The sequence below is a fragment of the Cupressus sempervirens genome, chromosome 7 (assembly GCF_028749045.1).
Source record: "Cupressus sempervirens isolate cs-2001-9-10 chromosome 7, ASM2874904v1, whole genome shotgun sequence".
NCBI lineage: Eukaryota > Viridiplantae > Streptophyta > Pinopsida > Cupressales > Cupressaceae > Cupressus > Cupressus sempervirens.
Window position 1 is genome coordinate 301,687,623 of NC_143124.1, and position 72,089 is coordinate 301,759,711.

The 72,089-nt window shown below is 34.9% G+C and overlaps 1 protein-coding gene across 7 annotated transcripts; it reads right to left on the reverse strand.

Annotated features, from left to right (window-relative positions):
• Positions 1-22,992: 22,992 nt before the first annotated feature.
• On the reverse strand, positions 22,993-43,896 carry LOC149546615 (uncharacterized). 7 transcript variants are annotated; one of them, XR_016353757.1, is made up of 5 exons: positions 43,530-43,896; positions 26,850-26,938; positions 25,099-25,194; positions 24,400-24,471; positions 22,993-23,432 (listed from the first exon to the last, which is right to left on the reverse strand). XR_016353757.1 is itself a non-coding variant. In XM_089791309.1 (4 exons), the coding sequence occupies exons 1-3, from the start codon at positions 43,774-43,776 to the stop codon at positions 25,138-25,140; spliced, it is 393 nt and encodes a 130-aa protein (XP_089647435.1). In that variant the 5' UTR covers positions 43,777-43,896; the 3' UTR covers positions 22,993-23,432; positions 25,099-25,137. The 7 variants fall into 7 exon arrangements, 3 of the variants coding, with proteins under 3 accessions (XP_089647435.1, XP_089647433.1, XP_089647432.1); XR_016353756.1 differs by having other exon boundaries at positions 25,099-25,199; XR_016353758.1 differs by lacking the exon at positions 25,099-25,194.
• Between the last annotated feature and the right edge of the window lie 28,193 nt (positions 43,897-72,089).

Here is a 72,089-nt window from a genome sequence, read left to right on the forward strand (position 1 = left end):
GGGCTTAATGGATTGGAAAAAGGAATCCAAGGGCATGATGTGAAGGGTGGAGTCTAAAGGAAAAGGTTTTTAAAGGATTTGATAAGTTAAGTCCAGTTGATAGATGTTTTATAAAAAAGAAGTCATTATAGACCATTAAGATTAAAACACTTGTTCATAGGCATGATTATAGGAAAGGGTCGTACAGATGACTTGAGGGTGTTGAACCCTAAAAATTGTGTGAAGTTCTCTTAAAAGAGTATCAAGAAATGTGAAGATTTTCAAGGCTTATTTTTGAATTTTTTGATTTATTTCACAAAAAACTACATTAGGAGACCTAATTAGGCCTAAAAGGGCTAGTAGTTCTATTACAAGGGATTTCAAGAAATCAATAAGGGAACCAAGATTGGAATGAATAAAATGATGCTAAGCTTAGGTTATTTTTGTAGTGATGAAACCCATCCATCCTAGTAGAAGGTGACCATGGTCATGGAAAGTTGATATTTTAACTTAGTTGATTAAGCTCAAGGAGGAGGGGTAAATTATGAGAAGTGTCAACTTGGTAGAGAGGTCTAGGTGAGAAGAGTAATATTGGTAGGAATTCTTCTTGAGTAGAGTCATTGAGAGAACCTTAAGAAGTATAGTATATAGGCCTTAAGGGATTCCAAAGGAGGTAGGAATCAAGGAAAAATATCTCCCTATCACATTCATTTCATTGTGACATTAATTAAGTTAGTTGCATTTATTTTTCACTTCCAACTAATTTCATTTCATTTTGCATTGTACATATTAGTTAATTGCACTTCATTAATTTATTCACATCATCCATATGAGAAATTTTTTTGTTTCATGTTGATTTATTTTCATTATTCAATATGATTTCATATTCATTTAGTCACATCCACCCCATTGTATTGTATTCTCATATAGTATCATTTATTGCATAGTGTCATTAATATATCATTTATCCATTTTATCATTTACTTATTTTAGGTCATTTTATATTAATTGTATACATTGTTTAACACATATATATGAAACATTATTGATTCATACTTCATCTATATCAGAATAATAAATAATCATATAGCCGTAAAACCATACATCTAATACATCATCATACATCACCTACATCATATAATAGTTAGTACATACATCACGTGCATAATTAAGATATATCATAGATCTATGCATTGCAAGTATTATTAATATCATAATAAATATGTTGTATAGTTTCATAACATGCATACCATCATGTGTGTACACAACTTCATTGCATCAAAATCATCACATTACGCATAAACATGCATGCATACATAGAGCACCACATATACAGGTAATCATCTACACCGTCATAAATGTCCATCAGCATAATAACATCATATGACTATACGACTCAAATATCCATGATAAATGTCTAGTATGAATCACATAAGGCATGAAGCCCATTAATAAGTCCATAGAAATAACTACATGTATATGTGTTGCATAATCATAATTTGATATGAATTTAACAATGTGTCTACATAGTGGTCGGATTGGGATGCTAAGGATGGTATTGTTGTGTGGGTCTCTCTCCCTCTCCTCCACCATGTTTGCATCATCTTTGGGTGCCCTTCATGCACTCATGACAACAATACCACCCAATGCTACTAAGCCCTTGACTTTATGTGACCAGATCCTCTCTACAAATATAGGTTCTCTAGCCCCCTCTAACATTGCGTGAAAATAAAAAGTCTTGTAGTACTCCACCTGTTGTGCTTATCTCTCACCAACCTAGTTTTCTACTATGGCATTGGTGAATCCATGAGAAACCTCATAGCTGTTAGAATATGTTGGGCTATCTCTCACTAAAGTCTATACTAGGTTGGGCATTTGCTATACCTGCCCTCAATTGAGTAATCTCCTCAACCTTGTCTAGCTCAATCTCCATCACTCCTACCCCTATCTCTACCTACTCAATTGATCTCTCTACCTCACATCTACAATCTTCTTCTCTCTAGGGATCTAATTATGATATGTGGGTTTGAAAAATGACCTCTTGTAGTGTAATGCCCCGCTTGGAGATCCTTGGAAACAAGGATTCAAATCAAGCCAAGATTTTTTTTTTTTACAAGTATGAATGCACATGACAACATCATACAGGGATCACAATGATCGCAACGAAAGACTTCACCACCATCCTGGCAACCAACGAATCTCCAAATGCCACTACCAAACTGACACACACAACCAAAGCCAACAACGACAACGCACATGATGAGGGCACAAGAAACAACCACTCATCAACAAAACACCAAACTGGCGTAAAATGCAGAATCTCAAAATTTGGCTAAGCCTAAAATCCTGAAGCCCTGAAAATTGGCTAAGTCTGGATTTCTAAAGCCCTAAAATTTCCTAGAATCCATAACTTATCTCCGAGAGGTCTAAAACCTATCTCAAATGATTTGTCGCATATATTAAAATATATCTTAAACCCCAAGAGACTAAAACAAAAACATGAAAACTCGATTTCAAGAGAAACCTATAGAATCTCTAGCCTCAAAACTACCGCTAAACTCAATCTCTAGCCTCAAGTCAATAGTTAAAGAGAAAACTTGATTGAGACAATCCACATGAAGATATAAGCTTAGGGAGAAGGATACTACATAGTATAGGACTGAGAGGGAGTCGCTCTCAACCTCTACACAAAATCAGCCCAAGATGCATTAGGGAACTCACAATTCCCCCAACCATCAACATACTCACAAGAGAACACTAACTAAGCTAGTGGCATAACCACACTAGCCTACTCTCTCAAGAGAGAAAGAATATGGATATGTGCCAAGGTCAACATCCAGAAAGGAGAATGTAGACTCATCAAAGAAATGAGTCACTCCCAAACGATAAGGAAACATCATCTACAACAAGGAATGCTCACAAACCACGCTACACCACACAAGGATGGTTCAGTGCAATAGGAAACACAAAAACCCAAGCACGAACCCCAACAGGTACCTAGTAGATTATGAAGACAAGATACTCTTCCATTATGAATATCATGAAGAGTTAAACTTCTCCAATGGCCATAAATATGATATGTCATGATTGAATTGGCCTCTACTCGAAAAGGTACTCGGAACAACAATCAACAACTCCAGAAGCCATAGCTTTCACATCCGAACTTGGATTGAATCCATTTGAAAAGCATCGAAAAGATATTGACAAGGACTATAAGATGAAGAAGCTAAGAGAGACCAAAACCTACGATTTGAGCCACCACTCAAATCAAAACAACAAAGACAAAACCAATAGCCTTGGTCACCAAGACAAGCATCAGACGAAATGGCAAAATCCACACAAGAGCACACATGCCTAGAACAACATAAGGCATGGAATGAAAGGTAAATCACACATTGAAGCCATCGTTACTTTTCTTTCATAAATTCATTAATTAAGCATAACATAAGCACTAATGCATAATGAACTGAAAGATTTTCAAGCAAGGGTCCAAGAGTCACTATAAAACAAGTACATACCTTTCAATTTCTTTCAAAAATAACATCAGGTTTAATCACCATTTAAACCATTCAGTTACAATAACAACTTTAGATCTAACAAAGATACACTAGCATGTTCTCCATGATATTATCCCTTGAACGTACTACCAGAGGTTCGAGATGAACATGATAGAGTCACAACACACAACTAGGCAGCAGTAAAACACATCCAGAATAGTCATCATGAAACAAAATAAAAAGCCCAAATGGGAGAATTGTCGATTCCAACAGTAAGTACCAAAAAGAGCTCATTTCAACAATAAGTCAAATGTGACAACTGCCACAAAGAGAGTGATAGATAAAATTTGATGACTACTCCAAGAGAGGAAAATACTAAAAACCAATGCTAGCCCAACAACATGAGGAAAGTACCTCCAGCCCAATAAAATAAGGCATCAAACAAATCACATTATAGGTGATGACTAAGTACAGTCACACAAGAGGGATAAATCACCACACAATGCTAAGGAATACATCATCCTAGCAATGTTAGAGAACACACTCACACACATCAAACAGTATACCATTAGTAACCTCATGCATATGCAGACAACAATAATTTCCATAATTATTTTCCTTGCAATGCAACATTTAAATATTCATCAAATTAATACAGTTTTACATAAGCTTAAGAAACAATCAGATTGGGGACTTAAGTCATTAACCCAAATATATAATGCAAAACTACAACTTTGTAACGATTCCCAATAATACTCATTTTCAATGAAAGGAACCATTTCATCATTATAACAACAAATAAAGAATCACAAATAAGATTCATTCATCAACTTACAATCAGGAGAAACTAGGGAAACAATGCACCTAACCCCACAAGGAGAAACAAGAAGAGGAACACAAGCTAACACATGGAAACCAATCAGTGGCTCCATCCAAAAAGGGTCACACAAGCAACCAACCAAACAAGGCACATTGATCCCACCTACAAGGCCAGGAAGACTCACTTCCTTCTGCACACACTGCTCTCGTTGCATCTACTAGACAAGCAAGTCCATCACGAGTAGATACCAAAGCAACAAGGATCACGAGTTCTCACCAAGACACTCGCACTCAACCAACGCAGCAACAACTACAAGGGCAACATAACACAGAGATCCCAATGTTTGAACTAGGCTTTGATACCAGATGTAATGCCCCGCTCAGAGATCCTTGGAAACAAGGATTCAAATCAAGCCAAGATTTATTTTTTTTTACAAGTATGAATGCACATGACAACATCATACAGGGATCACAATGATCACAACGGAAGACTTCACCACCATCCTAGCAACCAACGAATCTCCAAACACCACTACCAAACTGACACACACAACCAAAGCCAACAACGACAACGCACATGATGAGGGCACAAGAAACAACCACTCATCAACAAAACACCAAACTGGGGTAAAATGCAGAATCCCAAAATTTGGCTAAGCCTGAAATCCTGAAGCCCTGAAAATTGGCTAAGTCTAGATTTTTGAAGCCCTAAAATTTCCTAGAATCCATAACTTATCTCTGAGAGGTCTGAAACCTATCTCAAACGATTTGTCGCATATATTAAAATATATCTTAAGTATAAGAAATTAAATATACGTCAACTTATACTTAAATATACATCAACTTATACAAACGATATATTTTAAACCCCAAGAGACTAAAACAGAAACACGAAAACTCAATTTCAAGAGAAACCTACAGAATTCAAAATGCAACAGCATAGGGTCAAAGAACGCCCAAAAGGGTATCCAAAACCACTCTCAAAAAAAGTGCTCACTGATGGCACGTGCAGGTTTTTCACAAAAATCGTGTGACACTTTTTGCTAAGGGAGGGCGATACTTCTCCTTAAGGCGTGCGACACTCTTCTAGTGTTGTACGACATTTCTCAAGAAGGCATGCGACACTTTTCAGCATCGTACAACATTTCTCAAGAAGGCGTACGACAATCTTCCAGTGTCGTACGACATTTCTCAAGAAGGCGTGCGATACTTTACAGTGTCGTACGACATAGTTTTCATGGGCGTGTGATACTTTTTAAAGTGTCACACCATGCTAAACAAATGTCACCCATAGAAACATGAAAACACTCCCAAAAGCAAAAAGGACCAAAATTAGAGCAAAGAACCTCCACACCAAGGAGTACCGAATCCACAAAGGCTCAAGGAATGAACACTTGAGTGCAAGAACAACACAGAAAGAAGAATATCAATCCATCTAAACTACAGCAGCAAAGAACACACTGAATATAAACATCGCAGAGAACAAAAGCAACATCGCAATGTACAAAAATACATCTCAGGAACAAAACAACCAAACTAAGTACGTGGTTCCTCCCAATCGTCAATAGCATCATAAGACCGTCGTGGGTCCTAGCCATCCCCCACGCGTAACATCCCAAGCCACCGACCAAATCGTCAGTACTGTCGTAATAAGGACGTCACTACTAAAACATGCATAATAACAGCATAAGAAAATCTAACATGCTAGTGATAACGCATAAGATAATCTTACAGTAGATAACATCACCTATCACATGCTAAATAGCAGTAAGCAATAGATATACTACTAAAGCAAATCACATCATCTAATCATATGCTAAACATCATAATAAGGGAATGCACCAAATAAAATAACATCATCTAAACATGATATACAAGCATCCCAATGAAAGCATAAATCACAAGAAAGCATACTCTGAAACTCGAAGTACCAAGTGAAGACATCCAGCAATGGTCAAACTAGGATAAAAGATCATCTCTGTACACCGATCCTTAGTAGTGGTGAAGGTAGCTACACCTCCCAACCACGTGGCACCCATAGGTCCACACCCGTTGTGCTGATGAAGATAATGATCCAACCACAAACACACATAAAGCACAACATCCAAGGCTAACACTCACACCAGACAGTATGATGGCTGCAACCAAGAACCTAAGACAATACAAGGAGTACAGGTCCTGGTCAGACACTCAATAGGCTACTAAGTAGGGGCTAACATCATGGAGAGTCGCTTGGCATCCAAAAGCCCAAGCTAGTGTAGGCGGCTACTCTTCTCGACAGAAGGCGCACAACCTAGGGCAACAACTCTTCACGATGGAAGGTGCACAACCCAGGAAAGCTACTCTTCTCGACAGAAGGCGCACAACCCACACATTTTATTATCACTTATATAAAACTTCTTCTGCCAACCGGGGGAATAGTCACCAGGTTGCAGGATAGAAGCCCCTCCATATGCTACCCTACCCTACCCCCATCCCAACCCCAATGATCATAACTTTCGGCAAATTCATGAAAGATCGAGCCTCACAAGTCACCCAACAAATGTACGTGTATGTACTCATGTGTGGCGCACCACCATCATGAAGATCATAACACAAGGACAGGAATGAGAACACAATGCAAAAAAAACACCCAACTAAAAGCAACATAGGAAGGATGAATTCTACACGAATCCCAAAGCCAATAAAATCATACATCATGAAATCACTCAACCGGCCTCAATCTGAGAGTAGGGATTCTACACGAATCCCAATGATGTAACAAGACCAAACATCATGAACTCACTCAATCGGCCTCAATCCGAGAGTATGAATTCTACACGAATCCTAGCATTCACGAAACAAAAGCAAAGGTCCAACAAAAACCATAACAAGTATAAAATCACTCAACTGAACACAACGTCGGGAGTACGGATGCAACATGCATCCCAATGCAACATAAAAGTATAAAATTGGTCTGACTGATATCCAAACTGATCATCAAGGTCCACGACCCACATTGTGCCAAGAAAATCTGAGAAAACAAGGCGACACGCAAAATGAAGTAAAAACCCCAAAAATTTGGAAAACTTCAAAATGAAAACCCATTTGGCGTTTTGGTTCAAAAACCCCAAAAATCCAAAAATAAATGAAATCGAACACCGTATGCGAAAACGGAAAGCATAACGGTGCAAAACTCCAAACCCTCATCCCGAAAAATAGGGAAATGTTCATACCCGCCCAACCGGGTAGAACTAACATACAGAAACAGAGGGGAACACTAGTTCTTAGCCTCCAAACAAACAGTTACCAAAAACAGAAGCAAAAATGGAGCAGAAACAATAAAATAGGAAAGCCCTACCTCACAGCCAAAAGGGCAAAATGGGAATCCAAACCATAAAATAAATATCTCGCAGAAGTAGCTAAAAATCGTAGCAATCCAAGGTTTCCTCGAGCTGGATCCAACAAGCCCAACCTCGCGATAATCCCACGCCCGTAGCTCCCACAACGAACAAAACAGTAAATCCTCATGAAGAGGATTTTGGGTTTTACTCTCCAAATTTCCAATTTGAAAGTGAGAAGTGAGGAATTAAATTTCTCTTTGGATACTTATTCACTTTTCGGGTGAATAATCGATTAGGGCATTTAACCAGCCAATCTAGTTAAACTCCGAATCGACCCAAATGAAAACAGGCTATTCCTATAAATAGGAATTCATCTATGGCAAAGCTGCCAGAAATTAAAATAAATCAATTAAAAAGCCTGAAAACCCAAAAACACATAAATCTCCTTAAACAACTTTCGCAACAATGCGAACCTCTAAATGCACAAACACGCTTATTGGTCTAATCACATAATGCAATGAGTTTGGATTTAATAATCACCGAAAGGTTTAAATTAAATATTTAATTAAGGATATGTTGACCATACAAGGACAACATTGGTAAAATATGAACGACTGAATCACTAACTCCAAGTGCCAATGCCAGGGATATAATCCTGCACACTAAACAACACGATCAAGTGCAATTGAATATAATAACATAGTCAAAGAAATTTGCATTAAATCACCTAATTTAACCATTTATTCAATTATATTAAAATAATCTATTTACATCACTCACGTTCACATAAAGCATAACAACGTAGGAATGAAGTAAATAACCATAGCATTAGATCCATCATATAGCAAAATCAGAGGTATGTCCAAATACCAGATAACCAGATATCATCATAAAACACACTGTCATATCAAAATGGCATCATCATGCAATATGATCAACTGAACAGCATAGTAGTCTAAAATCTATGATACTGGAATCAAAGTGAACATTTGACCCTCAGGTCATCTCAAATGTAAAACATCACATAAGAACAGATATCTCTCAGATCAAAATAAAACAAGGCAAGTGTTTGTCGCACATAACCAAAGAATCCAACAAGAATAATCCATTTCTAATCATTAATGCATTTAATAAGGCACTTAAAACACATAAGCGAACACAATCATGAACATGACTAACCACTACTACAGGAACCTAGTCCAGTGTAGCATGGCAATAGTACACAATGCAATCTCTGCACACATCTCAGGGTAATCATAGAACAACCTCATGATACCACATCGATCCTGGTAACCACTGGCACAAACCTCAGTGAACCAAAAATCACATCATAATCTCAAAGATCAGTCAAAAGCATAAACAAAGCAACTAATACAAAAATATAAATCCAAACACCTCAACGGTGTAGACCACTCAAGGTCACAATCATGATCCATCACAACAAAAGATCAGCAAGGTTGCATCCATCAGGATGACTTACAGAAGTCAAATGGGAGAGGCACTACATGTAGGGCCTCCTAGGCCTACTTATAGCCCCCCTAACCCCAAATTTTTCCTTAGACCCCATTTTTAACATAAGTTTCCTCCTCCACCATGTTGCTCATGCAAATTCTTTTTTCTCATATTATGAGTCCTTTTTTTCTCTTTTTTCCTTTTCGAGAAATTTTTATAAATTTGATTATTCATACAAAATTCTTGAGGTGGCATAACATTCCACCATTGATGCCTAGCTACAACTCTTATAACTCCATTTTCCTCTAGGGAATCCTTATTTTCTCTTCTCTAACATGATGACATTTTAGATATCATGTCAAAGAAGGGAAAATGTAGATGTAAAAAGTTGTACTTTGACACCTAGCCTCTTAAATTAATTGAGTTTTCATATAATTAGTTATCTAGCCTTATAATATAAATAATTTATATTAATTAATTATATTATTTCCCATGTTTAATATAATTAATTTGATCAATTAATTTTATTAATATTTTTCTAGCCTATGGAGGTATTTAATTTTAATGATTAATAGGAGTGCCTTCTAACCTATATTTAAGTCATTTATATTATTTAAATATTCCCACATGAGCCTTAATCATGTGATTTAATTAATTAAATCCAAACCTAGCCTAAATACCTAGCCTAGAACCTATCACAATCACCCTATAACTTACCCTTTGACTAATCATACATTAATAATGTTAATCATGTAATTCCTATTAGATAACTAAGAGGGTGTGGTGAATCAATTATCACTAGTTATCCTAGAAGCATTTAAGACAATTTAGTACCAATTCAAACTTCATGTCCTTTTACAACAGTAACTCGGTAACCACATTCAACTTCTCATATCAAACTTATATTTACTTTACTTCAAACTATTATCTCATTATTCTTTACTTCACCGAGTATCAAAGTATTAACTTATCTTATACCAAGGTACAAAATTAAGTAAATAACATTAAGTCAAAGGAAAAAGGGAAAATCCTCCATTCCTTCTTTTGATATGTCTTTATGTTCTCAAAAGACTAGACCAAAATGTAAATCTTGATGGTCTATAACTTCTAAGGTTGTTTTCCCTCTTGTTGAGAACATTGGTGTGTCCCTCTGTTGTGCCGAGTGGTTTTCCATAATTGTATTTTGATCCTTATTGTTATATCTTTCTTGCCCTTTTTTAAAAGGTTTTGGGTCCTTTCAAAACTTTTTTTTACTTAATCAAAACATTAAATAAATAACATGAAAATCAACTTTAACGTATAAGCATTCACACATTTTGACACAAATATTTATCATGGAAACCTTGTAAAGGAAAAAATCAACTAGCAACCGGCAAACTAAAAATTTCACTCTTCTAAAGTGAGCTTTGCTAGGAGTCAACTTTGTTAAATATTGACATGCACATTGTTAGTGTGACTTGGTTAGAAGATTTTAAGAAAAGGTCATCTAGAATTACTTGAGAAATGTTTGATTAGAGAAATTATGAGCCCTTATGCGGTACCTATTGTGGTAGCACCTAAAAAGAATGGGGAATTGAGAATGTGCATTGATTCTAGAGCTATAAATAAGAAAGCAGTGAAATATAAACTCCCTTTGGCTAGAATGGATGACATAATAGATGGTTTGAGTGAATCGAAGTATTTTACCAAGATTGATTTAAAAAGTGGCTATCATCATATTATAATTAGAGAAGGAGATGAATGAAAAAGTGTTTTTAAGACTAATGAAGGTTTATATGAGTGGTTGGTTATGCCTTTTGGTCTAACTAATGCATCAATTACTTTTATCAAGTTGATGAATGAGGTTTTGAAGAGTTTCTTGGGTAACTTTGTAATTGTATATCTAGATGAAATTTTGATATTCTGTAATACTAAGGAATAACATCTTGAACATGTCAAACAAGTATTAAGGAGATTGAAAGAGAAGAAATTTTTTATTAACCTAAAGAAATATTTATTTTATGAAGGAAGAAATTGTGTATCTTGATTTTGTCATTTCAATTGATGGATTGAAGATGGGTCCTAAGAAAGTGAAATTTATTATTGATTGGCCTACACCTGAGAATGTTGGAGAGGTAAGATCATTTTATGGATTGGCAAGTTTTTATAGGAAGTTTAGCATAAACTTTAGTTCTATTTGTAATGTCATGACTCAAACTATAAGAGGACATAAAAAGGATTTCAAATGGACACATGGAGTACAAAAGAGCTTTGAAATATTGAAATAGATGATTACAAAAAAATTTGCACTTGCTTTACCTAATTTCAGTAAAGTATTTCAAGTACAATGTGATGTTAGTGAAATTTCTATAGGAGCTATTTTGAGAAAAGGAAGACTTGTAGATTTCTTTAGTGAGAAAATGAATGATGCTAAGAGGAAGAACTCAGTTTTTGAATAGGAATTCTATGCTATTTTTCAAGCTTTGAAGAAATGGAGACATTACTTAATACCTAAGGATTTTGTGTTGTATGCGCACTATATTTTTTGTAGCTCTTGCTTTCTCATCTTGATGATGAATCACGTAGTGTGATTCGAAACGTTGATGGTAAAAATTTCAACACAATCTAATCCAGAAGCAATTACGAATAGTATTTAGGAAGTTAGAATAAGTTGAATCAAAGACATATGAAGTGGGTTGATTTTTTGCAAAATTTTTCCTTTTCATTGAAACATCAGAATGGACACTCAAAGAAGGTTTCTAATGCTTTGAGAATAAGGAGTTTTCTGACATAAATGAGAGTTGAGGTACTTAGTTTTAATGAATTGAAGTATTTGTATGAAACTGATCCTAATGTTGCAGAACCTTGGATGGCTTGTAAATAATAGATGGTGAGAGATAAGTGGATCAATTAGTTCATTAAGGAAGAATGTTATTTAAGAGAATTCAATTATGTGTACCTAGAAGATCTATGAGAGAAAACATCATAAAGGAGAAGCACAGTGGTAGACTTGTTGGATATTTTTGGATTGATAAGATGGTGACAAAATACTTTTGGCCATAGATTTATAAGGATGTGCAGAAGATGGTAAGAAGTTGTAGCATTTGTCAAATAGAAAAAGGGACTAGTCATAATTTTGGATTGTATTCACCGTTGTTGGTACCTGATAAGCCTTGAGAAGATATCAGTATAGATTTTGTTCTTGGTTTTCTTAGAACTCGAAGGGGTAATGATTCTATCTTGGTAGTAGTGGTAAGATTTCATGGATTTCTCAAAACTATTATTTCAGACAGAGATACTAAATTCATTGGTTATTTGTGGAGGACACTTTGGAAGAAGTTGAATATAGAGTTGAGGTTTAGTTCTACATTTCATCCATAGAAAGATGGACAAATTGAAGTTGTGAACATAAGTTTGGGTAACTTACTGATATGTTTGGTTGGAGATAAGCCTACTAATTGGGATTTGATTTTGGCATAAGCAAAGTTTGCATACAATAATTTTGTGAATAGGAGCACTAAGATGACACCTTTTGAGATTGTTACTAGAATGAATCCTAAGGGAACTACTGAATTGAGAGATCTAAATTTTGAGACAAAGAGAAGTGTTGAAGTTGAGGAATTTGGAGATTTCATGAAGGCTTTACATGAGGAAGTTAAAATGAACTTAGAAGACAGTAATCTCGAATACAAATAGAGAGTTGATAAAAGGAGAAGATACAAAACTTTTAAGGTTGGTGATGAGGTTATGATTCACTTAAAGAAGAACATATTTCTAATTGGTACCTACAGTAAGCTAAAGATGAAAAAATTTTGTCCTTATATGATTCTAAGGAAGTTTGATAGTGGAATTTCTTTTGAATTTGAATTGCCAGAAGACATGGACATTTCACCTGTATTCAACATTGGAGATACCTTTGAGTATTTTGAATTAGATGATAATTTGAACGGTAACTTGGACTATCCTAGGAAGAAGATGGATAGCATTAGGAAGATCTTGAGTAGTCAAATAAGTAAAAGCACCAGAGGAAAAGACTACATGGAATATCTAGTTTAGTGGAAAGACAAGCCAGTTGAAGAGAGTCCATGGATTACACAAGTTGAGTTGGATCTTTATGATTTAGGTCAGAATACTAGTCATTTCTAATGTGGACATAGGCTCTTTATTAACCTTAGGTGTCTGATGTTGGATCATCTTGGGTCTTTGAATAATCTTGCATCAACCAAAATTATGTCTTGTTTTATGTACACTTTGTTGTTTGTGAAGTAGTCATTGTTGCTTTTGTTTTCATGATGTATGCAATTGCCATAATGTTGAGGACCTATCCTAGATCCTTTCCCTAAGTGCGCACATTCTTATGTTCAATATTTCTTGAGTTTTATGTCATCCTTTGTGGTCCTATTTTCCTAATGTTTCATCCAATGAAGTTTATTATTCCATTTGGTACAGTTTCCTGTGATTCCATGGCATCTCATGCAGTAAGGAGTCGACTCCTAAAATATGTGTGGACCTACCATTAAGTGTGTGTGATCTTATATTGTCATTAGCCTCGGTTTTAATTTACTCTTTTAAATGTGGACCTATATTGTAATTAAATGCTTGACTAGTCAACTTGTAGCTTAACTAGCTATAAAAGAAGCTTGATTAGATGTGGAAAAGGAGCATCCTTAGAGAAGAAAGAAGATATGAGCTAAGGCTCTAAAATTGTAATATATATTTTTTATATAAGGTCACATCCAAGAAGGCCTCAAAGTCAGGCATGTTGGTTTTTTATATATGAAGTGAAACAATTACACCTACAAATTTGTTGCATCTGGCCTTGTGTTCTCTATATTTCATTAAATCATAAGTTGCTTCTATATACATCTTTGAGTGGGGAGTGTTGATTAGTCTTAAGTTGAGTTTATTCCACATGTTGTCATTGAGATATATCAGCATTCCCTGCATCAAATCCTCTTCATCAATCAAATGATATGGTACTCTACTGAACTAGAATAATGTCTAACCAAGTAAAGCTTGACATCAATTAAAACATAACAACTAATATCACCTTTTACATATAATAACAACATTATCACTTTGGGCTAATAATCTCCACCTTTGGTATTGATGGAAACACATAAACATAATCTTTTACATTACATATAAGATAATCAAATGTATGCATTAACAACAGTATAACTTTTCAACTCTTTGACTTTATTATAATTCTCTTCAATAGATTTCAACATCAGGTTTACACGATATGTATATTTAAAAGCTTCTATGAGAATATTTAGAATAAGTGAGGGGGCAAATTAGTTATCCAAAGTCTAGATGTACCAATTGAACAGAAAAACACTTAAACAATTTTAGATCGCATCATTTCATTGCTCAGTCTCTATTGTAAACTATTAGCAACATTAGCCAGATGTCCATTGTTCTAAAATAACATACTTGCAGAATGTAAACATTAATCAGTAAAACATCATAAAAACATCAACACAAGTTTGACATTGGGATTTAACATAGAAACCCAATTTGGGAAAAACCACCAATAGCATGTCACTAATTTTCACTCTTCTAAAGTGAGCTCTATTAGGAGCCAACTGTGTTAAAGGTTAGAAAACATATTATTAAATGTGACCTTGTTAAAGGATTTAATCACCTTGTTAGGAGTGGCCTTGTTAGAGGACTTTAGAACATTTCATTATAATTTCACCCTATTAAAGGATTTATACATGACTATTAGGTCAACCTTAATTAAAGGATTTCAAATATTGTTTACAATGGTTAGAAAGTAACAACAAATTTTGATCTGTTAAGTACAAATCACTTTGCATGTACAGATCTTTGTTCAGCTCTCATATACTAAGTCACTATCTGGCCACCATTCTCATCTCAATCTCAGATTTGCTTCGCAACCCTTCAAGTACTCACCCTTCACTTCTCAATTCAATTCAACCTTCTGCTTAGATTCGTCAATCAATAACATCGGCAACTACTTCAACTTTACAAGCATCTGCATATAGGCACATGCACAAACACTATAAGTTTTCCTTTGTACCTCCTTAAATAGGTAGTTTTGATCTTTTGCCACTTAAACACCACCGTAGATCTTAGGGTTTACCGTAGTTTTTCTCTTCTTTTCTAGAAAATTCTCTTGGAATCCATCTCTTAGACCGTTTACCTAATCCTCTCCTAGAAAAAAATGATCCAACTCATCAATCCTTATCTTCAACATGCTTTCCATATTCCAAGAAATTAACTTAGTTGACTAGAACTTATGATTCCTCAAAAATAGTTAAAATGTTGTTCCTTAGCCAACACTAAGTTTTGACATTCGGTCAACACTGAGTTATTCAGTTGCTATTAAACTTCTTTCTTGGGACACACACTATCACTTGGTCGATATTGATTCTCGATCAATACTAATCTTTTCTCGGCACTTACTGTGGCTTGGTTGACACTAGCATCACTCGCCATGTAATACAATTTTTTTTTAGTCTTCTACTTTGTTGCCTAGTCAAGCCTATGCATTTGATCTACCTTTGTTCACAATTTCAATACTTGAACATTGTTGTCTTTTCCACTTGTAGCATGATTTAAACAATCACTTTATCTTGTCAAAGTCCAACTAATCAAGTGTTCATTTTTTAGTTTCCTCATCATAACTCAACCTATCCTCTAGATTCTTTTTCTATGAACAACTTCTCAAATCCTCTTCATTAATTAACTAGATATGACACTTAGATCAAATAGAAAACTATCTTATCAATAGATTTGGCATCAATGACAACATACAAATTATTACAATTGTAGTTTCCAATAATCTTCCTCTTTGGTATTGATGGCAACACCTCTAGAAATTCTTAGAATAATTTTGGTTAACACACAATCCAAAAATTTTGCTAACACGAGCAACACTCTCAATGTTTCGCATCTTCATTATTATCCTTAGTTTCATTCTAATGCATATCTTTGTAACTGAAACTCCCTCTAAGTAATCACTCCCTCTTACTTAGATGTTTCTGCCAACTATCACTTTCTCCCTCTTTCATTGTGATCTTTATCTATAACTCTCTAATAATCTCTCCCACGTGATTTGTCCTTCTTCATGGTAACTAATTGAATTACATCTCCTTCATGCTAGATCATCTCTTTATTTCCATGGTAACTTAAACAATCTCTCCCTCTTTGACAACAATGTCAAAGACACTTTCAACTTGTACATCTTTCTCATGTAGATACTTTCATGTCAGTTCTCAATTCTTCTTTATCCATCTTCATATCATTGATCCATTATTTTGTACTTCTTTACTACTACATTAGGCTCCTAAAGTAGGATTGTTTACATCAATTTTTAAGATAGTTTGATCAGCACATTTGATGCATAACACCATCTTTTCTTAAGTAATCATGTCTAGGGGAAAAGCTTTAGTGAATATATCAACTATTTGCTCTTTTGTTTTCACATACTCCAATTTTACTTCTTTGTCTTGAACTAGCTCTCTCAAGTAATGATACTTGATAGCAATGTGCTTTGTCTTTGTGTGCATAGCAAGGTTCTTTGATATGTTAATTGAACTTGTGTTATCACAATATATAACCACTCGATCAGTAATTTCTTCCTTCATACCTTTCAATAATTATTTAATCCATATAATGTTTGAACAATCTGCTATTGGTGCCACATACTCAGCTTCAACTATTGATTCGGAAATGCAGTTTTTCTTTTGCTTGTCCATGGAATTAGTCTTTTTTCTAGAAAGAATGCACCACCACTTGTACTCTTCCTAGCATCTACATTTCCTGCCCAATCAAATTCAGTGAATACCTTCAGTTCAAACTTATCATTTTTCTTGTATATTGATGAGTTGGAGGATTTCCTTATGAAATCCTCTCAACCAAGAGATGGGTGTTATTTACATCAGGTTCTAATCTCTATTATCCTCTTTGTTGATGATGTCGTTCTCTTGACCTCTTCTCCCGATAGCTTATAGAGACTCCTTGATAGTCTTGCTTCTTTTTGTACTCAGCGACAGCTTGTGGTCAATTTATCTAAGACACAAGTTATGGTCTTTAACTATTTAAAGACCTCTCATCTCCATTTCTTCTTCCAGAGGAAGGAGGTTGAGATTACTCCCTCTTACATGTATCTTTGTGTGACGTTCTCAGGACCACGTTTCAGTTTGAGACCTGCTATTCAGTCTAGAGTCAGTAAGGGTATGGACTCCCTAGCTTTGTTGGAGAGACAATGCTGCAGGCATCATTTTCAGGATATTTTGTCCAAGTTGTCCCTTTTTGACTCTTTGGTTTGTCCGACAGTCCTCTATGGTTTTGTGGTTTGGGGGCCTTCTCTTATTGCTTCTGATTGGGCTTCTATTGAGCGGGTCCAAACACTATTGTTGTGTCGTATTATTAGGTGTCACAGATTCACCCCTCACAGCATTTTTTTAGTGCAGTTTGGTGCTCATCCTCTCAAACTTGCCATTATTTTTTACTTGATTTGGTTTCTTCATTGACTTCATGGTTTTATGGAGACAGGTGCTGACCGACATAGATACTCTTTTTTGGCATATTGTTCTTCGGTGGAGATTATGAGATCTGACACTTCTGCTAGATCAAGATGCTGGTATGCTCAAGCCACCTCTTTGTTGGGTTTGATCAGGATTGAGATTGATCATCTTCCTCCCTATCAGTTTTTGCCGGATGCCCCGGCTCATCTTCTTCCCTCTCGTCAGGAGTTGAATGAGCATGTCAGACAGGATATCTATAGGCAGTATATTACCACTAGTTGGTGTCATCCCCTGGGTGGTTTGTGACCTAAGATGGCCTTCTATGTTGAGCATTTTCTTTTTATTCAGGATGGTATTGTTGTTCACCTTGCTAATCTTTACCAGCATTGGAATCATGCATTATGGTTCTCTTTGGGCTCTTTTAGGGTTGGTTCTCATCATCTTAGGGCTCGGACTGATCACCATATGGATTAGGTTGATCGATTATGCCAGTTATGCACTCTGATGGAGGTTGAGACCGAGACTCACTTCATATTTCGTTGTCCTCATTACTATGAGATCAAAGGGAGATTCTATTGCCTTTTCAGAGACTGTTCTTCTCTCTCGATGTTCTTCAGTTATATTGTTCAGTGGTGTTTAGCACTTTATTTTCAGGAGGCCGCCCATCTTCGAGAGAATACCCTATAGTCCTTTCATCAGAGACGGATTTCTGATCAGCTCATTATCACCTTTTTCTCTCCCTTGTCTCCTCCGCAAGGTTTGAAAAGGCCTTCCACTACTTCACATTCCATATCTGTCAGACATTGTACCAGTCTCTACAGGCAGCATCAATCCTATAGAGGTTCTTCACGGCATCTGAAGACTATGGATTGTCCACGGATGTACCTCTCTATTACGAATTTCTTTGTGACAATGAAGGACCCTTAGTCCTTACCGTGTCTTTCTTTCTTCTTGTTGCTTTGTTCCTTTTCAGTCACCGTTTGGTGCCTTTGCTTGGCTGGCTCTTCTGTTTGTATGCTCAGTCCCATAAACCATTTTGGTTTTTTGTGGACATTAATAATTTTATCTTATTTTATCTATCTGTAATACAATCTAGTCTTATGCTCATTTCAGATGTCTCAATATCCTTTTCACTACCATCATGTGATTTTCCTTAGGACTTGTTGAAAATCTTGCAACTAGTCCATCTATCAATGCAATATCTGGTCTACTATGAACAATATATTGTAGTTTATTAATCATTGATTTGTATTGTGTCTTGTTCACATCAGTGGAATCATCATTCTTTGATAGTTTATGTTCAATAACAATAGGTGTACTCACTAGTTTTGAATCTTCCATTCCAAAAGTTTTCAGTATCTCCTTGATATATTTGGACTGAGTAATGAAGATAGCTTGTTTCATTTGATACACTTATAAACAAACAAAGAATTTGATCTCACCAAACATTGACATTTCGAATTCCTTCTTCATTTCGTCAACAAATGATTTTCATAATGCTTCCTTTCCTCAAAATATGATATCCTTAACAAAAAATTCATATAGCAATATCTCATTATTCTTTCTAGTTTTCAAATACATATTATTGTTATTATTTATTCTTGCAAAACCAATCTTCGCCAAATAATTATGCAATCTTTTATACCATGCTCTTAGGGCTTGTTTCAAACCATATAAAGCTTTGTGTAGCTTACACGTCATATTCTTCTTGCTGAGATCTACAAATCCTTCAGGATGTTCTATGTATACTTCTTCAAGTATCTCATTTAGAAATGTAAATTTGACATCCATTTGATATACTTTAAATATTTTATAGCAGAATATGCAAGCAGTGTTTTAACTCCTTCTAGTCTTGCTAAAGGGGAAAATGTCTCCCCGTAGTCAACAACTTCCTCTTGTGCATATCCTTTGCATACCAGTCTTTCCTTGTTCCTTTTAACTTCATCTTTTTCATTCAGCTTGTTCTTTTAATACCCACTTTGATCCAATAACATTTTTGTCTTTAGGTCTAAGTACTAGGTTTCATGTTTTATTCTTTTCAATTTGCTCAATTTCTTCATTCATTGCGTGTATCCAATCTTCATTCTCCAAAGCATCTTTCATAGATTTGGGCTCAAACTCACAAAGTAAGCATGTATCACTTTTGAGTCTTTTTCTTGTCATAACACCAGACTCTTTATCTCCAATTATCTGTATAGGTCCATGGTGTCTTCTCACATATTTTTCTAACACATGCTCTTTTCTTCTTTTTTCTTCATTAGATTCATCTTGAAGAATGATTTTAAGATCATTATTTCTCTCTTGTTCAGGTTCTAGTTCATGTTTTGCATGCTCGCCATTGCCTTCCTAATGTTAGGATTCCTTTGTCTATGACTTGACATCATTTCTTCATTGCTCGGCACCCACAGCCTATTGCTCAACAACTGGCTGTTGCAACTCGGCATTCCTAATCTGTTAGGGATCTACAACTTTGTTTTCTTGATTAGGTGGAGTGCTTGGAGCACTATCATTCACATATATGAATGAACTATAAATTTAACTTCATTTTTCTCTGTATATTCATCAACTTTCACAGTTGCACTTTCCACAAATTTGTTAGTGTATAGAGTTCAAACACTTATAAGTTTCTCTTAGTGGAAATACCTTCATCGCTTTTAGAATCAACTTTTTTATTTCTATTGTCTTTAAATTTGTAACATTTTCTTCCAAAGACTCTGAAATATTTCACATTAGGTGCATATTCATACCATAATTCAAAAGGTGTAGTATTTATACCTTTCTTGACTTGCACTCTATTCAGAGTATAAATAGATGTACTTACAGCTTCTCTCTAGTATTTATGTGACACATTTTTATCCATCATAAATGTTCTAGCACAATCCATGGTTGATCTATTCTTTGTTTAAGTTATTCCACTCTGAGGAGGGGTCCTAAGTGCAGACCTATATCTTTTGATTCCTCTGTCATTGCAGAATATGTTGAACTCATTGGAAATGAATTCACCACCTTTGTTAGATCTCAAACACTTCAAACTCTTCCCTGTCTCTTTTTCAACTCTGGTCAAATACCACTTAAATAGTTGAAAAACATCAAATTTTTCTTTTAAAAACATCACAACCATCATTCTAAAGTAATCATCAACAAATAGAATGAAATATTTGTCTTCACTATAGCTTTGAATACCAATAGGTCCACATAAGTCAATATGAACCAACTCCAAAATATCATCAATTGAATGTGTTTTGCTCTTGAAACTAAACTTTGCCATTTTTCCCAATTGACATTATTTACACAACATTATCAAATTTCTTCAATTTTGGCAAACCTCTTACTCTTTTCATTTTACTAATGCTAACCAAATTGTCAAAGTTTGCACGACATAACCTCTTGTTCCATAACCAAATATCTTCATGTTTTGCACACAAACATGTCTCGTCAGATAAATCTAGATAGAGCAAGTTACCTCTTGTTTAATCACCACTTCCAATCAATTTACTATCAACATCAAATATTTTGGCCTTTTTATGATGGAATTCAACTCTATAACCTGATTTGTTTAATTGTGAAATAGTCAATAGTTTATAGTTAAGTCCTTCAACCTAATAAACATCGTCACATTTGATTTTACCAGTCAGTTGTATTGATCCTTTACCTTTCACAAGACATGGAACATCTTTACCAAATTTAAAACAATCACACCCTTGTATGGTCCAATATTCTCAATACTCTCAAATGTACCTCTATCATCAGTCATGTAATTAAAAAAACCACTATCAATTATCCATCACTTTTATTCACATAAGATATTAAAGTAGTTTTCTCATCTTCATCAGAATCTTCTTTCATAGCAATATAGACTACCTCTTCATCATTACTTTCAGATTCATTATTAGTTTCTTCTTCAGCAATATAACAAAAAAAAAAAATTACATTTTTCTTTGTAGTCCTTGTTCTTCTTGAAGTCTTGATAATCTCTTCTTCCTTTGTACTTTCTTTCCTTTTGTTCATCATTGTGTTCTCTGTTAGGACACCTAGCAGGAATATGACCAACTTTGTTGCATAAAAAATAGATTATAAGAAGTTTACTTTTGTATTTTCCTTTGCCTCCTCCAAATCTCCTAGCCATCAATGCCTCAAGTTCATCATCAAAAGTATCATGTCATTTTTCACATGTTTCTCTTTTCCTATCTTGCTAAGAACCAGTTGTGATTTAAAAGAAGATTCAACATTAGCAAGAGTGTAATTATCAAGATTAGACATCTCAAAAGCAATAAACCTACCAATTACACGTTCTAGAGTTAGGTCATTACCTGGTGTACATCTCAATTCTTGTATTGCAAAAACCTTAATTACATATATAGGAAGTAGAGCTCTCAATAACTTTCTTATTATTATTTCATCTTCAATCTCTTCATTGGAACCTCAAATAGCATTGACCTCTTTGAATCTTGTACAGTACTGAACTATGTTCTCACCTTTTCTCATTCTCATTTCATCAAATTAAATAATCATAAATCATATATATATATATATGCAACTATGATTACATTTTTATTATATTAATTCTCTAATTAATGAATAGAAAAGTCTTGTAAAAGGACAGGTCTCTTCATCACTTATTCCCAATTTAAATAAGGGGTCACTAGCATTTGCAATACACATACCAAATATAATGGCAGTGCTTAGTACATTTGCAATGATCCTTGAAAATCTAACAAGAAAACTGGTTTTCCTACAAAAAAAAAATATAAGCTTTCTTTTATTGTCTTGTTGTTTTATTGTTATATTCTTGTCAACCAAAAATCAATCATGATTTGTGGACTACCCGAGATCCCACAGATGTTGTCTAGTTATAACTCAATATGATTTACTTGAACCAACATGACTAATAATTTGCATGCTAGGCATTCCAAACACACGAACAGCTAAACATGCACAACCAACATAGACCACGGTCACAGAAATTATGTGAAGAAAAGAAATTCCTCAAGGAAAGATGAAGTCAGAAAATTAAAATCATTGTTACCAAGGGAAAATAATCATAGAACTATGACATTTTGAAGAGATTGGCAGAAATTCAAAAAAGTTAAGGTTATCGATGGATACAATTTAATGGGAGAGATGAAAATTAAGTTAAAGATCAGCAAAAATGACGGGAAAAGTGTCATGCTTAGTGTGTAAAGCTCATAGAGACAGAAAATGGAAAAACACTTACAATAACTAAACATACTGAACTTCATCTAATTTTGAAATAAGTGAAAAACGTCACATTCAAATAGAAAAAGATAGGCCCTAAACCAACACATGTAACAGCAGAAAATGAAAAACCTTGTCAATTATTGAACAGTCCGAACTTGACCATTAAAATAAGTAAAATGTCATGCCAAGAGATTTGTGCCAATTCATTTAACACTCCAATTTTTAGGTCACAGAAATCCTACAATCTGAGAAAAGTAAGATCAATGACTTATTTAACACCTTGAAAAAATTATTCAAACCTACAGTAAAAATGTGTATGCTAGATCATCATTTGTCCTATCTTGACCAAACCTACAATCAACATATTCATTCTCCAAAGGTCAAAATCTGAGTAACTCAGTACTTCTCTGCAATTTTCCTACTCAAATAGAGTACCAGTTTTCTGCCTGACAAGAGTGTACATTAAGTGGTCTAAAATTTTGAATCACTTCCTTGAGGCTACAGCACTACCACACTTTTCACGATCAAGCTTGCAGATAATCAATGTGAAGTGACAGAAATAGAGAGTGTCTGCGTGCTACAGAACACCGCTTTATACCTCTTTTTGAACTTTGAAAGCTCTCAATTCGTTTAGAGAGAAGCAATATTATAATTGCGCAAAGCAGCCTCAATGAGTCCTTGAAGACCTGCAACCAACTATGATAAATAAATACACAGAGAAATCAATTATATCATATGAGCAAAGAGAAGATGAAGGGAAGTACAAGCAGATAAGCATTAAATCTCCTAACTAGACAGTAAACTAATTATGCTTGGAATAATGATAGACTACATAGCTTAAAAATGGATATAGGCAGCATTGTCTTCCCCTATACTTTTCCCCTTACCCTGCATCTTACTTTTAAATTTGGTGTCTTTTGCATTAAGTACACGATAGATAATGATAACCCTGTATTATCATATGTTATCTAGAGAAGGATTTCAAGTTAGACAAACTTGACCAATGTCACATTAAATGTTAGTAAATGGCACAGGAGAATGCACAAAAAGCAACTGGGCATAGACTTGAGTGTAAGTCGACAACTTTTAAAATATCAGAATCCTACTTAGCTGCAAGCATAAGCTCCTACAGGGATTATTTCTTCTGACTACAAACAGTTTGAATTGACATTTTTAGTAGGATAGGAAGTCTTTACTCAAAAGGAAACAGTTGATCATAGAATTTCAAGAAAAACATATATCTTGCTGTGCATGTTACAAGTAGGAGAAATAGAAATGGGTACAAACCACCAAAGGACATCAACATAAAGGGATTTGACAATAGAAAATATCAGGCAATATTACTACGTAGAAATTCTATCCTCTTGAAAGACAAATCTCCAGGATAACAGGTATTGTGCAAATTTTGTTCCATTTTGACTGCAATAATGCAAATTGATTCTATTTGCTCATAAGTGCTAATATGCATTACACTGACCAATATGAGATAAATTAATACGAAATATAGCTATGATCCAGAGCTCAGTCAAATGAAATTGATTCAAAGATAACATGCAAAAGAAGAAAAGCCAGAAGAAAGAAGTCAAACAAAACACTGATTCAAAAGTAATGTACACAAAGAAAATTGTATTAATACTGTTACCAAGAAAATACCTGGATCTTCAACAATGCTTTATTTATTAGCAGGTTGAAATTTGATAACAGTCATGACAGTTGGGAAAAAATCTGTAAAGATGACAAAAGATCATTTTCAAGTTTTGTGTAGTAAACTTGGTTAAGTGAAGCAACAACAGAGCTTATTAATAATCAAGCATCCTGGAGATAAACCAAGAATGTCATGTAAATAGAAAGATTTGCTCCAACTTAATCAACCCTCCACTTTATCCATTTGTTAAAAGCCACTGAAATATTAAAATACAAAAAGAATTATCAACAGTCTAAGAAAAATATAAATACCATGCAAAAACCAAAATTAGGCCTAACTTGACCATATTTCTAACATATTCACACTAGCAAATGTTTCAGAAGCCAGATAACTCAGATGAGCTCTAAAGTTTTCTTACTTGGTGAAATCCCAATTTCATTCATACAACCTTACTATTCATTTATTAGGTGGCAACATTCTTCATAGCCACAGGGAAAAGGGGTATTTGTCTAATCATTGAATCGACACCAGATAATAAAAGCATAAATTAATTCATTCTTGTGTGTATTTTGACCACTTTGAGATTAGATCATAGAAGAAAAACATATCACCAGGCTTTAAAATGGACATCAACCACCTTGCCTGCAGACAAAAGCAGTGTGTATAATGGCAAAAAACAGAGCACATTCACAAGCTGTAAACATCACCTGATAGTTCTACTTGAGGATTAAAAAGGCTCACTCAGCTCAGACAAATCTGACAGTGACATAGCGAGAGAAGCCTGGGTATGAATCCTTGAAGGCCTGCACTGAACTTTGAGAAATAAACACACGAAAGGGAAAAAGAAAGAAGCTAAGCATAAGTTACCATAACTAGACAAGCTACTACTTAGAATCTAAGATACCAATCACAACATGTTATGTAGATATAAAAGATGGGCATCATTTGAACAGTCCCTAAATCTTTTCCATATTAGCATCTCATATTTCACAGCATATGCATGATTACTGTCTGTTTCTTTAATCTAAAATAGTGGACCTTAATATGGTTCAATGCAAGGCATTTTTAAGATTTGTGACATGTGAATGTTTCCAAGTTGAACATTGTGCAACTCAATCTTTACAAATCGGGTAAATCTGTCCTTCGTGATCTCGGTATTGATTTGGTAAAGAATGAACTACCTTGGCAGGAATACAATTTGTCAGGATAAAGAGGCAAAGCTTATAAATAGAAAATGCAAGCATTGCCCGATGTGCAGTTTCCATCAGGGGTATATATTTACAAGTGATGCGTATAAGCATTAAATTGGAAGTGTGCTTACAAAAGGTGTACAAACTATTACCCAATCTTTAGATATTTTCAGTGAAGTAGTGAAAAAAATATAAAGCATGTTGCTAAAGGAGATTCACACAAATCTAAAGTTGTCAAGCAGTGGGTGTGTTAATTGTCTGGCCAAGAAGCAAACATTTGTTGCGAATATATATATATATATATATATAAGAAACGCTCATACAAAATGGTCACTGCCTCAACAATGTCAAATGGATTTGGAAATATAATATAGCTCATTTTTTGCCTGACCACCTATTTGCATATTTCTACTCTTTTATTTTGCAGAATTTCATTTGTGAAATGCAAAATGCAAATATGTAAATGAAAATTCTCTGAGTTTTACATGGATTTATAAAACATCATCATGGTTCTTGAATAAAACATCATCATGGTCCTTGAAGAAGATACAAATTAAATTTCATTTCAAGGAGGGTTCACTTCCTTATAGAATATTAAGGAACTTTCCAAAATTGTGCAACATTTGTGAAAGAATTTTACAGAAATCCTATAAAGTTAGTCCTATTAGCTAAAGATGTTTAAGAAATTGGAGAGATGGTTTTGTAGATATATATTTTGCAATATATCCAAGCCACCTATATGGAGGAAAGGATAACATATTTTGCCCCCAGTTTCTGAAAACCAGTGGCAGTCGTTTCCACTGAATTCTTGAGTGGGCTAGCAAGTAGTGAAAGACAACTTGCTATCATTGTATAGTAAAGATGTCTCTAACATAATTGTTGATTCCTTGTGAGAAGCTTTGACATAAGGCAATCAACAATCAAACACTTCTTTCACTATATATATGCATCATCAATCATATGATATCCATTATTATGTAAAAAATTTGAAGCAAACACTGGTAAATGATGCCCCACCTATCATACACAACGGAAAGAACAAATATAAATATGCAAATCATGGGATCAAAATCTATCTTATTTGCAACATCACAGAAACAGAACAATGCAGAGCTCTATTGCTTGCTGTATAGTTTTTAAACTTCGGCATGTTCCATTTAATAATCAGTTTCTTAATACATATGTCTGTGAAAGAAGTGGGGAGATGATTACAAGGTCATGCTTCACAGAACATCGACTACAAATAGAAGAGGAGGTAAAAGAGGTACTTTGTCAAGCACAATTGGAAGTGCTCTATTGGCTCGTGGTGATCTGACACCAAATGTGTGCAACTCAGCATCAATGAATCCTTGAAGACCTGCATCCAACTATGATGGGTAATTTACAACAAGAAAAAAAAAAAACAAACCATGTGAGCATGGGCAAGACAAAGTTCAGAAAAAAATAGCTAAGAACTAGCCCTCCCAACTAGAAAGCAACTTAAGATGGAAATTCAAATAGATTATACAGATTAAAAAACATGTAGGAAAGATCTATACTGTTTCCTTTTCCTTTTCCTTATATCTCCATATAATAAGCACATCATTCATGTAAAACTACAGGAGGGATGTTTATGGTTGAAGCCAAACAAACCAGACCAACAGTATTTTTTACATGAATGCCATCGGGGAATGCTTCCTAGGTTCCAATGGTGCAACTCATAACCTTTGTGGGTCTGTAAACCTTTACAAAAACGTTAATTGTAGGACATTTCAATCCTACTTAGTATTGACTGAGCTACATTAATTAAAAACGGCTGGAAAGGATGAGGAGATTAAAGAGTTACTGGAGTGAAGCCAGAGCTTACCCAATGCGAATCCAAGTATTGCTCAATGATAAATTACCCAGAATGAAATCTTCATAAAATATCCTTCAGAGACCTTTAATGGAGAAGCGAACCACAAGGCATTATTAAAGGTGTTGATGCCAGTCAAAAGTTGTTAAAGTGTGGGTTTTCCAGTTGTGTCACAATGTACCAATCAGTAAAAGTCAATAAAATGTCTCTAAAATAAACAATTCAATGACCTGCCTATTATCGCAATCATCTCCCTTGAACCAGTTACAGAACAAAACAGGGCTTGCCTATTACAACCAATTATTTTCCTCAAACAAGTTGGCTTTTGTCCATTTAAAGCAGAGTTCCACATGATTGTAATTGCTCATTCTTGGACAGGATTGTGGTTGTTCAGAACTCATGAACTTCAATGATTTGTTCAAACAAAGAAGTTAAGGCATGATTCTCAAGTCGGACAAGAACAAGGCCCATGGTAATATCAGATGGGACATCCTCATTCCTGTTCTAAGAAAATTCAACTTCATGGGAGAATGGTGCAAATGGCTCCAAAGTTGTATCTCAGATACTCAGTTTCCTCTTCTGATTAAAGGCAGCACACTTCAGTTTCTTGACTGCTGACAAAACACTAGAACTTTGTGATCCTAATTTTCTTCATGTCTGCATCATAGAGCTATTCTACAGCTTCAGGAGAATAGCAGCACAAAGACTTCAAATTTACTATAAGCCATAGACCAGTTTTACACTTACAGATTCATAACAAAAGAAATTAAAATGGGACAAACTGAATTTGCCAAAGCTACAGAGCTAAAACCTTGCCATATCCTGAAAATGACCAATTGCCACAAATTAGAGGTCTGCTTATTTAGTGTGAGTCCAATCAGCTTACAGCAACTTGAACATATCCTGGATGAAGAGATCAGAGGCAGCTGGCTGTCACCTAATTTTTGGAACATTGTGGATCTTCTATGTGGGATGAATTCGATCAAGGCTTGCATCATACTGGGGGATGATTATAATTTAAAGGAAGGATATATCATGTGTGAACTTTTTTCCATGCCTTAGACTTCTTTTCCACTCTGAAGGCTCCAAATGATGTGCACAGAAATCTAAATGCCATAATTCAGCCTTTCATGAGGCAAGGACCTCCTGTTCAGACAAACACCCCAGTCTTCCATCAGAAAGAAGTTCATTATTCAAATATTTGGGGAGAAGCAGATTGAAAGACCTTGACCCAACAAAACTCAATCTACATTCAAAGCTGGTGTGATTATGGAGCTGAATTCAACTTCACCAGACCATGTACAATCTCGGACAACTTATTTTTTTTGCTGGAATAATAAGAACAAGGGTAAGGCTCATTTGTGGAAGGGCGTGCAATAAGATATATGGCACCTTGCTACAAAACTCGAATCATCCCCCCTGGAGAATATCTTGGCTACTGTTCAGAAGCAATGGTTCAAAGAAGAGCATTGGGCCAACCATGCAGCTGGGAGGGTCCTCTTGCAATTCCCAACATTACTTACAGGCAGAGAGCAGCACTTCAGTGATCATTATACCTATCGTGATTCCCAACTTCCTAGGTAGCAATGTTCTAATGATCAAGACATGGATCAGAAGCTGTTATTTTCAGTTGGAGGTGTCTAAAGACCATGTACGAAGATATTTTGGTCTGTTCCATCATATTTTATTGACATGGAATCTGGTCTCCATTCAGAGGTAGACTGGAAGCAATCCAGATCATCTCAAGGAAATCTTGCAGTAGATCAGACAGTCATTAAAATAATTTTGAATGTTGACAAAACAATCAATTTTCAGCAGGCACCAATTTTGCAACCACCCAAGTAGTTTCAGAATCGCACTGATGAGTTTCAGCAGTTCCACAATTATCAGCTTTTGACTTTGCAAGAAGTTGTTTCTGAAACAACATTGATGACAACTAGCAATTTCACACTACGGACAGAACATGAAGTATGAATATTTTGATCAATTTGGCTTCCTTTACATATTGATATCTTTTTAGCACCAGAAAGGGACATGGGGAGGACATAAGAAGGGCCCAAACACACTGGGTTGGCTCTCATCATCCCTTCATGTGGTTCAAATTTTGAAAGTTTTAAAAAAAATCTTGGTGCAGAAACCATTTGGCAAATGTAAAGAACTGGCTATAGTATTATACATGTTCTCAAGCTCATATATTTCCCTACAGTCACTGTAAATACTTGCATTGACTAGAATATAGTGGCATGAGGAGCAGGAGCCCATTCTTTTGGAATTTGTTTCCCTTCTAAAATTTTTCTAAGAGTAACCATGTCTTTCAGTCTGTAGTTTATTTTGCACCGAATCAATTGCAAGTTACAAATGTTGTTGCAACTACTTTGAGTGTAGTTAACTAATATAACAACCACTAAAGTTATGGAATCAGTTGCTTCTCGGAATTTTGTAGGATTGACAAGCAATATTTTGTAATTGATGATCTCTAGAAGAACATCTCCAGTTTTATGAATCAAATAGTACTAAAACTGGCTTTGGGTATTTTTCCAAGCATGTTGACTTGTTATGCCCTCAAAAGGATCAAGCGGACGATTGTTCCCTTTGAGCCCAAAATTGGAGCAGCCAATAGAATAGGACAGCTAGATGAATGACAACGAATTTGGCTAGACATGAGGATGAAGTAGATGATCAATTTAAGGAACTAGAAGATGATGTTTCAAGAAGCTCAATGAACAAGATTGATAAGCTTGAAAGCACTATGCTTACCTTGATTTAAAAACTCAGTATCTCAAAGAAGCATAAACAAGATAACAAATGTGAGAAACCTGAGCAAGAGCAATGATAGACATCATATCGAGGAATTCTTAAAATTGAAGGCAAAATCAATATTGAGTCCTTTGACAAAGAAATAAGTGGATCCAAAAAAAATCTAATTTTGTACTTCATGGCATGTTTTTGGATAGTGAGCTAAACGAAAAAGGTTTGAGGTCATAATGAATATCTTGGAACATTCTTCAATAAAGGAGATATAGTTCCAAGATTGATTCCAGTTACTATTCTAAGTTACCAATTCGGAAGCAGATTCAAGAAGCGAATATGGGATGTGGGGAAAAATAAAAATTTGGACGCGGATGCAGGAGGAAGTGTTTATGTATGTATGGGTGTATATATGTATGTGTGTGTATGTATCTCTATGTGTGTAGGTATGTATGTATGTATATGCAAAGAAATGCAAGAAATATACAAAAGCAAATCATTTGGTAGTATGACTATGATACTTCACCCTTTATCAAAATTCAAGATATTTCCAAATTCATATCAATATGTGCTTGTTCAACATTAGAGTTTAGTCTTACACAATAAGTTATAAGTTCCAATAGGTCATCTTCGAGATTCCAACAAAATAAAAACTTAGTTCATGATTGAAGATTCAATCAACTAATATGCATCAGAGTCTGAAGCATAAGAATTCGCACAGAGAATCCACATTCTCATCATCATCTCCAACTGTTGAAAGATCATTTGAACCAAAAAGGGTTCCACTTATGCTAGATGCACCACATGCCATGCTATCATCATCAACATCTCCAAGTGTAGTAAGATCATGAAGTGTTGCATCCAAATCCGCACATTTAGGGGCTACGTCCCAAAGCTTTGTTGTCCCTTCCTTGAAATGATCACTCTTATGTGACAAAAGATGCAAGTTGGTGTAGACAAAGACCAAGTCCTCAACTTTCTTGGAGCCCAACCAATTGCACTTCACTGAATGGATAAAGGAGTATGTACTCCAATTCCTTTCAGCAACAGAAGAACTAGCAACCTGGATAGTGGTCACAAAATATACAAATGAAAAGCAAATTAATTTTAAAGATATTAAGAATGTGTGAAACACTAAATTCTAGAAGGCAAGTGGTAAACATAAAACAAAAAAAATTAAAAACTTACTTGTGATAAGACCTTGATTGTAAGAGGTTGAAGATGCTTGAAAGGTTGACCATACATGTACAACCATGTGATAGCTCCCATTCTATTTTGGTCCTTTACTGCAAATGGAGAATGCTTTAATCTTGAAGCAAACAACCTAAATTCTAGCCTCACCTTTCATGCATTTCTTCCAATGGGAAGAGTCTTGTAAGAGCTTTGTAGCACCCCTCAATAACCTCATCCGCAAATGGTGCAACTCTACCCGACATACCAAGTACCTCCTCACTATAGTACCTAGGAGATAAGGCATGTGCAAGGAGGTGCAATGGGGTAGTTTGTAGTCAACTTGTCCTAGCAATGGTGGACGATTACTTCCACTTGATTGCATAAGGCTCCTCTCTATGTGGGATCACTCTCATGTGCTTGTATAGAATGTTTTACCTTCTCAACCATGGTGTCCATGCCATCATACACATCCCTCAAGCAAGGTGTATTTGTATCAGAAACGTGGAGCATAGTCATGATGGGCTCGGTGAAATCCAATACATATGCCACACGAGCCCACCAACTCTCGTCCAAGACCAAATCCCTGACCCTTTGGGCTCTTTTTGAATTTGAGGCCTTCCATATGCCTCATTGATTAGAGATGACCATTTGGTTCAATCTTTTACCTTCCGAAGTCGTCTCATAAAAATTGTATTAGATGCAAAATGGGTCTCAACAACCTAAGCAAGTTAACAATATGTTAATTGACAATAAAATTATAAATTTTAACTGAATTACAAATCCATGAAACATTGAAACTAGTGATTTCAAAAAATTAATTTACCTTCACCAACTCCAATTCAAAGTGTGTTCTAAACATGGATTGTGACATGTGGTGGTTTGTCACAAACATTTGTATCTCCTCCCCCTCTTGGTATATTTTCTTTGCCCAATCTATTTGAGTGTCAATCTTCTGCATGACCAAGTTAAGCGAGTGTACGGTGCATGGGATCCAAAAAAATATGGTCATACCGACTCTCAACCAAAGCACCGGCACCCCTACAATTTTTGTTGTTGTTTGTAACCACTTGTACCACATTCTTACTATTCACCATATTAATGGCCTCGATGAGAATTCTAGAGATGAATTTAGAATCCTTCACTTCCCCCTCACAATCAACAGCCTTCAAAAACATTGCTCATTCAGGGGACATTGCAATCAGATTAATCAATGGCCACTTTCTTGTATCCTTCCAACCATCTAACACAATTGTTAGATCCGAGGTTTTCCAAGATTTTTTTATTGGTTGAAGGTTTTTCTTTATATGTGTCTTCTCTTGTTGCAATAGATTAGTAAGCACCTTTTCATACCCCAGGCTTGTGTAATCAACTGGTGATTCTTTGATTGTTGCCATCATTTCTTTCCAATATGGTGATCTCACCAAGTTGAAAGGAAGCCCATTTGCATAGAGGCAATGTGCAATAGCTTCATCAGCACGATGTCTTGCCTCCATCTTAAATGTAGTGTGCAATGGGCCTTTTTTGTGCATTGAAATTCCCACTTCTTCCTCATCCTCTCCAAGTACAAGTACTTGAAAGAATGGGTGTTGAGAGGATACAGTTGGTTCAGTGGTGTATGCATCTTGCTCTTTGAGGATGGAGCTTGATAGTAGCTTTTTTTTAATCTTCTGACCAATGCATCAGCAGCGTCTTGTTCTCTTACAAATGAAACTATTTATGCACTAGTCATCCGAGTACCATTTTTGCCTTTGCACATTCCAAATCCTCTGCCAACAGGGCTCGTAAATGAAGTTTCACCCGAAAATATGAGCTATTGAAAGGCATTCCTTTGTTACTTTGACAATAATTGCACTTCCAATAGTATGAACCACCTCCTGGAACCTGTGATAGCCTTGTTGTATGTCTCCACAAAGGAGATCCTATATCAGTTTTGAAATTATTAGTCCCTTGCTCTCCTTGGCCCCGCACTAAACTTTGATTAGCACTACCATTGGCGTCCATTCTTGCACAATAAAATGAAAATCAAGTTTTTGGCAACCTACAATAAGAAAATAAATAAATTTTAATTAGGAAAACAACCATGAAGATCATGCAAGCAAGAACCTACAACACAATGATAAATTGTGAGCTTCTTATATGGGAGGTCTTGGGTTTAACTCTAATCAAATTTAATAAACAATAATAATAATTAAACACAACACACAATAATAAAAATAATTAATCTTGGCTTCAGCCTCTTATCGATCAAAAAAAAAAAAACATCATCCATACAAGTGCAAAAAAGCAAAAAAAATAAACTACTAAAATAGATACCCAAACTTGCTTCTTTATATCTTAAAAAAGAACTTGAAAAAATTCATCAAAATACTCAAGAATGGGATCAAACAATTACCTTGAATGCTTTAAACTCCTTTGAGGAAGCGATCTCGGCCTTCGATTGATCCTCTTCGAAAATGTTGAACTTGCCTTTACAATTCAATCTGGAGACCAAAAGAGAAGTAGGTTGTACCTGCAAACAAAGTTCCAAAATGAGTTGTGAATGCTTCAACATTCACAACTAGGGCTGTTATAGGGTTTCATTGCAAAAAACAACCTAAAAATTTGAATTTGAGCACAAACAAATTAGAAAACTTAAGTTAGATTGGGTTTTTTAATGTTTTTTTAGCATTGGGCCTGCGGGTACCTTCAAATGCATCCAGAAGCCTATGGTTGGCTTACGAGAAGCCTCCATAGGGCATCTAAATGCATACGGAATGTGTCAGCATCAGCTTCTAAACCCATTGCCCAAGCGAACAAATCGATATCCTAGTATAAAGTCGCAAGAGTAACAATGATATTTATTTAGAATCAAATCCTAAATATGATTGCATATTTGAGTTCCTCTCGATATGACAGCACCTTGTTTTAGTTCTATATGTAAAAGTTATGGTTCAAAAAAGAATTAGGTCAAAAAAAACAAATCAAGCAATGAATTTGTAATGAAAGTGGCAAAGGCACATTTGCCAATCCATGAAAAGCAATGAACTCCTTATACACCACTTTGCACAAAGCAACAAATCCCTCATTGCCAGTTTTCAAAAAGCAATGAATTCCTTCCATATAGTTGTCATTTTTTGGCTTCCTCATTGTCATTGGTAGAAATTTTAGCTTTCTTCATACTTGTGAATATATATACATGTCTAGTGTTGAACTAAGCATTGAGGAAGCTTGTAGAGTCTTCAACTCAATTATTGAGAGCTATTTGTGAGTGTTCTAGCATTTTAATTGTACTGGAATAAGGAGTTCTTTTGAGAATAACAAATTATTGTTGGGGAGAGTAACTACGAAAAATATAATGAAATGATTATGTAATTATTACATAATAAACTAAAAAGTGAAAGTTTCCTTAAATAAGAGATACAACAGATATATCCATAAAGGACAAGATTGACAATAATAAAGCAAAAGCTAAGAACTTAATTGAAAAAATAACCAAATATTCCTAAAGTTTATTCCTAATTGACCATTATAAACTAAATGTTATAATATTATTTTAATACACTCCCTTAATGATCAATCTACTAATCGCACCAAGTTTACCACAAAATCTTACAAATTTGTTAGAACTCGACAACTTGATAAGAATATCTGCAATTTGATCAAGTTTGACAATACTGCAACATTCCCAATCGAGCTTCTACAAGTTGCTTGATGAAATGACAATGAAGCTCCATATGTTTGCTATGCTCGTGAAAGATTGTATCCTTGGCAAGCTTTAGTACCCCTTTATTGTTAGAAAACAAGGGTGGCAACCCTTCTTGAGAGATTTCATGTTTAAAAGCATCCTTCACAACCATATTGCTTGACATATTCTTTGACTGTTCCTCCATACTTTGCTTATGTCAAGAAAAGAGTTGTTGCTTGGTGCTTCTTGTTAGTCAATGTGACTACACTTGTGCCCAGGTTAAAAAACATATATCCAAGAGTGGTTTTTTTGTTATTAACAAAACCTGCCCAATTTGAATTTGTGAACCCAAGTAGCCAAAAATCTTTGCTAATGTTGCGTTGGATATTAGAAGAAATTCTTGTTAGGAATTGTTGATGGTTAAGTTTGGCATTAATGTTTTGTCATTGATGTCAACATATATGTCTAACAGACAATGTCCCTATTGTTATGGTAAATAATTGTTGCTCTAGTTGTTTTAAATAGAGGAGAAGAAAGCTCCTTATATAGATTTACAAAGACGATGTTTCTAAAAGAAACAATCATGAACTAAAGACGAAAATAGAAACTACTTAATAAACAAAAGACTAACTAAGATGACCATTAAAGCAACATTATAATACTTAATATTCTACTACCCTCCCTTAATGGTCATTGTTTAATTGATGTCTTCAAAACATTTTGCTGCTGCTGAGAGCCAACCTGGAACAGCAAAATGTAAATGACCAAGAAGCCAAAATTCGCCCAAAAACGAATAGAAAAGGGTGTCCCCTCCTTCAAAATGATTTGCATCAAAAGGCAAGACCCTGCTACTAACTCTGCCACTAAGATAAGTCTGCCAATAACCCTCCCAGAATCAGCAAAACGTCTGCCAAGAAATCATCACAAAAACATCCAACCTGATGTTCGATAACTAAGCTGCTCTTTCCTAAAGATAGAGACAAACATTGAGAACTGGCGTGATTTTGAGAAAAAATCCTCAAACCCTCCAACCTTTGTAGGTGGCTCCAAAATACACTGCAAAAGGATGCAATTTTCTTTTTTCAAAGAAATATTAGAAAAACTAGACACAATTATTGAGGTGAAAAATTGATCAAAACCAAACAACATAATCCGAGACACAAATTAGAGAATACAAAGCTTCGTTTTGAGGAAAAACGATAAAACCCAACAAATATTTTTGAAGGAAAAAATTAAAAACCCACAAGATAATTTTTTTGGAGCAAATATTAAACCCAACAAAGGAATCCCATGCAACTTTGGAACATAGAAAATCATAATTTTTTTAAGGAAAAATATTATGAAAACCCATACCCATCAAAAAAAATTCATGCGGCAAAATACGAGAAAAATTCATGCGGCAAAATACGAGACTTCGCATGGTAAACTAATACATGCAATCAACAAGCAAGTACATGCAAGTACATGCAACCCTTGAAAATCAGAGACTTTGGCTACAACCAAAAAATCACAGGATCAAAACCCTCAACTAAGTTTGAATTTCCAACAAAAATCTTCAAAAACAAACCACAAATTTTTGGAAAAAATTCTAGATGAAAGAGACTCGAATTTTAAAAAAAAAAGACCAAATTTTATGAAATCCCATCAATCTGCTCTGATACCATGTTACTATAAATCAATGTTGTTGTAATTGATTTAAATAGAGGCGACGAAAGCTCCTTATATAGATGTACAAAGACGATGTTTCTAAAAGAAACAATTGTGAACTAAGGACAAAAATGGAAACTACTCAATAACCTAAAGACTAACTAAAAAAACCATTAAAAAAACTTTATAATATTCTTATACTTGTTGATGACTAGGGCAGAGAGAATTTCAGTGGACACAATTTGTTGAACCTGAGCTAGCAAACCTTATCAGATGATAATTGGTGAGACTACATGCAATATTTGTCATCACATGTGTTTCAAAGTTGATTGTGTTTCAAAGTTGATTGGGAGAAGTTAGAGAAGTTTTGTTGATAACTACTTACAAACAGTATTTGCAGAGAACTATTTCACACGAAGGTTCGATATACTTTTCAGTGAGTTTCGGTGGAACAGAATTTGGCATGCAATTTTGGATACAACATGAAGACTTGGATTTGCATCTACATTTGGATTTATTTGACAATTGAAGACGTGGAAGTCAATTTGCTCGTCGAATAGTGAAAGGAAAACTTTTACCTGGCCCACTCAATCAAGAAACGTGTTGATTGGATTATTATGATTAATCATTGGTTGGCAGCAAGTTGATTGATATTGTTATGTTTTCTATGTGTGTTCTAGCTGACACTTATGGAATTGGATTGGTTGATGTAATTTATTTTGTAATTAGGTCTCATATTGATCCGACCTAATAAGTGTAAGAACTTGTATAAAGGAGCACGTGTGCATATGTGTTTGTGTATGAGTATGCGAATGGAAAGAATAATATGATGCGAAGCTGATTATGTGAGTTTGGATCAGAGGCAGAGATCGGAGATAATTGAGGCAAGAGTGGAATCTAATCATGTACTTCAAAGGAATTGTTTTGGCATAGTTGATGCTTTCTGACAATTCATCTCAGAGAATTGTTGTCTACTTATTGGATTGTTGTCCTTACTGTATTTGGATTGTTGTCCAAGCTGGGTTGTTGCCCTTGTTGCAATAGGCTAATGAGCTCCAAGCAAGTGCCCTAATGCTTTGCAGTCTTCAACTACCTTTAACAAGTTATTGTATGTGCTAGTAAATCATCTAGTGGATTTGATCCCCACTATGGTTTTTCCCCTAATAAGATTTCCATGCAGAAAGATCTAGCGTTATGTGTTATTTGCTTTGCATTGTCTTTAAGTTTACAAAAATCTGATATGTGATGAATGGTTCAATGTTTTAGTTCAGTCACAACTGATCACCCCCACCCTCACCCACACCACCTCCAAAGTTGTTTGTTATGCATTGTTATTTCTAACAATAGGTACAAGAACTATTTGGTCGTCTTTTGGAAGCTTAACCACTTGAGGAGATCTGCAATGACCTTTTAGAAGGAAATTTTAAAGTTTGATGGAACTAACTATGCACTATGGAAAGGAAGGATGATTACACATCTGATTTGCAAGGGTATAGAGCAGTGGAACATTACAAAGGATCCTGTCAGATTTCAGATCTTGAGAATGCAAATGAAGCGCAGTTGAAGAAATTTAGCACAATATGATTGCTAAGGAAGCCTTGTTCAATGCCTTAGATGATACCGAATATTCAAATGAGATGGAACATGATACTGCTGATGGGATTTGGAGGAAATTGCAATCAATCTATGAAGGTGACAAGTTTGTGCAACAAGAAAGCCTGTCATGTCCCCTTCCCCGCACTAGTGTTATGGTGCCAAGTTAATCTATCTCCACATCTAGATAGAATAACGGCATCAACGGACAGGATGCTTACCAGTCACATAGGAGATTTATCTTAAATTCATCATTTATTAAATTAAAAGTTCTTTGATAAAGTTACTTTATGTTTATAAAGTCATTTACTTTATAAAGTGACTTAAGTGACTACTGGACGAAATTGTTGTTTTATCCCACATCTCTTATTCCAACGCTTTTCCCTCACTTTGAGGTTATAAATAAGAGACTCAGCCTTGGGATTTGGACACACAAGAATTTACAAACTGAATATGTTGAAAGTTTTGGTTGCTTTAACGTGACTGGTTTTTCCAAAAGACGACGAACCTTTTGGGAATGAGTGAAGCTAGATGAAAACCTAGTGATGGGTTCAACTACTATGGTTGGGTGAATCGAAATACCTAGAAATTTGAAGTGACTTGGCCAGTAGCAGACTTAGTACCAAGTTTGATTGATGATATAGCAGATTCTGGTCTTAGCAGGATTGGACGTAGTGACAGAAGTGTTAGCCGGCACCTGCACATTAGTAAGGGAATGACAGTAGCATAAGTTCCATTTCAGTCGGGAAGGATAAAGTTGTTATCAGCAGTGAGTGTAGGAACTCTTGGTTGCCAGTCGCCGTGAGACCACAAGGAGTCACAGGTTGCATCCAGTGTGAAGAACGACTTCCCAGCATCCAGCAAGGCATCGGCAGTAGAGTGATGGCAATCGAGGGAAGTCTGGAAAGGTCTTTGAAGGCGTGTTTAGTACAGCCAAGTCAAGGAAGGAATTCACAGAACTCCGATGATAGTGAGCTCAAGTTGGTGGTGAAGACAAGCTGCCACCGCACAGTAGAATCGGATCTCCCTGCCAGTAGGTGATACGCAAGGATCATGGGTCTGTCTCTGTTCCCTCCTCTCATATTTGCTTTATATTACACATATTAAAAGTGAACGACTGTCTGTGATGCATCAGCAGTTTAGCAACTTATGTGAAAACTGGATAATCAGTAATAAATCCATGGCGTGGTTTTGAGCATAACCGGCACTCTGAGTTATATCAGATTAATTGTTTCTTTCTCAAGCTAGTTTCAAGCAACAGAAAATTGAAGATAACCATCTTTTTACTCAAGGCATTTAATGACATGCCAACTGTTTAACAAAATGCACCAAGTATCAAAGGGGAATAGTTGATCATAATTATCAGAGAATTCTGAACCTTGTTTTATGCTGAGCACCAACTGTTTGTTAAACTGTCACTAGTCATTCTGTGAATTTTGTTGTCAACTAAGAGTGAGAATACTACAATGCCACAAAGTCTGAAAGAAAAATTGGAATCTATGAGGATGAGCGAAGATGAGACAATTAGAACATATGTGCAGAAGATAACAGAAATTGTTTATGGAATTAGACTTGTTGGAGGAACTGTTACAGAAGAAGAAATTGTGTCAAAGCTTCTCATATCCTTTCCATCTTTCTATGACACCAAGGCTTCTGCGAATGAGGAGATCAAAACAACTCAAGATGTGACAAGAGATGCACTAGTTGGTAAGTTATCTACTTTTGAAATGATTAAACTTGGATATGCTTTACCTAAAGTAGAATCGGCATTTAAAACTACTATCTCTAAAGGAAATAATAAGGTTGACTATGACAATTCTACAAGTTCTACTACTTCTACAAGTTTTGATAGAAATGTTAAGGAATGTGAAGAGATTGAAGAAGATGAAAGAAAGAAAGAAAGAAAGATAGATGAATTGGAAGCTATGATTGCAAAGAGACTATCAAGAGGTGAAGATAAGTATAAAGCAAAATTGCTTTTGAAATGTTTTGCATTTAATAAGATTGGTCATTTCGCATCTAGATGTCCTCAAAGAGCCCCTAAAGAATAAAGAATAAACTGAGTAAGTTCAAGCCTAGATATCATAAGAAATGTTATTATGCTTCTAGTGATCGTGTGATCGATGATGAATCTGAAAAGAGTGAGGAAGAGATTGTCTTTATTGCTATCAAAGATGAAACCCTTATAATTGAAGAAAAAGTCCTAGTTCCTTAATTGAGAAAAAGGATATATGGATAATGGACACTAGATGTTCACATCAAGTAACAATGGAAGAGATTGTCTTTATTTGCATCTAAAATCCAAACACATGCAATAGAACTGAAAAACCTTAATTTGACTCACCTACAATTTCCTCCCAAACCAAGCTTTCCCTATAGTGTTCTCCTTTCCTGCTTGAATTGGAGACTTGTGGGAAGAGAGATTGTAGTGTAAACTACTTTATATAAAAAAATATTAGTAACTCTCCTATTCTCCATCATACACTAAGCCATCTTTGTGATTGTATGATTCCTTCTCTCAACTACCATATTTTGTTATGGAGTATAGGTTGCCATGTACTATTGTTTGCTATCAAGTTTTTCTTAAAAGTTTTTGGTGGTATCTCTTAAATGTGTTTGCATTGTCACTCACCTTTGTCAAAATCCATGTTGACATGGACCTTTTGTGTAGTCTATTGCACACATAGTTACATTATCGTTGGGGATTAGATAACGATGTAATAGGGGATGGGTTTCCAACACATTTGGGACAAAGAGCCTTAATTTTGAATCGATGAGTGAGTGGGAGCAAGGGGTGTTGTATATACTTTATAAGTTTATACTATGCATATGGTACTTAAATGTTAGTTATGAAAAGATACATAAGACTATTAAGAAGTTAAATAGCAAAACTACAAATGCCAAATACTACTTATAATTAGAAATTAGAATACTGTGTACTAAATAAAAATTTAAATCGTTGAATCAGCAAATGAAAGATTTCTATTATATAAAAAATATCATATAGATGATTATAATGAGTATCATGATATCAAAGCAAGTACAAAATGTCAAAATGTAGTCAAGGGATGCCTTTAATCATCCCTCAAGAGGTTGGGCCTCAGGTGGCAATTGGTCATTGATGGGCAACACAATTGGGGACTTGGGAACAACGTCGTCAAGTCCCAAGGACATCCCCATTCTTAAAAAATTAGGGTTTGGGGGAACGCATCCCCATGTAACACTAATTGCAAGAGATACAATTAAAGTTGGTGAGTACTTGTGGAAGAGACCAATGGATTACAAAAGGTTCCCTTTTATCGTAGATCTTGCTTTTCTTACAATCGTCTTGTGCTAGATTATTCACTTAAACGCTCTAAATGTAGAGTACATGTTTCCAAGTTAAATGGGTGAGGCATCATTGTCAAGTGGTTTTTAGAGATTTCCCTATTTTATTGCCTGTTTTCTCACCTCAAGTAGCTTTCGCTACCTAGTTGCCACAACCAAGGCAACACAACTAATAATAGTCTCTCCAAAGATGGCCCCGCTTCCTAAGGCTAGAGAGATAGGATGCCCCCAGAGATTGTTTTAAAGGTTATTTCCCCATCTTGTGAGGCTCATAAGAAAGACTTTAGCTTCACCAAGTTATTTTTCTAAGTTGAGTCTCTGGCCAAAGAGAGTATTTGAGGTCCTCTATGAAAGAGCGACTTGAAATATTAATTTCTGAAGTTTTAAATACAGCGCCTACTTGTGATTTGTTGGATTATTTGGAGGGTTGGACTCTAGTTGATTGTAGGAAATACAACGCTAGGCAGAAAGCTTTTAGCCATATAATTCTTAAATCTGATTTTAAACATGAGAAGTTTTAATTCGTTATTTTTGTTCTGTCACCTTGATATTTGTTGGTTTGTTTTTGTTAGATCTTGGTTTTTCATAGGCAAAGGCCCAATAGACCCCTCACTATTTAATAGAAAAATGGACATCCCCCTGCAAACTGCAAAAGCTGGATGAAAATTTGTCATTCCAAAAACCTATCCCAATCCCCAAAACTTGGAGAAATCCTGAAAAATAATAATAACTTAACCCTTCAACCATGCATTGATCCTGCTTAAATAAATCCATACTAATATTTCTAAGAATTAAAAATGTGTTTGGCAAAAAAAATATCGATGGAATGTTTAAACCATTTGTATTTCCCACTCCAAGGGCATTTTTCCAATCAATTACAATGCAAAAACAAGGTGAGGAAGTAAAGTTGTATAGTTTTACATGCAGTCACAATCTAGCAGCTCCTAGAAAAAGCTGTGATCAATCCTACTCAACTTATAGATACTTAGAATTGTCAGAATATGTCTACTTGACTGACAAGGAATACATGGGTTTAAATTGCCAGCCAACAGGGCTAGTTACAAGATCAACTCTTACTTAAACACTAGTACTTCATAGTTCATACACATTTCTGCCCTTCGCTTCAGCTTGCATGAAAATGCATGATCAATTCAGCCCATCTGACTATTTCTGAAAGGTAAGATTCAATTGTACATGAACCAATTGCCACCAAATGAAACATGAATATTTGACAGTTAGAAACTTCACATAATCTCAAATTAATATTCAGCTTGTGCTACCAGAATTCAACTGGGTTAAGTATTCCATTCATTCTCATGAGAGATGGGCTCTTGTGAACCACTACTCATGAAACATGGGTTGTGTCTCAAAAACTTCACAGCTGAATCCTGATAACAATAGCACAATTTGACTAGCTGTGGCAAATACCTCCTACTTATTAGTAGTCAGTTCCCAGCTAAAGCTATAGATGATTAATTACTGATTTTAAAGGAGGATTTAAATTTACATCACATTACTGATGTTAAAGGAGGATTGAAATGTACATCACACAACTCCATTTACATGATTATTGCAGTCTAACTCCCAAACCATGTTTTAATCTTCCTGTGCAACAGATTTAGAAAAATCGTTTTGTTGCTATGCAATATTGGGTGTGGAGGTTTTCGACAAAATGCCTAAAAGACTAGCTTACCAATGGGTTTGAACCAATTATTAACATCCCAAAGTTTAAAATAGGGAAACATGTTGTGATATACATTTGATGTTATACTTGAAAGCAATGTTCAATCCAATCCAAAACAAACATAAGCAAACAAAGAGAAAAGTGGTGCTATGGAATAATATGCATTAAGTAATGTTCAACATAATGTCCAACTCGTGCATTATTTTACTTTTTAAAGTGATTTTCAATCCATTTGAGAGAAGAACAAGGGGCAGGAATGAAAATGCTAAAGAGATTACCGAGAGCAAGGGCACTGCAGTTCCTCGAGGTGACACTCAAATGTGATACGAGCTTTGCGTCTGCAACTGCATTGTGCAGTGGAATTAATGTCATGGCCCAGCGCCTTCGCGTGCTCGCACTGTTAGGGTTTGTGAATGAAGTGGGTTTAGTGTTTGACGGCCTGAATGATGACGAGGAGCCTCTTCTGCCGCTGTGATGCATTGCAGATCTTGCACATCTCGTGAATGATGAGTAGCGAGAAGCCATTCTAGAAAATGAACACTGGAGATCAGCGACTGGTAGTCTTGGTAAGGGTTATAGGGGTTTAACGAATATTAGAGGACTTGAATAGATCTTAATACGTATCAATCAAATCTCTGTAAGGGCAATTTTGTCCAAAGGCCAGGAAAAGATAATATAAGGAAATCCTTCGGGTTATTGGTTAAATTCAAATTATATCAATAAATTAACAAGATCTCCAGAGTCCTTACCTTGTGCTATTTGGTGAAAGATATCTTAAGATTTCATACTAATTTTTGAAGAATAAATTATTAAATGAATTATTTAAAAATAAACTTTTTAAATGGTGAAGAGTTAAGAATAAAGAAAACAAGTTGAGAAATTTAATGGGGATAATGAACAATAATTAACTAATAAAATATAGCAATCTTTAAAAATGTAATTTAAAATAATTAATAAGTATGTTAATTAGTTTGAAATTTGAATTTGTGTAGATTACTATTCATGAAATTTATGTTAATAAGTTTGATTCAAAAATTACATTACAATTTGACTTGTGAAAATTATCTACTACTTATCAATAAGTATATTAGTTAATTTGGTTTTAATAAATTATTCTCCAAATTTTTACATAAATATTATATTATTTTAATTTATCATTTTTTCTATAAAAAAAATTATACTTTATCATAGTTCAAATTTTTATTTATTTAAAAGATTTGATATCTTTATAAAGTGTACAATAATTTTTTAAATATTTTATAACGAAATAAAACATTTCAATAAATTCTTAATCATTTTATTTACTACTGGTTTAATTTTTGGGTCAAAATGTATTATTTAGAGAAAAATTAAAAGAGTCTAAAATATTTTCAACATGATTTTGTAGTTACTTCAAAGTGGGTTAATGTTGGGGTTTGCTAATTTTAATAATGTTTTTAAACATTTGTACTATTAGCCAATCAATTTAATGGGTGAGCATTTGGAGGAGTTTTAAGAGATGGAAAGGTTTTAATGATTTGGTATTACTATGTGATTGTGGCAATTGAAATTTGTGAATATTGTTGAACTTGATGAAAGATCAACCCCACAACTCTCAAGAATCACCTGCATGCAAACACTTGTCACAGAAAGAGACAAGCAAAAGCTATGGAGGCTGAAATTCCTTGATCCATAGATGAGACATTCTTGATGAGCAAAAAAAGAAATTGTTATTATTAAAAGTGAATGAATGTTATAATTATAAAGAGAGATCATTCTTATAAAGGAGATCAAAACCCTAACAAGAATCTAACCTAGGTAAGAATTATTTATTATATGCCAAAAGTTTAGCTTAAGTAAATTAGAGATAATAAGTGACTTAGTGATTAAGTCAATGTGATTTAATTAATAAGAAAATACTTTATTACTCTAACACCCCCTCTTAAGATAAACTTAGGGAGTAGTTGAAAACCTACAAACTACTATTGAAAAGAAATTTGGGTCCCAGCAACAAAGCCTAATGAGGTACCCAAGCAGAACCAAATCTCTGAAAATAGGAGAAATAGGAAAAATCACATGGGAAAAACCCTACCCCAAAAAAGAGATGGAAAGAATCTTCCAGAAGATAGGAACAAAAGGATGATCATGAAGAACACCACTAAAATATGAAGCTGTAAACACTGCCAAATTGTTGATTTGAAGAACCTGTTGGAAATATATATGATAGGCTAAGTTACTGAGAGGGGAGGGATGAATCAGTAACCAATAAAACTTAATCCTTATTTACCAATTAATCCTTCATGTGAATTCTAATCTAATTGCATGCATGAAAAATTAAAAGCATTAAAACATTCATAACACTTTGACACACAATATGGTGACCCAAAAACCTTCCAAATAGAAAGTAAAACTAGGGTGGGGATGATACCCACAAGCTTTAGTACTATAGTATAAAGTTGATCTATTAAGGCTTACAATGATCACTTCTGATGATCTGCCTTATTAGGAGTAATAAGGATTGTTAGGTCCACCTTATGAAAGGATTTACAAACATACAATGAAGTACACTTGGTAAAGAGATTTTAAAAAGATTTTTAAGTCTACCTTGTGAAAGGATTTAACTAATCCACCTATTAGGATGAAACAATGGTTGATCTTTGATCTATAACTTAGTTTGTTGAATGAGATTCTTTTGAGTGTAATGATCACCTTGTTGTGATAGATAAATCTTTGTTGCTCCTTATACTATTGTAGCCTTTTACTTCACACTTCTACTCTTCAAATTCACATCATACTTATGGCATATCATTTATACTTGTTTTAGATGTGATACAATATATTACATATATACCACTCTAAATTAAAAATCAACAAAGTCAGCTACAATACAAGTTTACACAAAATACACAAAGTCGGCCCAACTATAGGAACTCGGGTTCTGAAGACTAACTTGGTGAGGTTTTGATACTTGACATCCACTGTCAATACTCGGCATCGTCATGCATTCGGTAGATGTAGAGGCTCAGTCCATACTAATTAGTTCCAAGTAGTTTGAACTTGATCTACACTAGTGACTCAATGAATACTGTGAAACTCAACATATAAACTAAATCACTTGATTCATACTGCATAGCTTGATCAATGTTGTCACTATGAGCTTGGAGTAAACTAAATCACTTGGTTAACACTAAGTGGCTCGATCAACACTAGATTCACATCACTGTAACTACGAACTCATTAAGTACTGCACAACTCAGTTTGCACTGGGAAACTCGATAAACACTAAGAAGCTCAATTTACATTGATAATCACCAACTTGGTATAAACTGCTTGGCACAAACTGAATATTGTTCCTTGAACTCGATAGCAACTATAGAACTCGATAGAGTCTAAAATACTTGGTTAATATTGTTAATTGTACAATAAGCCTGGTAGATATTATATGTTTGAACAAGTGTGTGTCACTAATAACAACTTGACTGTAATGTCAACAATCTCCCCCTTTGGCATTAGTGAAAAAAACACTTATCAATCAAAATTGAATTCTCAAGAGGTTCAAAAACAATCTTTATACTTCATCTTTGTCTTCAATTTAGTAGAGTATTCTTCTTTTTTGAGATTTTTCAAAATTGCATTTATAAGAGATGTTTCTCTAAATATCGGTACATGTATATAATATGATGTTGCTCCCCCATACATATATATTCAATATATTTTACATCTTCTTACATCTTCTCCTCTTTATACATCACATCTTCTCCCCTTTTACAATATGCTTTATATACATCATCTCCCCCTTTTTGACATAAATGCCAAAGGTGTAATCTATACAGTAATACCAAAATGTGACAAGAAATCATAATGTACCTTTAGAATTAGTGCCAATATCTTATCCTAATTCTCTTGCAACACCTTGCTTGTGTGCAATGCAATCTAAACTTCTATCGATAGTTCTATCATGTGGTCTGCAATAGAGAAGTTGTTATCATGGATGAGGGTTTTAACATGTGCAATATACTTTTGCAATGCATCCATGTTTGGGAGAATTATGCCCTATATGTCTACCAGTGTAGCTCTTATTCTGGCTTCTTCTCTTATCAATTTTTCCTACATATTAGTTAAAAATCTAATCTTTGTATAGTGGGCAGAGTTGTAACTCAAGTCAAGTTGCAACTATTGTGCACTTGCCTTTAGATCTTCATTAATCTTTGAAAGTTTATCTTTAATTTCCTTGGTGTAAATTGGAAGTGCCACAAAGTTTACCAAATAAAGAGATCACATTGTTGCAAGAGGTCTCCAATGAGCCTAGAATAGTAGACAAGTCTACTTGATGAATTGCAATATTTTGTGCTACTAGCTCCAAAACTTTATTCTTTGTGACAATTTCTCCTATCCATTCAAATCTTAATTGAATTTCTGGACTACTTCTATTAACTGAGCCAAAATTGGTTGAGAAGTGTCAACCTCAGTGTTGAGTGCCTCCACAAGAATGTTCTTTACATCTTCAAGTACTTGAAATTATTTATTCCTTTCTTCTCTAAGCCTCTATTGCTCAGCTTTCTTCTAAAGAAGTTCTCCTATTATGTGCATTTGATGAGGATTAAGATTGGAGACATCCTAATTTGGGATAACTATCTCCTCATCAAGATCAATTTCTTCTTCCTTTTATTTACCTTTACTCAAAACTTTTGTACTTAGTTGAGGCTTGGTCTCAACTGTCCTTGTACTTATTATTTGCATGCTAGGAATAGAAACAATAGTAGAAATAGTAGGATTGGCAAAAAAAGTAGATACTACACTTATTGAAGAAATACCTTGTGTGACCAAAACTGATGGAGGAGGAAGTGTTAATTGCTCGGTAGATGAAATGCTTGTCACTTCTGTCAATGAAGTACTAAGCTAAATAGGTGCAAATATTGATTGAGTGCTTGAACTTGCAATGTTTGACACAACCAATTCTGCAGTAGCTTTCTCTAAGCTTGATGTCTTCAATGCTTCACTCAGAGAATGAGGCAGTGAGGCTATGACCGATGCTGCAATCTTCTCTGGGTTGGTCTCCTCAATGTTCTAAATCCTAGGTAGATTATCCTCATTAGCTTCTTATTCCTATTCCTCATCATCTATATTATCGTAATGTGTTTATTCTCCATCATTTCCTTCTTCTTCCTTGTCATCATCACCATCATCATCCATATCACTAACATGAACCACAAAATCACTTTGCTTATGAAGATTGAAAATGTTTTTCCATGTGTTGTTTGCATTTCTTACCACATGTTCAATGTCATTAATCAATATCAAGCAAGTGTTAAACTTCAAGGTAAGTTTCTCTTTATTTTTCTTGATGGATTCTTTCACCTCCTTATCATTCAAGCTCTGCATGAGTTGCCTTAGGGTCTTCTCATATACGTCTTTAGCAGTTTTCATGGCATGTTGCCATCTTGACTTGATTTTCTCCATTAAATCATACAGAATCTGCTATACAAGCTGGTTTGAAGAATATTTCCATTTGCCCATCTTAGACATAACCATGTCTTCAATTTTCTTCTTATCCTCTGTAGCTCTTATCTCATACCTCAGTGATTTGAAATTTTCCATACCATCTCTATAGTCAATTTCCTTCAAATTTTCTTGGATTGAGGGTGGTGGTCATTTGAAGATTACATCTCCTCCTTGTTTCTTCTTGGATGCCCTCCTTGTGAACACTGCAGTAGATGCCTTTGTAGGTTTGGTTATAATAACCTTCCCTTTCTTCTTTACAAGCTCTTCTTCTTTTGATTTCTCTTCTTCTTCTTCTACATCATCTTCCTCTATGCCATCTCCTTTTCCTTCTATCAATAGGAGAGTGGTGTTGGTTTGTTTCAGTTTAGCTATCCTCTTCTTCCCTTTGTTGACCACCTGAGGGAGTTCTATCTCTAGTTCTATTCTTGCATTTTCTTCCTCACATGTGCCAAAATATGTAGCTTTTGGATCAACAAGTTCATTTAATCAAGCTTAAATAATATCCTTGGTTTCATCAATATTAACCTCATAACCTAGAGGCTTGACCCATACAATTCTTGGTCTAACTACTTGTATATACACTTTGTCACAATCAACCATGAAAAAAATATCATCTTTGTAGTCTTCAACAAGTTTCTTAGGGATTCTGAATATGTTATTCATCTTGTCCTTAAATGCATCAAAATAGTTATCCATTATACTGACATAGTTTTCTCTCATGTCTACTATATACTCATTTATTTGATAGAGAACAGGTACATCTTTTCTCCACACAACTGTACCTTTTGATGGGAAGAACTTTTACATAAAGAAAAATAGACAAGTTAAGAGTGAACCGAACTTACAAGGGTTGTTCTTTGAAGTTCTTATGCTCTCCATATTCTTGTTGAACTAGTTCAACATCAACTTGGCTAGGTCAAATGATATATTATTCTTGACCACTTTGAATGCGAGATCCACTACTTCACATGATACACTATTTAGATGACTTGAGTTATATATCTTATGTACAATCACATGTATACTGAACTTTAGCTCCATATCAGTAACATAGCTGATTTTCATTCCCCTTCCATCCAACTGAGCAAGGGTTTTCTTCTCCAATTCTACCCGACTTAGGGTTTTGGTCATTTTTGCCTTGGTTAGCATTGGAAGACCCGCGATCCTATGAATCATTTTCTTCATTATCAAAATAGGTTGCTCCAACCATAATTTCCCATTGTGCACATGGCTAAGAATAAATCTTATCCACTCAATCTAAAAATCTCATGGCATGTGAGGAATGTGAGTCAAACCCTTTACTTCAAGATGTTGATGCTCTGGTTTTAATACGACATTCACACACAATTTCTCCAATGACTCGTTCATTTCCAAAGTTCCTACATCTTGAATTAAACATCAAAAATTCAAATGAATATCATTAATCAATAGTACCTTGGATGAAATCTGAGATTGTGCTCTAGTTGGATCTAGGGTTTTCGCAACTGTTGGACTAAGCTTGATAACTAGTGCTTTCTATTCCACACCTCAAACTAACATCTCTAACCATCTCTTAGTCTTTTTGTTGGAGGATGTCATTTGCTCGATAGGGTTTCAAAAAATATGAAAAACTTTAATAGTAATTCACACACATTGCTCGGTTACACTAAAATTGCTCTACATAAATACCTTTTGAAAATTCGTGGTGATGAATGAATTCAATTTCACCCTTTTTTATCAAAGTTCATCTTTTAATTACCATAAGTTCTTGGTACAATCACTTGGTACATGACAGACTATCTTCCACTCGGCTTGCATTAAATGCTCGGTAGGAACATTCATGACTCGGTATCCGCACAACTTTAGTAACTCCTGACCTTGCTCGGTAAAGGCTAGCATTTTCTTGAGCACTTGATGATCCCTTTGCATCTTGAATGTTGATATGGATCTTTCCATTCTACTAACTATAACTGATGTTAGATGTTTGTTTCAGAATCCTAGTTCAAGTTCTCCTTGTGGGAGATCAAGTAGAAATGCTTGAGTCGCCCAATTCTTGAGTGACATGTTCTCCATTGCTCGGACTTGCATTACTAGTAGTTTTCGAAATCCATTGTTGTCTCATCTGCTTTCTAATGTTATCAACCTTGGCTTTCTTTTCATCTTCAATTCTTTGTGTATTCCTATAGTTCTTGGCAAGATGACGAAGTTCTATATAAATGAAACATCTTATGGTGGTGCCTCTTGTCCTCATGTGATGTTTTACACAATTTATTCCAATGTGTCCAAATTCTCCATCGTAATGACATCTACACCAAGTGTTATAGTCCCAACCAAATATAGCTTTTACAATCTGTTATGTTGGGTTCAATATCTTAGTTTTGCATTCATAAGATTTGTGCTCATGCTTCTTGCATTTGTGACATTTGCCTTAAAATTTAGGTTTCTCTTTGCATTCATTTGCTCTATGACCATGTTGATTACAATTGTAGCATTTTCCATTGAATTTTGTTTTCCCATTGCTCCAATATTTGTTTGATGTATGACCTATCTTCCCACAGTAATTGCAAGTAGGTTTTTGATTCTTTTGAGCTCCTTGCTTAGGTGATTCACCTTCTTTTGTATATCCAATTCCTACTTTTCCTTTCAATGTTTAGATCATTCTACAATCTTTCATTCTTTGATCTTAGATTCATGATTTCTTCATTTGCATTGGTGAGTTGATTAATGAAGTCTGCCTACTGAAGGGATAGATGCTAAGTTTCATTGTTCTATCCTTTTATCTTATTTTTCTCTTCCATGACTTCACACAATCTTACTAACTGGATTTCTTGCTCTCTTCTTAGCTTTCTTACTTCTTCTTGAAGTGTACCATTCTTTTCTAATAGTTCTCTGATTGCTTCATTTGCTTCATCAAAAATACTTTCTGAATAGATGTCTTCAATTATTTCTTCAATGTAGAGTTGTTCATTCATCTAGATTGCAAGATCTTTTCTTCTTTTCAAGGATTGAGAGAGTTGCTCCTTTTCTTTCTTAAGTTTTTCAATAGCTAATTCCAAATCTAGCTTTTCATTGTCAATAGCCTTATCAAGTCTGAATACCTCCATAGTCTCTGATCTTTGCTCAAGTTGTTAAACTTCTTTCCTTGTGAAATACAAAGATATGATACTATTGGTTGGAAATATATATGATAGGCTAAGTTACTGAGAGAGGAGGGGTTAATCATTAATCAATAAAACTTAATCCTTATTTACTAATTAATCCTTCATGTGAATTCTAATCTAATTGCATGCATGAAAAATTAAAAGCATTAAAACATTCATAAAACTTTGACGCATAATATGGTGACCTGGAAACCTTCCAAATAGAAAGTAAAACTAGGGTGGGGATGATACCCACAAGCTTTAGTACTACAGTATAAAGTTGGCCTATTAAGGCTTACAATGATCATTTCTAATGATTTGCCTTGTTAGGAGCAATAAGAACTACTAGGTCTACCTTGTGAAAGCATTTACAAACATACAATAAAGCATGCACTTGGTAAAGAGATTTACAAAAGACTATTAAGTCTACCTTGTGAAAGGATTTAATTGATCCACCTGTTAGGATGAAGCAATGGCTGATCTCTGATCTGTAACTTGGTTTGCTGAATGAGATTCCTTTGAGTGTAATGATCACCTTGTTGTGATAGATAAATCTTTGCTGCTCCTTATACTATTGTAACCTTTTACTTCACACTTCTGCTCTTCAAATTTGCATCATACTTATGTCATATCATTCATACTTGTTTTGGATGTGGTATAATACATTACAATATATACCAATCCAAATTACAAATCAACAAAGTTGGCTACAATACAAGTTTACACAAAATACACAAAGTTGGCCCAACTATAGGAACTTGGGTTTCAAAGACTAACTCAGTTAGGTTTTGATACTTGACAGCCACTGCCAATACTTGACATCATCATGCATTCGGTAGATGTAGAGGCTTGTTCCATATTGATCACTTCCAAGTATTCTAAACTTGGTTTGCATTGGTGACTCAATAAATATTATGAAACTTGACATATAAACTGAATCACTTGATTCATACCCCATAGCTCAGTCAATGCTGTCATTATGAGCTCAGTATAAATGGAATCACTTGGTTAACATTGAGTGGCTTAGTCAATACTAGATTCACATCACTATAACTATGAACTCATTAAATAGTGCACAACTCAATTTGCACTAAAAAACTTGGTAAACACTAAGAAGCTTAGTTTACACTGATAATCACCAACTTGGTATAAACTATTCGGCGCAAGCTAAATGTTGTTCCTTGAACTCAGTAGCAACTATAGAACTCGATAGAGTTTAAAATACTTGGTTAATATTGTTAACTATACAATAAGCTTGATAGATACTATTTTTCTAAATAAGTGTGTGTTACTAATAACAAACTTGATTGTAATGTCAACAAAAACTTCACTGTATAGAACATGATGAGGTAGAGAAGACTAAGTTTGAAGAGCTAACCAATTGAAGGTGGAGGGTATCTTCATGGCCTCCAAAAATAGGAATGAAAGACTATTTATATGGTAAATGATCCATCCCACTGAAATACATTGGTATCTAGCTACTACAATCAACTAGTACATAGGATCAAATATTGAATACATAGCTCACTCCATCAAACCAAGAAAGCAATAGAACCAACATAACCCCCCTATAATGCTAAGAGGTAATACATGAACACTAAAGTTGAATGCAATAGATCCTACATAAAGAAGAACTAGGAACATCAAGATGTTGAGATCTGATTGAAAATCATTATTGAAAGAGATCATTGAAAGAGGGAGATTGTTGAAGAAGACTATGTGTTTTAATCATTATTTTGCCACTAATTTCAAACCTGCTATTTACTGGCAAGACAATTACTTATAAGATTCAAGTACTATCACTTAGTTGATTGATGAAGAGGATTTGATCAATAAGATGTAACAAAAGCACCTAGAGGAAAGGTTGAGTTATGATTATATAATGAAGTACAAGGATCAGTTAAGACAGTGATGACATGATGTATTGGTATTCTACTTAAGGTTACAAATGTTGGCTACACTAAGAAAGTTTAGAAGAAAAGTTACACAAAGTTTGTCTACCAAACTTGACCGAGTGGATAGTAGGTGCTGAGCAAGGTCAATGCAAGCCGAGTAGAAAAGTAGTTGGAGCCGAGTAAAAGCAAAATTCTAGTGGATGCTGAGCAAGACAATTGATGTTAAGTAAAGTTCAGTTGATGATGAGCATCAATAAACTTTAGTTGATGCTAAGTGATTTCATAACAAATGCCAAGCATTAGAAGGTTGATAATGTCGAGCTGCTAAACTATTTAAAAGATCAAAGATTTGCTAAATCTAAGCTAACAAGTTTGTTTTCTTGAATTTTGTGAACCAAGTGCAAGATAAGGTTGATAAGTTGGTGGTACAGAACATGAGCTAAATCATTTTTAGGTGAATTCAAATAGATTCTAAGAGAAGTTTCTAGAAGAGATATGAGATATGGGGTAGATACATTGTATCCTACCTAATCCATCTAAATCTTAAATTTTGATGATGGAAAATGGGTAGGAAAATATCTTAATTTCATATTTATAGGAATGTCTGGCCATGAAGCAAAGTTGTCATGTGCAAGAACCTAAGGAAGAGAAAAAGTTAAGGGTTTTGCTTCATCAAGTGACCTAAGAGAAGAGTCTATAATGGCATCTTAAGCAAGAAGGCTTAAGGAGATGAATGCTTGAAGGGTGAACAAGCTATTAGAGCTACAAAGTATGAAGGCCAAGTAGAATTGAGGACTAAATAGAGATCTATAATCTACAAGAGAAGTTGTAAGTTATATTAGATCAAAGCTCTATTGTTACTCTCTAATAATTATATTAGTCTAGGGTAAATTCTTTGGATTAAGGTTGACCTAACAGTCATTTTTAAATCCTTTAACTATGTGGCATTCCAAGTGAATGGCCTAAAGTCCTCTAACAAGGCTCACTTCTAATAGGGTGATTGAAATCCCTTAACCAGGTCACATTTAATAGTGTGTATTGTAACCTTTAATAGGGTTGGCCTTTCACATGGCATCACTTCATAAGAGTAAAAAGGAATAGCATGTTACTGGTGGTTTTTCTCAAATTGGGTTTTCATGTAAATCAATGTGTCAAGTGTGTTGATGAATCTGTTATGTTTCATGCTTTACATTTCTACAAGTTGGTTTGATAGTAACCTACAAGTTTCAGTGATTGCATAATCTTATGGATGCATGCATGGATACAAATGTTTTATGGGTTTACTAAGTTGTGAAAATTTTTATTTATACATCTGGATCTTGGATAACTGATTCACACCCCCCCCAGTTATTCTAAAGTATTCAAACACAAGAGTGCAAAAGAAGTACAATGTCGTAGAAAGAACACTCACTTGACAAAGAAAGATGGTGAATATGGCCAACATGAAACCCCCAGAGGCACTTTATAATATAGTGTGAGTACAAAAAAACACAAAGATGTGCAAGATCTTGAAATGCAATAGAGTGGCACTTTATCTCAGTGCATTTGCAAAAATACTACAATAAGATGTCAACAAATATCAAAAGAGGCATAAGGTTGATACAAGAGATAGTACAACCCATGAAAAATCATCTGAAGAAATAAAATTAGTCTCCAGACCTCAAAAAAACCAAGATATCTACCAAAATGCAAAAAAGAAAAAAACTGAATGGGATGTGCCTGGAGCAGAATCTGGAAAATAGAATATTTCATGATATGGCTCCTAGAGTGTAAAATAAAATATCTTACTTTGACTGCATAAAATGGGAACCAAAAAGAACCAAAGTATAAATAAACTATGCCATTGGAATGTGCTCAGAACTAGCTTTCTGATGATATCTTGTTTGCAAAAAATAGAGTTCAGATGAGCAAGTTATGGCCAAAAAACCATAGGCAAGTCAAAAAAATGTTCAAAGGGCAAAAAAATCATTGCCTGAGGATTTGTGCCAAAATACATCGGGAAGCCTGCCAAAAGTACCAAAAATTATCATGGGATCCATCCCAAATTACATTGATTTTCATACAAAAGCATCTCAATTTGTGTGCTAAAAAATCTCATTTTGTGTGCCAAAAAATATCGATTTGTGTGCCAAAAAATATCAATTTGCATACCAAAAAATCTTGATTTTCATACCCAAAATCTCAAAATTTGTGCCAAAAAATCTCAATTTCTATGCCAAAAAATCTTGATTTCCAATTTTTTTCTTTATTTCCATGTCAAAAATCACAAATTCGTCACATCGAGAAATGTGCCCAATATGGGAGCAATATTTTTTTGCCTCAAATTCCAACTATATACAAATTGGACAAATTTTCTATGAAAATAGGGGGCTTTTAGGTGCTTTGAGCTCAACAGTGTGGTCTGTTTGGGCTCAAAGTGCATTAAAAAATGGTGACCCCAAAATTCAATACAAAAAAAATTCTAAAAAATGAAACTATTTGAAAGAAAAAACATAGATTTGAAAGCCAAGCCAAACTTCTCATAAACAAAATAGGGGCATGGAGATCTAGAGCTCTAATAACATGTTGAAGTTGATGAAAGATCAACCCCACAACTCCAAAGAATCACCTACATGCAAACACTTGTCACATAAAGAGAGAAGAAAAAGCTATGGAGGCTAGAATTCCCTAATCCATAGATGAGACATTCTTGATTAGCAAAAAAAGAAATTGCTATTATCAAAAGTGAATGAATGTTATAATCACAAAGAGAGATCGTCCTTATAAAGTAGATCAAAACTCTAATAGGAATCTAACCTAGGTTGCATGATAATAATGAATAAAAGAATTAATTATTATATGCCAAAAGTTTAGCTTAAGTAAACTAGAGATAATAAGTGACTTAATAATTAAATCAATATGATTTAGTTAATAAAAAAATACTTTATTACTCTAACAAATTATCATTTTTTCCTCTATCCTATCTTTGAAACTAAGGAACAAAATTTGACAACATTCCTTCAAAGAAATGATGGTAGACACTTACCATACATTGTAGTTCTTTTATGATGTTCAATTTAGAAAAATAGTTTTTTATTATTACATTACAAACTCCTTATCCTTCTATCTCAAAAAAAAAAATCATTTGAACTTGTAGTATGCAATGAGTGCTTTCAAAAAATGTCTGCACGTTATTGGAATTATATAGATTGAATAAATGTCTTTGTTTATGTGAAGCGGTAGAGAGGAAGCATTAAGTTGTATTTATGGTTTGAACTAACTATCACTTTCAAATCACTATTGTCATGTTAGATCGTCGATAAGTTCCATGTACTATTTATAGATGTTGAACATGTATTAGTCATATGACTTGCCTACTTGTGGATATAGATCTAGTAAGACTTGGCCAAAAGATGGCACTAGGTAGGCATAGGCATTTATAGGAAGCTAACATGTACTGAAGGAATTATGGTGGAGACTAGCATCATGTGTAGACTGAGCGATGATTTCCTTGACCTAAGAGACCTAAGCAGAGTGCAAAGTCTCTCTTTCTTTGATGCTAATGATAATATTCTCTAGAAATTTATTGCTATTAGTGAAGCTTAGCTTGAGAAATAATTGTCTTTTTGGCACCTTGTGGCTAGATTTAGCATGGCTTGAGATGCTTTAGGTTGTGGACCTCATCAGTAACCAATTTTCCAACCATTTGCAGTCAACATTTTTCAATCATCCATCATTGCAACAACTGACAACAATGGGAACACTTAATTTTGACCAGCCATTGTGAAAACTCTAATGCATGTTGTATTATGCTTGGTTTCCTTTATGGGTAGTTGTTATGGTAGGAATTTTAATTGGATGGTGGTGGAAATTGAGATGAGCTAGTTTGTAATCCTAGAATTGAAGAGAAGCCCATTCAAATCTGTTGCAGAAATCACAGAGCCTAGCGAGAGCGAAATTGAAGATTTTGTAGGATTGGTAAGAGATTTGGGGGAGTGTAATTCTTTGGTGTTGAGGGAGAAGATGAGGAGGAGAAGTAACCATGAGAAAAGATCAACTTCTATGTATGCAATAAATGAGATCTCTGAGTACTTTTTTTATATGAGTGAGGCTACATTGGACTTGTCAAAGGATTTCAATGGTAATCGAATTTATTAGAATTTTGAACAGAGTGAAACATGTTCTTCTGATTCTACAGATGTTATGGAGTCCATAGATTTTAAATTTCCCTTGAGGGCTTCTTTAATCAATATAAAATAACATCTACTTCAGCTATTATGTAGAAAATCCATGAATTCCAATTCTAAGTTTTTTACTATTAAAAAGTGTAGTAGATTTTAACATAGATTACTTCTCCTCCAAGTTTGGGTACCAATTGCCTCTAGTTTGCCGTGACTTCCTTGTCTTCCTTTCCTCTTTTGACAAAATTTTGGTACAGGGTCAAGGATGAACAACATTAAGTGAACCAGACAACAAAAATTATTTGAGGTGTTGATAATAGGAAGTTTCTAGAATTTAAATTCTAATAATTTTTATCTTCATAAATGAAATTTACCCCTAGAAAAATAAGGATCAACCAATCAAAAATAAAGAATTACTATCTAAAAATTAATTTAAAAATAAATCAATTTTAAACTTTAGCAATAGATTAATTTTAGTCATAAAAATTTATTGTAGACCACAACTGAAAACATTAGTTTCCTACCATATCTATAAGGGAGGGACTAATAGTTCCTTGTTATTAAACAAAAATATGAATGTTACTAATTAAAAAAAATTAAATACTGATATTATATTAAGATTATAATTTTTTTTCCATAGATCTAAGTAGAAATTGAAACCATAATTGCAAAATTAAATAGAGAAATAGAGTACTAAAAAACTCCTCATATTTCATTAATGAAATATTGAATGAATACAATATTGAAACTATTGTATATAACAACATATTATGGTGAAGGAGAAGAGGAATGCCCTTACATTATGCATATGTAAATTGAATAGATGAGAAGAAAAGAAAATGTTGATCCAAAAATCATGGACCATAACTTAAGGTCACATGCAAATCACCACTCAACATTCGTAATTTATAGTTGCAATCACCACTGAAATCACTAAAAGTCATGGAGAAAAACATAAGGTAATGTTAACATGAATGCTAATGACACTACATTGGGGGAGTATCCTAAGCATTGGAGAGTATTGACATGTTGCATTCATGACTATGTTTGTCATTGATGTCAACATAGCATGGTTTCTGTAAAGACTGGCTAAGTAGCAGACAAAGATCTTAATGGTACAAAAAATGGTTTGATTTTCTATTGATGTGTAGTTATGGACATGTTTGGCATGGTGTTTTGATGACATGGTCAAGTGCAAAAAGTCTAAGTTGAAGATGCACAAAAGTTGTATCTGATTTACAAAGAGCAGTTCACAGACAGAGTATTGAGAAAGCAACAGAAAAGGAGATTAGATTGGAGTATGTGAGTACTAAAGATTAGATTGTAGACATCTTTATGAAGCCTTTGCCTAAAGATATATTTGAGTACTTAAGAGGTATGCTTGGGGTTATGCCCTTGCGTACTTCTGAGTAGATGATGTAGAGAGTGCATCAGTCTAGTGGTACATAGCACTATTGTTAGCCTAGACTGAATTTTGATGCTTTTCATATGGGGGAGTATCTTTGATGAGCAGAGTTATTGAGGACTCTTGGTATTTGGTTTTGAATAGTGTCCTTGGACACTTGAGCTGGTTGAAGATTTGGAGCAACATATTAGAAATTGGTATGTAACAATTAGTATTGTTGAAAACTTTGAGATTGAGGCCTTTGACATTGATGTCAATGGGGGAGAGTATGCATGAAAAACAACTCCTAAGGTATGGGGGAGAGAGTAACTCCTAAGTATGGGGAGAGAATATGCAAGAAGGAGAGATATCTCTTTAGAGAGATTTAGAAAGATTCATGAAAGGAAGCAGGAATATGCACCTGATGTATTGTAGATTGTTTAGTGTGAAGTAAATAATTGATTTCTAAGAAGTAGAAGTGTGTACCTATTGTATTGAGACTTGTTAAGCATGTGGACAATAGATGTTGGTCAGCAACAACAACAAAACATTGTTTGGTATTCTTGGAACTTAGATGGTTTTTCATCTATGTTGCCATCAATGCCAAAGGGGGAGATTTTTAGCATGAACACTGATGATACTACTTTGGGGGAGTATCCTAAGCATTGGAGAATATTGACATGTTGCATTCATAATTGTGTTTGTCATTTATGTCAACATGGTGTGGTTTCTATAAAGATTGGCTGAGTAGCAGATAAAGATCTTAATGGTACAAATAATGGTTTGATTGTCTGGTGATGCATAGTTATGAACATGTTTGACGCGGTGTCTTGATGACATGGTCGAGTGTACAAATTCTAAGTTGAAGACATATAGAAGTTGTATTTGATTTATAAAGAGTAGGTTAGAGACAAAGTATTGGGAAAATAATTCTTGATGTTTGTTCACTACATTACATCTAAGATGCAATGAGAAGATGCATAGTTAGGTAGTGAGAAAGGATAATCTATTGATGATGTCAACGAGTGCGCAAGCCCTAGCATCGCACATGTGAAGTTTTGTATAGATTGTGAGACAACAATGCTATTGTAATTGTAATTAATTAGGAAAGCCTCAAGGCTAACTCAAGGAATTCTTATGAAGATATGGTATAAAGGAAAGATGTTTTCCTTATTTGTATAGTGTTTTGATCATTGTATGAAGTGAAAAGTGTGAAAAGGACTAGAGTACTTACTAAATGTGTAAGTGATCCAAGGGATTATTGGATGTGATCGTTGTGATTTAGTTACAAGATAAGAAGGAGTAGAAGTTTGGTTCACAAGATAGAAGAAGAGAAAGGAAGTACATTTAATTTCTATTATTCTACAAGGAATAATATAGAGATCATTTGGACATTGGGTTCATTGGTATTTCCCTTGAAGTTGTTTGGGCAATGGGTCTAGTTGTCTTCCACAACTCCTAACAGGGATTCAAAGTCTCCTAATAGGGACTCATATATATTGAATGTATTCATAGACTCCCAACAGGGTCTATCCTCTAACAAGGAATATTTATATTAGTACATCATCTTGTGGGTACCATCCCCACCAGGGTTTTCCCTTTGATCAAGGGTCTCCCTAGTTAATATATCTAGTGTTATTGTGTATGAGTATCTTGTTGTGGTTTTAGTTTATATTACTCACATGGTTAAGTTTGTTTAAGGTTGATAATTGTGATAATAGTTAGATAATTGATTGACACCCCCTCCCCGCACCCCTCTCAGTTATATCAGTGGACTATATATTCTAACAGGTAACTGATGGGCCTCCAAAAGGCCATCTTTCTCAATTCTCTTTTATCTTAATTTCAAATAGATTTTTGCAAACAATCATGACTTTATGGTTTCAAGCATATAAATTTATGGCTTTTATGTATATGTGAAGACATGAAGTAGAAATATGGATAGTTTAAAGACACTATATTTGCTTGAATTCATGGACATAAATTGTATAATGAAGTAGTTATACATGTTGATAAATGTTTCCCCATCTATGTTATGTTTTGGGTAGTTTTCCTCTTGTAACCATAGGACTTGCAAGAGTGTTAATTGGAACTTTACACCTTTTCTCTAATATTGATGATGAGAATATATATGTATATGGAAGGTTGTGTGCACATTGATTATTTTGCAGGTGTTTTCCATTAGTATTCAAGGATCAACATTTAGTTAAAGCCAATTGTGGATTGCTAGACCTTCACAAGTGGGGCAAGTCATTTATTTCTTTTTATTGTATGTAGTGCACAAATGTAGCTTCCACAACTTGCTATATTCCTGGATGATTTATTCATGGTTAATGTTGTTTCTGTTTTGAACTTTATGACTCTATAATTGATCCTCATTAATAGAGTGATCTTAGATTTAGGAAGTAGTTGTAAGTTTCCCTTCAAATAATGAATGTTGTAACTTTGAGAGCAATTGAAGAAGTAGAATGAGTTGATTTTCATAGCAGAACTACTGTGATACTATTTTTCAATCAAGTGTAATTTTTCTCCATGAATGAATAAAATGAATAGTTCTAGTTTATATCTCTTATCTTGATTGTATTTCCTGTTCACTCATCCAAGGGGGCCCACTTGGTGAGTGAATTAATCTATTAGAGTAGATTTCATTTCCTTGTTTATTTCTAAGTAAGCTAGAACTTTATTTCTCCTGCAGCCATTGATAATAGAATTGGTGGATTGTTCCTATAGCACAGGTGGTTAGAGTAACTCCTATCCATGATTACATGCTTTGTTAGAATAATTTCATTTACTGGCTTTTAGTATTAGTTTTGCTAAAGCTCCATTTGAATTCCATAGGTTAGTCTTAAGATTGAGAAAGTTTAAAGAATATACTTTGTGAATGTCATTCCAGGTTTACGTCCCTTGTCAATAACTAAATAAGATCAAATAATTCATTTAGAAATAAATTAGGGTATCCAATCTTGAATAGGTAGTCCATTGCTATAGGTTTCTAGTACCATTATTTGGCCAAGCATTTTTGGCATCGTTGTTGAGGATGGAGTTAATTTAAACTTATCTTAGTAGTTGCATTACCAGAGCTTAGTCTTAAGAAAGCATTTTATGCATAGGAGAGACCTCTTTGGGAGATTTCTTCCTCATCATAATTAGGAAGAACCATTAGATATTTTTAATCCTAAGCCTAAAGAACCTCATAGTGAGAATGAAGAAGAAGAACCCTTTGAAAATCCATTTGTCGATGCTCACTTTGAAGAATCATTGCATTTGAATGACCTTTTTGCTAAACCTAAATACCAAGATAACCCACTTGCCCTTGTTATCTATTAACCACTAGCACCAGGTCCTCCTCCAAGAATGGCTCAGCCTCAACCCACATTTCCTTTCCCTATTCCTACTTAGCAAGGTAACCAAAATTTGAAGAACATACCTGTCACTACATTACCTAAATTATATGGCCTCATCACAAAAGACCCTGAGACATTCCTCTTTGAGTTTGACATTCTTTGCAAGATTTATGATTATACAACTAATGCTCACAATTTGAAGTTATTTCCATCCACTCTAAAGGAAGCTTCTCTGAGACGATTCATGGGGTTGGGTGCCAATGCTAAAGCAGTTTGGCCTGTAATGAGCAATATGTTCCTTTCAAAATATAAGGAATACTATAGGGGGTGATATTTTAAAGGGGATGACATTTTTAAAATGTCCCAAAAGGAGGATGAAACCTTGGAGGATTATGTCTCAAGGTTCATGTTCAACTTGCAGCATAATACACAACACCAGCTAAATGAGGAATCATAGAAACATCTTTTTCTAAAAGGTGTGACTGATGGAAGTATTGAGGCTTTGACCTTATGGTAGGAGGAGACATTACTTAGAAAAATTGGGCTGACATAAAGAACATATGTTTGAATTATTCAAGGGCTACTATGAAGAAAGGTAGGGGACTTAGAGACCTACCACATAATTCTAATGGTGGTTCAAGAGTATCAAAGATTGAGCTATCCAATATTATGTCCGATTTCAAGAAAGACATCACCAATGACTTCACCACTCAGTTGGATAGTATGCAAGCAAGAAGAAAGAAGGAGGATGTAGATGTTATGCTGGTTGAATTTTGCTCTCATTATAGAGAGAAGAAAATGAATTGTAGATGCAAGTCTATTGCAAGCCTGGAATCATAGCCAATGCCTATTGAGTTTAAAGCCATCGATAAAAATGGAGAGGTGCTCTACATTTCTCAATGAAAGTCATGGGCTCAAAGACAAGGTATGCCAGATCCCCTCCAAAATTATAATAGTAATAGTCAATGGCAAAATAATCAGAATATAGATTTTAGTGGGAATAATAATTGGCAACAACCCTAGAAAGGTTGACAACAACTCCAACAGGGTTGGCAACAACCCCAGTAGGGTTGGCAACAGCCTCAACAAGGGTGGAAACAACCTCATAATTGGAATAACCAACCCAGTTAGCAAGCTCTGATGCCTCCACCTCAATAGCAAGCTCTGATGCCTCCACCTCAATAACAAGCTCTCATAACTCCACCTCCTGTAGCCACTAATAACCCTCAAAATTCAACACAACTTCTTGTAAAAGTCAACACAACTTCTTGTGTAATCAACTCCACATCCTAATAATGAGAAGCAAGCTTACTCCCTACAAGTAAATGATATCCATCTTAGATCAGGGACTACGTTACCTACACCAAAAGGGCCCATCATAATTGAAGTTGCTAATACCGAGGACATACCTATGAACCAACCTACTATTGTTCCACCTATTCCTCAATTTACACCAATACTTACAAAACCCCCTTATTTGCAAAGATTGGCTCAATTTGCTCCACCCAAAGAAAATCCTATAGCAGTGGATCTAATAGATCAACTTAACCAAATCATAATGTAGATTCCCTTATTGGATACCCTTAAGGAAGTCCCAATTTATAACAAAGCTATAAAAGAAGCCTATACCAAGCAGTTTGGAAGGAAGAAAAAAGACCCTGTCACTATTCATGTTTTGATACAACATTCTAATCTCATGTTAAGAAAAGTCCTAATGCCTAAGTACTCTAATCCATGAAGTCTAGTAGTTACTATTCATATTTATGACATCTAAGTACAAAATGTCCTGATTGACCTATGGGAATCAATCGATGTCATGACTAGGGAAGTTTTTTTGAGGCTTATCATTATTGGTTTAGGAGATACACCTTCAATATTGCAATTAGTTGATAAATCTACTATTAAGCTAGATGGCATGGTTGAAGATGTTGTTATAACATTGGATTCATTAGATTATCCTTCATATTTTATAACCCTATCACCTAAAACCACTCTAGGAGGATATCCATTAATCCTAAGACGACCTTGGCTAGCCATGATTGATGCTTGCATTGCATGTCACTCAGGGAAAATGACCATATTAGATTTATGTGATGTTTCCCTTGAAGCAAACTCAGTGCAACAACTCATGGTCATTGAAAGAAACCCATTTTTGATGTCCTAAGAAGAAGATGATATATTAGCAGCCATCCTCACTAATAAATATGGTTCCAAGGAATCTTCTTATGATGTCCCTAATTGTTCACTATAAACAATATTGACCAAGCAGACCTCACCTCAGTCTCCTGTAGCATTTGATTATCTCCATACCTTGTTGCCTCATGAAATAAAGTCACCATCATTTGCAAAAATTTTGATGTTGGTGTTGAGATAATGGGTGTTGCACACATTGCATAATATTGTTATATTTTATCATTTTATTTTATTATGTAATGTTGTGCCTAGATGGACGCGCAACATGTAAAGATTCCCATGGAATATTCTTGATGAGTTGTATTGTAACATTGTGATAATATTTTATGTAATTATTTAATATTGGGAAAAAGAATTAAATGCCCAATATTAAATGTGGGGTCAGTGAGTTAGGTAGCACATGGTTTATGTAATACCACTTAGTGGCTTTGTGGGACTTGCTACTATATAAGCTGAGAGTAGTTGTTACTATATAGTTGGGACTTGCTACTATATAAGGGTAGTTGTTGTAGAGAGAGAGTAAGAGTGAGAAAGGCAAGAGTTGAGCGGGACAAGGCTTGATAGGTTAGCCAAGGGAGCATTTGTGAAGGTTGAAAGCATGGCATGGGATGTGTGGATTCATGCAACATGTAAAGATTCCCATGGAATATTCTTGATGAGTTGTATTGTAACATTGTGATAATATTTTATGTAATTATTTAATATTGAGGAAAAGAATTAAATGCCCAATATTAAATGTGGGGTTAGTGAGTTAGGTAGCACATGGTTTTAGCACATGGTTTATGTAATACCACTTAGTGGTTTTGTGGGACTTGCTACTATATAAGCAACCACAAGGGTAGTTGTTGTAGTGTGACAAGGAGAAGACAAAAGGCAAGAGTCGAGTAGGACAAGGCTTGACAGGTTAGCCAAGGGAGCATTTGTGAAGGTAGAAAGCATGGCATGGAATGTGTGGATTCATGCTTGTCCACATAGTTTGCTCGGTTGTGGCTATGGCCATGAAGGCTTCCATGGTTGTATGGCAATGGTATTTTTGCTAAATAATACATGGTGATGGATGCTTTTGGAGGCTGCATTTTTCCCTTAATGAGGGTTTCCCAGGGTATATCTTGTGTCACAATTTTGTGGGTATGTTGTATATTCTCTTGCGTGTGGATTTTAATTCCATGTTTATTTCAGATCTATTATGGGTTATGTGGAAACAACGGTTATATTCTTTGTTGCCAAGTTTCCTTATAGTTGGATAAAGTTAAAAGAGTTAAAATTACCTTAGGGGAGGAGTTGAATGTTAATAAGTATCTTAGTACACCTCAGATGTCTAGTCTTCTCAAGCTTTTGCAAGAAAGTCAGTAAGCCTTTGCATGGGACTACATCGATATGTAGGGGTTAGACCCTAAACTTTGCACCCATAGAATCTACATAAGCCTTGAGTGAAATCCAATAAGACAAGCCCAAAGGAGAATTAATCCCACTTTGAAACATATAGTGAAGATAGAATTGCAAAAACTCCTTAGTGTAGGTTTCATTTACCCTATTTCTGATAACCAATGGGTCTCACCTTTAGTAATTGTCCCAAAGAAAGGTGGGGAATGGCAAGTTTGTGTAGACTATAGGGAGCTTAACAAGGCCACTAAAAAAGATCACTTTCCACTACCCTTCATTGACCAAGTACTTGATAATATTGTTGGTAAAAAGTACTTTTCATTTCTAGATGGCTTTAGTGGATATAACCAAATTCGGATATCACCTAAAGATCAGGATAAGACAATGTTCACCTGTCCATGTGGAATATTTGCTTACTTAATCTTACCATTTGGATTATGCAATGGACTTGCTACCTTCTAGAGAGAAGTTCTTGGTATCTTCTTTGACATTGCTACTGACTATGTTGAAATATACATGGATGACTTCACTACTTATGGAACTACATTTGAGGAGGCACAAGCTAACTTGGAGAAAGTTCTTAAGAGATGCCAGGAATATAACCTCTCCATTAATAGTGAGAATGTTACATGATGATGGAAGGAGTTTTTTTGGGACATTACTTTTCATCTTTTGGAATCCAGGTAGACCCTACAAAAATTGCAGTTATCAACAAATTTTCTACATTGGTCAAGCAAAAAGATGTTAGGAGTTTCCTTGGTCAAGTTGGATACTACAGAAGATTCATAAAAGATTCTAGCCAACTTGTTGCACCTTTGTACCACTTACTAAAAAAGGAGGTTGAGTTCAAATGGACAGAAGACTATGAAGCAACATTCCTATAGCTGAAAGATGTCTTGATAAAAACATTTATTTAGAGAGGACCTGATTGGAAGTTTCCATTCCACATCCATAGTGATGCATTTGACTATACCATTGGAGCAGTCCTAGGGTAGAAGGAAGGTATTATTGAACATGATATTTACTATATTACTAAAAACTTGCAAGGTGTTGAGCTAAATTATATTGTTATTGAAAAGGAGTTATTAGCAATCATCTATGTACTAAAAAAATTTAGGCACTACATCATAAGTTATGAAGTATTCATTTACACCGATCATTTTGCCATTAAATACTTAATGAACAAATTGGCCATTAGTGATAGATGAGCATACTGGTTACTCCTCATGTAGGAATTTCATGTGAAGATAATTGACAAACTAGGTAAGCTAATGTGGTGGCCAATTTTTATCAAGATCATAAGTGTTAAATGATCCTAGAGCAATTGATGATAGCTTCCCTAGTGAGCATCTATTTTCTATAGATACTTTCAATCCATGGTATGTAGACATAGCCAATTACCGTGCTATAGGAAGGACATCGCCTCACTTCTCACCCAAGCAACACCAAATTTTGGCTAAAAAGAGTTTTAACTTCTCATGGATCATAGGATTTATGTTCTATACATGTCTTGACTAGGTTACTCAAAGATATGTGCGAGAGGACAAGACTTATGAAATTTTATGGGCATGTCATGATGCACTATGTCAAGTCCATTTTGTACCAAAGAGGACAACCTATAAAATTATGACAACTAGATACTACTAGCCTACTTTGTATAAGGATGCAACTAAACATACCAGACACCATGATAGATGCCAACACATGGGACATCTAACAAAGTCTGATGAAATTCCCTTACAACCTCAGAGAGTGGTTACGCCATTTGACAAATGGGGTATTGACTTTGTTGGATCCATTGAACCCTCTTCTTACGGGAAGTCATATATCTTAGTATGTATTGAGTATGCCACAAAGTGGGTTGAAGCTAAATCAATGAGGCATGCTAGGGAACATAAGGTATATTTACTAGATTTGGAGTACCATGGGAGATAGTTATGTATCAAGGAGCATAGTTTACCTCCAATCTCATCTCAGAGATGATGAATGAATACATGGTGTCATGGTAAATCTTTACCATATAACCCTCAAGCCAATGACTAGGCCGAGATAACCAAGCTAATGTCATGGTATATTTCTCTATGAATGTATATTTACTAGATTTGGAGTACCATGGGAGATAGTTACATATCAAGGAGCATAGTTTACCTTCAATCTCATCTTAGAGGTGATGAATGAATACATGGTGTCATGGTAAATCTTTACCATATAACCCTCAAGCCAATGACTAGGCTGAGATAACCAACTAAGAAATCAAATCCATTCTCACTAAGACAACTGTTGTTCACAAAAAAGACTGGGTTACCTATCTTCCTGAAGCTATTTGGGTTTACTGTACAACATGGAAAAATACAACTAGATTTACCCCTTATGAGCTGGTATATGGAAAATCAACATCCATGCCTATTGAGTTTCAAAATAAGATGCTCAGAATAGCCTGGGACTTGGACATTGATCTTACTAGAGCACAAGAAGACTAGTTATTGCAATTGAATGGATTAGATGAATACAGGAAATCTGCACTCCACAACACTAAATTTATCCAAGAGAAGAGAAAGAAATGTCATGAAAATTTCATTTGAGAAAATAAAATTTATGTGGGAGATTGGGCACCATTGTATGGTTCTAGATACCAGTACACATCAGAAAAATTTCAAACCAGATGGCTCGAACCCTATGAAATAATCTCAATATTTGATAATGGCACAGTTCAACTCTCAACCATTAATCTTGTATGGTTCAAGCTACTTGTCAATGGGCATAGACTCAAAATCTACAACAAACTAGCCAGTCGTGAGGAGTTCCTATAGCAGTTCCAGAGCAGTGAAGACATATTCATTCCTACAACTAAAGAGTTTGGGTCTTCTACCTTGACTTCTGTTGATTCTTGATTCCATTCAAGATCTCCATAATAAACACACTTCACTTCACCCTCTCTCTCCACCATCTTTCCATACCATCCCATCACTCCATCAATATAGGTGATCTTTTTCATAGCACTTTTCCTATAGCACTCGCCAGGTTCATGCCACACAACCTTGTACATATTTTATTTTACTTATTCTTTATTAGGAATTCATGTCATTTTAATTTTCTACTATTGCATATCATGGCATGGTGGGATCCATGCTCTTACTTAGTTGTGAGGGGGGATAGTCATTTTTCAAAACTTTCAAATCGCATGTAAACTTTGAGTTTTTGTCTCTATAAGATGACTATCATCACATGTTTGATGACTTGTCCCTTTGTAATTCTATCACAAAGGAAATTAAAGACATTAAGTGTTGAAGTTTAAGTTTTAATGATATGTTAGCAACATGTTCGGGGTGGCAGGCCTTGACACAAGCAAAATATAATGAGATTTGATGCAAGTGAAGATATCATTAGTTTTAATGCATTAAAAACCTTTTAATTTAAATAAGCAAGTAGTAAATGTACATCATTTTTCTATCTACAACATCATGTGTTGTAACATTGTGAATTTTGATTGATTCATCATTGTTGTATTTTGTGAAAATCAAGATTTTGTAAAAATCTATTGTTTATAAAAATGGGAGGAGATCTTTAGAGTTATGAGCTAGTGGATCACAGGGTTTTGTTGGAGATGCATCCAATTGTGTGATGTTCAGAAGGAAAGGATGGTTAGATTATTGCCTAAGTCTTAAGGGGTTCGATGAAGAAGTTGCTCTTCAATTTCTAAGCACTTTGAAGGATGGATTTACAGTGGTCAAAGGTCTAAAAAATGAATTCATAGAGGATGTTGTGACTAAAGTAACTAGATTAGCACAGGAAGGTGAAAGGTGGGTGAAGGATTTTGATTTATGTTCAGCTAGGGCATAGTTCTCTTTGCATGATGACCCTCTACTAGACATAGATAAAAAGCAAGGCACTTCCAGATTATCTTTGCCCTTGGAATTTATTTAGCTATTTGCATTCATCATCCAATTTTTCACTTGTGAAAGGGGCTACAAGTATTTGCATGGCCTACACTTCAAAATTTTGGCTCATCTTCAGCATGAAAATAGATTGGTAAAACTTCCCAACTTCATATTTAATACTATGAAAAAGCAAGCTTCCTTAGTTTAGTCAGGAAAAGACCAGTCTATTTCACATCATTGTTTGATAAAATTAATTGTGGAAAGGGAATTTAAAAATATTAAATTGGGACATGGGAAGAATTTACACAAAGGTCATCCCTAGAGGCTAAGGTGTTGGGCGTAGAGAATGAACATCCACTAGATTTTGCAAAATTGTTCCAAGGACAAAAGTTCTAGACAAATGTTCTTGAAGCTTCTCCTTCTAGTTCTAGACCATCTATGGAAAGAATTTACAAAGTTGATGCCTCCATTTCTAAAAAGAAGAGAAGTAAAAATAAAGAAACTAATAGTGCACCTAAACTCCATTGCCTGTAAAGACTAGGTCCACCATCAAGAGAGGCAAGGGTAAAATTGTGAAAATAGAAGAGTGAATATTAGAGAAACAACAAGATAGTGGTAAAAATGTTAATGAAACCTTACATTCCTACAAGAAAGAAACTTTAGAAAAGCCTACTGAAGTATCTACAAAGGAAATGGCCACTAGCAGGAGGAAACAAAAGAATCCTCCATGCTCGTCTACACCCCCTATAAGAAGAATTGCAAAGCTTTCTTAAAGTAATATGGTTGTTGAGGCTTCTATTCCAATTGTTAACCTAGAATCCTTTGAGAGTGTGGAGAATCCTCTTCGGTGGGAAAATTGCAACAAAATATAGCCAGTGACACTAAATTCAACAACCAGAATCCACAAATAGAAGTTAATCTTAGTGTTAACTATGTATTTGTTAATATTGATGAGGATTTTGAAGAGTTTGAAGAAAATCTTGTTATGCAGGACACTTGTGAGAATTTAGAAGACCTTCCTTCTGAGGAATACCCAAAATTTAGACAAGAAATTATTGAGGAAGTGCTAGAAAAGCTTAATCAGGATGGATTAGAGACATTGGCTAAAGCAGTAGCTAAGACTAGTAAGAAGGAAAATGTAGTGACAACCCTTATTCTATGGAAGGGAGAATCCTCCATGCCACAAAGTACCATAAGAGTTCCTCACTTGGCACCTGACTGGGTAGATATTCTTAGTCAAGAACCCTTGCCACCACCTGATTTGTCTACACACCTAGCTGCAGGGATAAATTTATATCAACAATTATTGTGGGAAAGAGAACAATGAAAGTTAGAAAAAGAAAAATTGAAACATGTCATTGATGAGCAAGGCCATCAACTAAAGCAAAACTTAGACCAAATTGAAATTTTGAAGAGACACATTGGACAAATCACATGGTTGATTCCCGAGCTTATGGCATGCAGATTACTATATTTGGTGTATGCATTATTCCTTAAGGAATAACTTGTTAATTTCAAATTGACAAGAATTGTAGAAGGGCTCAATCCCTCTATTTCAATTCCTCATGAATTTTATGATGCATTCTAGTTCATTCCAATGACTTTGAAGAATTTTTTGTGTGAATTATACCAACATAACTTGGTAGTGCCAAATGATACAGAGTGGAACTCACTCCTTTATGTAGGAGATGTGCAATTGAGGACAGTTATATCTTGGATGTTGAATGAAATAAGTAGGGAACACCAAGCTAAATTGTATAGGGACAATGAGATGACAACTCCTTTGCTTATGAGGCCTAAAGCTCAACATTCCTAGCAGACATTTTTGGATTGGATTTCTATTCTAGGAAACCCAAGTGGAGCTAATAAAATATTCCTAGTAAGAGAGAAAGCATTTAGAGATTGCGAACAACATTCATCCCATGATATTGCAATAATAATTGTTTCTTCAAGACAAACATGGACAAGGATGTCACATGATTTGAAGATAAGGGAACCCCA

What these genes read in the sequence shown, in the direction of transcription:
- LOC149546615 (XM_089791306.1), bottom strand. Translation starts at nt 43,776, where the DNA reads ATGGCTTCTCGCTACTCATCATTCACGAGATGTGCAAGATCTGCAATG. An exon ending in CTGCAGTGCCCTTGCTCTCG is followed by an intron (nt 26,939 to 43,529) that starts GTAATCTCTTTA and finishes AGTTGGATGCAG; the next exon opens with GTCTTCAAGGATTCATTGAT. An exon ending in TTCCAATTGTGCTTGACAAA is followed by an intron (nt 23,433 to 26,849) that starts GTACCTCTTTTA and finishes AGTTGGTTGCAG; the next exon opens with GTCTTCAAGGACTCATTGAG.